Raw genomic sequence first — 59,620 nt, 5'->3', positions numbered from 1 at the left:
CATGTATCTCTATACAAAAGTTTTATCTGATATACCTTCTTTTTTTTTTTTTTACAATTGCAACATGTAGCTATATCCATTGCGAATAAACTGGTTTTTTTTTTTTGGTTAGGTAAGCTAAAGAATTATGGGGAGATATAAAATTTATTTATTTATCCATGCAGGCCCTATTTATTTGTCTATTTAAATCAAAGTACTCAGAAGTACAGAGAGCCGGGCTCATTTACAGTAGAATGGATTTCTTACATGAATCACGTTTATATTCTGATGAAAAAATTATTTTAAAACTATCAATATAAACGGTAAGACACTGACAGTGAGTTTTTCAATCCTAATACCACGTACGGTCCGATTTTGTCAGAATCAAAATTAATCTGGTACCGCAGCTGAATGTAAACAAACAGGCCAGTCTGGTTCCCTCTCCTGCTTTACTTCGTATGTGTAGAGAACTACGGTGACACTGATTATCAAAAATCTTTACGCTAATGAACTATGTTCTTTGACTTATGAAGTTTTCAAAGTCATTACTACTAATGTTTATTTTATATAGACAAAACTTCGTTTTATTTTTGTTGCTTTATTTAGCGTTTGTATTATCTCAAAAGCGGTTGAGAGTAAGAACTATATTTTTGCACGTAACTTTAAAATGGCGACTATGGGGTCAACATCCTGCCTTGAACAGGATCACATAAGCCCGCAATTGCTCTTTGAGCAATAAGCCCGGCTAAAAATGAATCGATATATATTTGTTTCATGATGGATTAATTTTGAATTCGTAAAGAATTTCACTCTATATCAGATATTGAATGTTATTTAATTATCTAAATACCGCGTTGTGTAAATCACTTTATAAAAGAACATATAAATTTATTACCTGTAGTTAAATGGGGCGAAACCACTTGGCGCGAACACGTAATTGGGGAGAACCCACCCGTCACAAAGAGAGACAACTAAACACTACATGGAAACCATCCTAGATCTAAAATCACTAAATTCTTCCACAGATAACTTTAGAGGAAAATGTTTAATTTTAAGGAGTATTCTTCCTCAAAATTCTGCAGTAAGTGTAATACACCTTTTTAAAAAAATTAATGTTGTATTTATTTAATGAAAAAAGGTGAAGATATTGGACAGTGTTCAATCTCATAAAACCTACAAACAACTCGAATCTGTGAACAAAACATTACTGCATGTCAATTAAAAGATCGACATCATGGCTGTGTGAGGGGAACAGCAATCAACAACGATTTTAATACCACTAGCATCTGTATTGAAGTGTATTCACAGTATGAATTTAATATTTTGATAATAAATGTCTAAATTCCCATACAACATTTTTGACGACATCGATAACTCCATGTTTTATGACATCTGCATATTTTAACAACACATTAATGAGTGTTTTCTAGCATCTTCGCTAGCCAAGGGTTTCCTGATCGATACCTACTCTACAACCCTACAACAAGGGTTGTAGAGTAGGTATTGGATCGGAAACCCTTGGCTAGCGAAGATGATTTTCTAGAGTAGTTTCAACTATTCGATGTACGTATGTACAGCTGATGCAGTGGTCAACAGCAGTGAAAACAGGTGCTTTGCTGTGATTCATGATACTTTAAAAGTGATAACACAAAAGATATCTGAGTACTGTACGTTTTTTTATTTGTTAATTGGAAAAGCACTTCTCTGCAGGCAGGTACCTGTTATCAGTTTACTTGCCCACCAACCAAAAATGGTTGTCCCGTGTGTCAGGCAATGCTATTTATCCAGCCCTGTACAATCTTATGCCAATATTCATAAATATAAGTTCAATAACCCTAGTGTATTTTATTTTATATATCAAATAAACATTCCCTTGTTTATCTAGAAACATGAGCAGCTCGGAGGAGGTGTCCTGGATTTCCTGGTTCTGTGGACTCAGAGGAAATGAATTCTTTTGTGAGGTAATACAATCAAACACCACAATCATCATCTTCAATATAAATATTACTGCTCTATTACACGAAAGAAGTATTTTCTGAAAGTTTATTTTTTCCCCAAAAATTTTCAGTGTAACTTTATTTTCCATATGATAGTTCAAGGCTACTTGATCAGGCATTTGTTTGACATTGTCATTTTATCCTGTTAAACAGGACCATTTGTAATTTTGTGGTAGGTTGATGAAGACTACATTTGTAATTTTGTGGTAGGTAATGAAGACTACATTTGTAATTTTGTGGTAGGTTGATGAAGACTACATCCAGGACAAGTTTAACCTGACAGGACTCAATGAACAGGTTCCTCACTACAGACAGGCTTTAGACATGATTCTGGACCTAGAACCGGGTGAGTGCTCACCAGGGATGATGTTTTACGAAGAGTTCAACACAAAACATGGGGAAGCACTACAGAATGACCATCATATAAATTAACAGATGTCACAAATTACCTTGTTATCTAAATACCGCAGCATTATCATAACAAAATCCAAAGAATATTGGGATCCATTACAATATGTTTGTTCGTTTTTACAAAACTCCCCATGATATCCAGTAACAAAACAAGAAGGACCCTGTATAACCAGAGAGAAGACCAGATTTTTGAAACTTGAATGGATTTTGTTTTTTTTTTTAAACAGATGATGAGCTGGAGGATAATCCTAATCAAAGTGATCTGATTGAACAAGCCGCTGAGATGTTGTACGGTTTAATCCATGCCAGGTACATTATGACAAATCGAGGAATAGCTCAGATGGTGAGTCCCAAACAGTACCAAACAGGGAAGTCTTAAAGACATGATTCACACAATGCATGAAACACAACTTAATTGGCATTAAATAATGACAATTATAAAACAAAAATACTGGCAAAGGAACTAGTTGTATACTTTGTCTTTTTACAGATAGAGAAATGGCAGCAGGGAGATTTCGGTACCTGTCCTCGTGTGTACTGTGAGAACCAGTGTATGCTTCCAATAGGTAAATAGAGTTAGGTGTTTGGTTTAAGCCGTCGTTTGAGATTGTTTGGATACATGTCATTCAGAGTATTGCTTTACTTTGCTGACAGGCTTTAAGCCATCGTTTGAGAATATTTGGATACATGTCATTAAGAGTACTGCTTTACTTTGACAGGCTTGTCGGACGTTCCTGGAGAGGCCATGGTGAAGTTGTACTGCCCTAAATGTCAGGACGTGTACACCCCCAAATCCTCCCGGCACCACCACACTGACGGCGCTTATTTCGGGACGGGCTTCCCCCACATGTTGTTTATGGTTCACCCAGAGTACAGACCCAAACGTCCCCCCAATCAGTTTGTACCAAGGTAAGGCTTAGTTGTGTTTACTGATACGCAACAATGGATTTTTTAAGAAATAAGGGAGATAATATTCAGTGGATATAAATATTCAGGCTTCTGCCAGTCTGTCATCAATAATGGACAAAATATTAATAAATAAGTCATTATTTCTTTATAAAATAATATTTTTTAAAATTTTGAAGTGAAAAGTTCACCATATTATTATTTATATATCAGAAATAAGATCTATATATTTATTAATTGAACAGATGAGGAAGTACATGGGTTTAATAATGTTTTATTTGTGGTTTTTAAGTGAAAAATAGTACATTTTAAAAGGAACATTTTTGTCCAAATTATGATGGAAAACAAACTGTTTTTCTCTTGCAGGTTATACGGTTTCAAGATCCACCCTCTAGCTTACAACTTACAGTATCAAGCAGCTTCAAATTTTAAAATGCCAATGAGAATGTCCCATAGCAGTGGAAAACGATGAATGCTAACAGTTAGGACAAATTAACACTCACTCAGTCAGAACAAAACAACAATGTAACATTAACACAGTCATCAGAGAAGATCACCGTCTAGTTTTCCTGTAACCCAGCCATTTAATTGTTAAATTACTAATTTTTTAATTTAGCTAATTTAGGATTAAGTTGTACAATTTTAATAAAAGTAGTAGTAAATGAATAGATACCGGTACTATTTTTTTTCTTTAAGCTGGGCCCAAATTTAAGCTACCCTGTACATGAGGTAGTGTATTGTTTTTGCATGGAATTCGGTACAGAGTAAAAATGGAAGTATTAATGAAATTTTTTCAATGTGTTTTATATTACATGCATTAATAAGTGCTGTTTTTTAAATTTTGATTTCAAAATACATCTTTCTTGATGGCACAAAATAAAAAGTAAATGTATGTTAATTAGGGCCCGGCAAGAATTTGCGGGTGCCCTATAGTAATCACTCTGTCCGTCCGTCTGTCCGTCTGTCTGTCTGTCTGTCTGTCACTCTTCCGTCCACAAATTTTCTGTTTTTTTCTAATAACTTTTTTTATGGTTGCCCAATCAAGTTCAAATTTGGTATGGTAGTTCAGTAGGCAGAAATACATATTTTGATGCTAAGTTTGGTTTTCTGTGTCTTCTGGTTTGGAGCTGGGGTGGTGGGGTAGATTCCTTAACTATGCATAAGAATGAATGGGCAACTTTTTATATGGTTGCCCAATCAAGTACAAATTTGGTATGGTAGTTCAGTAGGCAGAAATACAAATTTTGATGCTAAGTTTGGTTCTCTATGCCCCCTTGTTTGGAGCTAGGGTGGTGGGGTAGATTCCTTAACTTTATATACGAAAGCATTGGCAAAGAGAGATAACTGCTGAAGATGTTCCCATTGTAAACTGAATGCTGCTATGAGTCCCTTGGGATTAATTAGCTTTCCTCCTGAAGAAAATCCAGAGCATTATCTTTATCTGTCAAATTGAGATGAATTACCACCTCTGTCTGCAAATGAAGTTTGAACACTCTGAAATGTGGATTTAAATATAAATTTTTATAATTTATTTTTGTTAAATAGTTATAATTTCATTGAATTCTAATAACAAGAAATAGATTAAAGAAGATTTTTTGATTTACTTTTTTCACTTTATGTTAATTCAAGAATATTATTAATTTTTAGGATAGTTGTATAAAAACCCCATTCTATCATTAATACTGAAAAAGTTCTTATTGTAACTTTAGAAGAAAATGATGAGAGAGGTACAATTAATCCCTTGGGATTAATTATCTAGCCTGCTGCAGAAAATTTAGTAGGCTTTTCTTTATCTGTCACTTTAAGATTAATGTAAACCTTTGTCGGCAACTGCTGTTTGTTTGAAGTTAAGGTCAAGCCTTCATGATATTTGCATTCATTGAAGGCTGGCATTTTATATAACATAAGCTTCATAATTGTTTAAATATACATTCAATGTTCATAAAGTTGTTCTTTACTGCCTAATGTAAATACAAGGATATTATTTTCAGGTTTTTGAATATTCAGGAATTATCTTGAAATTTTAAGAATACAGTTGCTGTTGCTTATTCTTCGTACATTTTTTAATCATTCCGTAAGCTGCACCCAGTCCCTATTAATTCTACCCCATGGCGGGGCCCATACTGACTGGTCAGTTTTCTAGTTCATACTGGAGACATTCATATTGCCGGACTTTGTTTTTTGGTTTTCTCTCGTTATTAGTACTCGCATTAGCATACTATATGTATCATTATGTTTGAATAAAAGTGCTGTGAATATCTTGTATATTTTTTGTCATTATTTATGTAGTAAACTTTTAAAAAAAAATGCTTTTTAGTTCACGAGAGCTTCATTGGAGCTCTTCTGATTAAAATTAGTCTATTTTCTGCCATTCTTCTTGTCACCCTCGTTGTTGTCATTGTCTTTTAACACATAAATCTTCTCCTGAAATATTTGGCAGATTTCTATATCAGATGAAGGGCCACATTACCTTCCAAGGGGAGATAAATTATTTTTAAAAAAAAGTAAAGATTGTATGGGACTTTCAAGAATCTTATCAAGAAACCCTTGGGCTTGAAAAGATGAAACTTCATGTGGATTTCTTAACCTAGAGTTTTTATAGTTTTATATTTCTATGGGTAGGACCAATCTGAACGATCAAAGTTTTGTACAAGTATAGGAACATTTTTTTTCCTTAAGAACAGCAAAACAATGATCCATCAAATTATATGAAAGCATCCTCACGTAGTGAAGATACAGAATATCAACTGTACAATATTTGCTTTTGACTTGAATTTCATCAGAAATTGTCAATTCCTTTGATATTTGGGGGAGGATATAAGTAATCAATTGCAACACTTAAAGTGTTTATTACAGAAAAAAAGGCTTCTAGATCTGACTTTTCTCCCGATAAAATTAGAAGACAAAGGGATGCATATTGTCCAACATAAAATCTCAGCCATATTAGAGGACATTAAATATTGGATCAGTAAGTGGATCACTTTTGAATAGAAAGTAAAATTAAAATGAAGAACTTTTTTTTGATGCCCCGCCATGAATATGGCCGGGGCATATAGTGTTTGTCATGTCCGTCCTTCTGTCCTTCCATCATACTTTGTGTTTAGCTCTGTTCAAAGCTAAGTTTCAAAGAAACTATCCAAGATATTTTCATCAAACTTCATATGCTGATAGATATTGATGAGAGCTATGCAACTGCATCAACATTTTTTGACCTTACCTTTCCTTTGACCTTGACCTCACTTTTCTTAAATTAGTGTTTAGCTCAATTTTAAACATATACCATTGGTGTTGTACACTTACCAGATGGTGTTATCAAACATCACATGTTGATACAAACTTGCACGGATGATGCATCTAGGGATGAACACTACCAGACTTGCTTCAGATGCTGGATCTGACCTACATTTTCCAGATGAGTGACCATGTTAAAGTTTTTGGAGCAGGTCCATTCCTAAGGAACTATAAGCCCTACTTGGACCAAACTTGCATGGATGATGCATCTAAGGATGGACACTACCAGACTTGCTTCGGATGCTGGATCTGACCTACATATTTATAGCCTTAGTAACTATAAGCCCTGCCTGAACCAAACTTGCATGGATGATGCATCTAGGGATGAAAACTACCAGACTTGCTTAGGATGCTGGATCTGACCTACATTTTCATTCCCAAGTAACTATAAGCCCTGCCTTAACCAAACTTGCATGGATGATGCATCTAGGGATGGAAACTACCAGATAGTGTTGTTATGATAGTCGCCGACTATCAAAAAATCGTCGTTTAAAGGCCCAGATCGGCGACAATCGATTGTAAATATTATCATCGATAGATCGCTATATTTTTGAAGCCGTATTTTTCAAGCCGAGCAGGTTTAACTTTTATATTCACCAAAGGGACCTCACTCTTATCGGCGGTAAACAAAATGGTGAACGTGCATGGTGAAGAGGTTGACACCGAATACGCCAGTTTCGAGATTGTAACTCTCCTACGATAGAGGCGCAAAAAGTACCCATTTCAGCATGAAGGTGGGACAGGTTGTCTCTGTATACAAACGTGCATAAATAAAAGAACGATATTTATGGTTCTTAAAATTTACTTAATGTTATAGAAAGATAATAATGTTCAGCAGTGATGCATTTGATGATTTATCAAGCTCAACTATTCATATTTACAAATCTACTATTAATTTTCGGGTACTTGAAACGAAAGAAACGTCGTAGTTTTTATAAAAAGTAACCAAATTTCTTGATTGTACGAACATTTTCTAAAAAGTTAGTGTTTTTTAAGTCATAATAAGGAAAAGAATCTATATGTCATTAAGATTCCCGACGTAATCAGATGCATGTGCACCGTATTTATCAGAGGTCCATATCTCTTCCCTCGTCCGAAAAGTCTCACATCCACTGATATTTTCTTTTTTGTTTCGATTTTTTGCTTTAAAAAATGATGCCTTTAACTTTGATTGGGTTATGCTCAAGTTGTAGAGTGCATCCTGACAATCGTGTAGTAATGATAAACCGGTATATCGATGATGCAATGTATCCAACATACACAGTATCAAATATCAGACTGTCCCACCTTTTTGTTTACGTGGCAACGAAACTCCCCTCCTCAACGAAAGAGCGCACCAAGGGAGATAATCTCGAAACTTGCGTATTATGTCCATATCCTGGTGCATTGTCTATTTAAAATACTTCTCAGAATGAATAAATTTAACCTTTTTTAATAGTCCAAATTATCGATTATATAATCGATTGTTTTCTTCCGATTCAATTTGATAATCGATAGTAAAATTTGTCCGATTTTACAACACTACTACCAGACTTGCTTAGGATGCTGGATCTGACCTACATTTTCATTCCCTAGTAACTATAAGCCCTGCCTGAACCAAACTTGCATGGATGATGCATCTAGAGATGGACACTACCAGACTTGCTTCGGATGCTGGATCTGACCTACATTTTCATTCCCAAGTAACTATAAGCCCTACCTGAAGCAAACTTGCATGGATGATGCATCTAGGGATGGAAACTACCAGACTTGCTTCAGATGCTGGATCTGACCTATATTTTCAGTCCCAAGTAACTATATTGTATAAGCCCTGCCTGAACCAAACTTGCATTGATGATGCATCTAGGGATGGAAGCTACCAGACTTGCTTCGGATGCTGGATCTGACCTACATTTTCATTCCCAAGTAACTATAAGCCCTACCTGAACCAAACTGATCAAATTTTATACACATACAAATTTTCATGTTGCTTTATACTTATACCAGGTATATCCTTGGCGGGGCATTCATGTCCTATGGACATATTTCTAGTTTAGATAAATATTTCCAATTGTTTAATGCACTGAATGTTTTAAGGTCATTCGGTATTACAAAAACTTCAGTTTTGTTTTGTCTGGTTCATCAATAATTGTGATTCAAAGCGTAAACTTGTACAATACATCCGTCCTCAATCATTATCAGCTGTCAATAGATGTTTGTTAAATTTGCATATATATTTCCAAGCTTCTTATTTAACTTTATGAAGTAAAAGCTAGGCACTGGTAAATATATATATATATCAAAAAAACATTTTTTAGGCAATTAGTGCGCTCCATATTGTCATTGTGCGGTTTGAGGTTTTTAGTGCGACCGGTGTATGTTTTCCTGTGCAAGGTGTAACAGTAAGTAGTCGATGTAAGTTTTTAAACTTGTTTTTATTGTATCAACGCACTGACTTATGCACACACACACACAGATATATCAGAGGTAAATCAGATTGGAATGCTCGGACTTGTAATGGTGAACTGACACCCTGGAATTTTTTTTTGTATGAATTTTTTCCATTGTTGATTGAGGACAGATTGTTTGGCGCCAAATTAAAGGATGTTTAAGTGAATACTGAATAGTTAAAAAATATAAAATTTTAGGTACATTTATGTTTATCATTAACAAAATAAAGTTAGTTTGCGTCGTAAAGTTCTTTCACAAACTTGCAAAAAGTTCATGTGAAGTCAATCGTCAGTCTGCATATGGTGCGTCTAATTACCCGTAAGGATCCCCCAAAACTGAAAATGATGAAGGAAGGGGGGGTGTGGCTTTTTAAAATAAAAATTTAAACAAAAGTAACTCCCCCCCCCCGGACCCCATAATGTATGCCTTCAGCAGGACATAAGTCCATTACCAAGTATTATTTTGAATAGATTATGCATCACTGTTGAGAATTGTATGTAATCACCTTAAGCGAAGGTCTATGATGTAATTTAATACTGGAATATTTATAAAGGTTGAAACTTTGAATTCTGGAAATTAGCTGTATTCGAGATTATTTTTCATACTGTTTTATTTTCATCCAATCACACTTTATGTGGATAATGCTGTGGACTTTCAATTACATTCAATAAACATGAATAATCTTTAAATTAAAATTCTTTTTTTAATTTTACTGTTTAATAGATCTCTGAACTCCCATAGTAAAAGGCGACTATGTGGTCATTTGGCAGCCCACCTGAAAAAAAAAAACGGCAAGTTACAGTTATCAGTAATTATAACTTTGAGATATTTTTTTTTTAAATCTTTACTTCAGTTATGAGTTTTTCGCTTCTAGGTTGATCCCTTCATAATAATTATTCACTAGATTATTTAAAATTTAAGTAAAATATGATAGCAAATTGCCAAAATATATATTTATGAACAGTAACAATAGGATTGAATGAAGGAGTACTGTATTTGAATTTAATATTAAATATCATATGACAATTTATCAGCATTGAGGAACTTTTAATTTTTATTCTTGTCATCATATTATAAGCTTTAGTGGCGATATTGACTTACCTTTATAAGCTTTAGTGGCGATATTGACTTACCTTTATAAGCTTTAGTGGCGATATTGACTTACCTGAGATTATGTTTGGTTTCCAGAAAACTGCGGCTCGGTGAAGAGTACTGGATTCCCAAATTCTGTAAACAAAAAGGAAATGAGTTCTTTTGTGAGGTAATAAATAAAACAGTGTATTATTTAAAATTGGAATTATTCTGATCATTGGAATTTGGGGTTTTCAAGAAAAAATCCCTTAGTTAGACTAACTTAGACAACTAACAAGAATTTCCATTGCATTTTGTGTTAGTATTTGACTAACTTAGTTAACTAACAAGAATTTCTATTGCAAATTCTGTTATATTTGACTAACTTAGTTAACTAACATGAATATTTCTTATAAAATTTGGCTTAGTTTTAGAATTTAAGTTTTTTATTCTATTTATTTTATAATTATTTTGTGTTAATTTAATTTATTTTATTTGTTTCTGGAATGTTGTTTGTGCTGGTGTTCTTTTTTTTTTTCTTTGCATGCATTTTATTTTTTGGACTTAACCTAAAGTCAAGGCTTAGTCAGATTTTTGTCAGTATCAGCAGGGTTAGTTAGCGCACGCGTAAAATGGGGTTAGTCATGCCAGGCACAACTAACCCCCTACTGCGCCTGCGCCGCTACTTTCTAATCGTAGATTATGATAAAAAATGTTCAAATTAACATCCCATCGTGAATAATGTTCAGTAAATACTCTCAAAAGATTCCAGAATCCTCACCAGCTTGCGTAAATTTCGTAACTCGCAATGTATTTCACACTCAAACGCCGAGGAAGGTCGGGTCAATTCGTTGCCTCCAATTTTTCACTAACCTTGCAGTTTCATTCGAAAAATCCCATCCTTCGCGTCAACATTGCCAAGAAAATGCTGTAGTAAATAAAAATATGTTAACAATAGGAAAACACGGAGAAACACGAAGATATGTAGCCTCCTTCGATCTAAACACAGCCAGTGCAGACACAGCTCGGCGTCACTTCCGCTGTGACGTCAGATTCATTCGTATTCAATCGTAGCTACTCGGCTATTTCCGAAATCCTCTTCGGGTCTTGTTCTCCTATACGGAAAAGGACGAGTTTGATCCGACCGCCCCTCCATTATGTAAAAGGAATATTGGGGTTTCAATCATTCGTAATATTCTTTGGACAGTGTTATCCAATATTTTAGAAAATGTTAATTAATAAATATACATAAAGTCTTGTGACGAGATTACTTCGAAACACGTATATATTAGATTTAATCCACAATATTAACGTACATTTCTTTTGCAGCTTAACGTTACATCACAGGTATATAACTCTTTCTCTCTAATTGTTCACAAAACTGTTTGTTCGTTTTAATGTTGAATTTAGTTTTTTTAGCTCTACTGGTCAGAGACCAGAAGAGCTTATGCGATAGTAATGCGTCCGTCATCCGTCCGTCTGTCTGTCTGTCCGTCTGTCTGTCTGTCTGTCTGTCTGTCTGTCTGTCTGTAAACAATTTTTCAAAATGCTACTCCTCCTACAGTTTTGGTCCGATTTCAATATAACTTGGCACACAAGTAGACTACACTAAGATACATAAAATAGTGCATCAGTTTTTGATTTCGATGAACGGTGTTGCCGTGGTTACTAAAAATAGAAATTTCTGTGAAATTCTTTCAAAATGCTACTCCTCCTACAGTTTTGGTCTGATTTCAATATAACTTGGCACACAAGTAGACTACACTAAGATACATAATTCTGTGCATCGGTTTTTGATTTCGATGAACGGTGTTGCCGTGGTTACTAAAAATAGAAATTTCTTTGAAATTCTTTCAAAATGCTACTCCTCCTACAGTTTTGGTCCAATTTCAATATTACTTGGCACACAAGTAGACTACACTAAAATACATAATTCTGTGCATCGGTTTTTGATTTCGATGAATGGTGTTGCCATGGTTACTAAAAATAGAAATTTCTTTGAAATTCTTTCTAAATGCTACTCCTCCTACAGATTTGGTCCGATTTCAGTATAACTTGGCACACAAGTAGACTACACTAAGATACATAATTCTGTGCATTGGTTTTTGATTTCGATGAACGGTGTTGCCTTGGTTACTAAAAAATAGAAATTTCTTTGAAATTCTTTCAAAATGCTACTCCTCCTACAGATTTGGTCCGATTTCAGTATAACTTGGCACACAAGCAGACTACACTAAGATACATAATTCTGTGCATCGGTTTTTAATTTTGATAAACGGTGTTGCCGTGGTTACTAAAAATAGAAATTTCTGTGAAATTCTTTCAAAATGCTACTCCTCCTGCAGTTTTGGTCTGATTTCAGTATAACTTGGCACACAAGTAGACTATACTAAGATACATAATTCTGTGCATTGGTTTTTATTTTGATGAGTGGCAAGGATCATTTTTCTATTTATTGCTGATTTAAAGTCTCAAGTCCCAACTGCTACTTTCCTCTTCCTTTGTTTTAAGTATAAACCAGTAGAGCTACAGTCTCGACAGAGACTTCTGGTTTTCTCTGGTGAAGGTAGTTTATGTTCAGATGTAATAATTATTCTAAAAAACATATTTTGATATAGGAATAAAAATCTAGTAGTGTAGGGAGACACCCCTTTATGATGGTGGACACATATAACAGAATGGTTACGATACTACAATGTTTCAGTGCTTAAATCAAACGAAAAAGATTGAAGATCTAAGGTCCGCTTATATCATTTCACTGTCAGTTAAGAGACGCATTTTAGGGTGCAAATCTTGAGTTTTGGGAGAAAAAATGACGTATTATTGCATTGTTACGTCATAGAACATGTAGAGCTCTACAAAAGGTAAAGGCGTGAGCATGTATAATACGTGCTGACCTGTTACATATGCATGCAAAACAACAGGATAATATTAACCGCCACTTGAAATGTGGAAGGGCATATAGTAATTGGGGTGTCTGTCTATTACGCTTTAGGGTACCCTTATCTTATCCTTTACTCCTCCTTTACCGAATTAAATAGGTGACCCCCCCCGTCCCTGCATTGTGTAAAATGTTGAGGTTTCATTTGTATACATGTATTACTTTGCGTTATCCAATTTTATGAAATGTTAATTAATAGATATATACATAGACTTATGATGAGATTACCTCCAATCACGTACATATTAATTTTTATGCACAATTAAATAACGTACCTTTCTTTTACAGCTTACATCACAGGTATTTCTGTCGATCTAAGTGTTCACCATGTTCACTCCCAATCGTTTGTTTATTAGGCATTTCGTTTTTTTTTTTACGTTTAGTTTTAGTTTGTTCCGGGTGATGGTTGTTTTCAATTAGATGAAACACACTAATTTAACAGTTCTGTCTTTAAAAAGCGCTAAAAATCGTAACATTTAAAAAATAATGATCCATTTTCACCTTCTTTTTATTTATATGAGGCTAGCTGCAGAACTGTAGCTCTCTATTTTATCTCTGCGAATTTTCTCAAGCAGAGAGCTACAGTTCTGCAGCTAATTTGGGAAACAATTAATTTATAGTCAATATCTTGAATTTAGGGGGGAAAGGTTGATGTATAATTTAACAAAATTGTTACACATCGAACTATGCTTCTTTCAACGGTGATGTTCTATAAAAAAATATTTGGGGAGAGACTAAAAAGGATTTATTCTAAATGGTATACATGTACTTTTAAACTCCGTACCTCTGCATTGTTATCGTCATTTAAATTATGTATAGGTCTTATACTTTTTTTTAATACAGCGTTTATTGCATTCTTTTTATTATTTTAATTCTCTCTTTAAAAAATGCCCATGTTTTTATTTTAATTTGACAGTGGAGAAAGTGAATCTCAGGTGATTGCCTAAATATGAATAATCAACATGCATGGGGAGGATCCAGCAATTTTTGAAAGGGGTTTAGGTCGGTGCCCCCAGCACTCATGCATAGAATCACATCACGGCCAATTCAAGTCCGTACAAAAAAAAAACAACCAAAAAACTATGCAGGACACTTTTAAATCCCTTTGGCAGGGTGTGGGGGTGGGTGGGTAGATGGGGCTTTCTGTAATTTTTCTGTTCGCGGTACATTACTTGCAAATGTTCGAATCTGCGTATTTTCCGGCAACAAAAAACGTGAAGGGAACTTCCAAATCATATATTGATCAAAACCACAGCAAGAGATTATTCTCAAATAAAGGGAGCCCCCTCCATCTGCATAGTACGGGAACATAATAAACTGATTAAAAAATATTTTATGCATACTTCTAAAAGTAAGTTACTTCTAAAAATGGTCCAAAAATGGTATATATATTCTGGAATCTTCCCTGCATGTTACTTGTGGATGTTCGGAGCCCTTAGCCGGGGTTGTGAATGTACACGACGGAATTTAAAGCAAATACGCGAAAATCTACAGACCTAGCGAGCAGAAAGGACAGAGATTTTTCATATTTTCAAATTATTAGACGTATTTATGTAAATATCCATTTTATAGAAAAAATATATATCTCTCTGTATCTCTCTCTCTCTCTTTCTATGTGTGTTTACAAAAATAAAGGGGGTCCAACCCCCGGACCCCCCCTCCCTTTCTGCATCCGTCAATGATCAATACCTTCTTGTATACATGACGCGATTTTTTCCAACATACATGTATTCTCATTAAATTTTTTTGAAATGACCTACCCATATTGATATTTTCTAATTTTAAATATACGAGCAAAGCAGATAGGGAATAGTCGTTGACTTAAAGGCTTCTTGGGTCAGATAGGGTATAGTCGTTGACTTCTTGGGTCATGAACCCCCAGGAATTTGCAGAGTTTTAAAATGAATACATGTATACTAAACCAAGTATTGTTGACTTCCAGAGCTTCATATAGCTATAAAATATAAATCTTTATTCCAACTTAACACAAATCGATGTTTTCTATAAATAAAAAAGGGGGGTGGGGTTCACTTTTACTTGATTTAGTCTATACATTCAATAACTTCAAATTCAAGGAGTGGTTTCACTAAACCTGGACAAAGTATTTACCCGTTCCACGGTTGCCGTGCGCAGAACAAGGTATTTTCCCCATGTGGAAGGGGGTATCCAAAACTGTCCAACCTATTATAAAATAAAATACAATAGACCTTATAATATTGGGGGGGGGATAAAAGGGGCTAACGTATTAATCTGACTATTTGCCTTAATTTCATATATCTCTTCATAAATATCTTGCAAAGCTTCAAAATTATCTGACATTACAATCTATAGGGGTTGAGATTCCCGAGATGACGAGAAGGGGATTCGCCTAGAATATTTTTTTTTCACACTGTAAAATAAATAATCCTCAAAATTAACAGAGAAGGGGGCGGAACCATGCACTCCACTAGATCTATATCCGCGTATATGGGTACATTTCTTCTTTACGAGAATAAGTGAATAATCTTGTTTATAAATACCAAACACTTGCAAATTGTACCTGTACTAAATCTTTCTATATAAATTATTATTACGACACCAAATTAATCATACTTAAAAATTCTAAAGAACTTTTGGACAATTTGAAATCACAAGACTTTACAAAAATCAACAGCATAAAAACTTACGACTTTTCAACTTTATACACAACAATTCCGCACGACAAATTAAAATCCAGGCTTTTTGATATCATTGACAGCTGCTTCTTCAACAAAAATGGAACTCGTAAGTTTACTTACCTGGTTATTGGTCATTTGAAAAATTATTTTGTTAAAACAGATTCTGATTGTACACATAAGTACTCTGAAGTTGACATCAAGAAGATGCTTGAGTTTCTGATTGACAATATCTATGTGGTTTTTGGAGACCAGGTATTCCAACAATCTATTGGAATTCCCATGGGTACAAATTGCGCTCCGTTATTAGCAGACTTATTTTTATATTCATATGAAGCAGAATTTATGCAAAATCTTTTGCGTGAAAAGAAAAAAACACTTGCTGTGGCCTTCAACTCGACATTTAGATATATCGACGACGTATTGTCAATTAATAATGATAATTTCCATTCCTACGTCGACACGATATATCCTGGTGAGCTTGAGATAAAAGATACCACAGAGTCCAACAGATCTGCTTCATACTTGGATATTTTACTTGAAAAAGACACAAATGGTAATCTAACAACCAAGTTATATGATAAACGTGATGACTTTAACTTTTCTATCGTCAACTTCCCTTACTTATGCAGCAATATACCTTCATCACCTGCATACGGAGTATTTATATCTCAGTTGATTCGATACGCAAGAGCATGCTCTACGTATGAACAATTTCTTAAACGAGGTAAATTATTGACAAGCAAGTTGATGAAACAAGAATATCAACAGTCTCGTTTAAAGTCATCATTTCGTAAATTCTATGGTCGATACAATGACCTTGTCAGCAAATACAATTTATCATTGAATGAAATGCTGACTGACGTTTTTCATACCAATTGTTAGTCCATTATTTATACACTGAATTGACTACGGATTTTTTCCGTTATTTCCTGATTATGACAATGAGCACACGGCGGGTGTGACCGGTCAGCAGGGGATGCTCACTCCTCCATGGCACCTGATCCCACCTCTGATGTTTCGGAGGTCCGTGTTTGCTCTGCTCTTGTTTTGTATATTTGTTTAATGGACGTTGAGATTGAATACTGTTCGTTATTTCCATATCCTTATGTATAGTACCATTCTTCAGTATCCAGAGATTTGTTCAAGCTAAGCCACTATAACACCTGACGTTACTTATTTTTCTTATAAAAAAAAACCCCATACCTAATATACATTATTAGGTATGGGGTTTATTATTAATAAAGGAAAAATAAGGACTGTGTATTAGGTATGGATTTTTAAATATATTTTTATATAAGGAAAATAAGTAACGTTAGGTGTATGTGAGGTAAGCCTCGACTTGTAGCTATTCTTCAGAAAGCAGCAGTAGTATAGTGTACATCTACAATTGGTCCTGAATGGTATACTAGAAGAAGAAAAAATCCCCACACAGACTTTAAGGAGATTTTTTAGAAGAAGATGCATATCGAGGAAGAAAAGATTATTTTATCAATTAAGTTTACTACGTCTACAGGGGTGTTGAGGAATCCACAAATATCTGAAACGGGGATTTAATGAATATCATATATGTGCAAAACAGAACAAACTGATTGTAAAGTATAAAGTGAAATTAGTGGGAAAATCCCATATTTTCAAGAAAATTCAGATTGTGGATTTTATTCGCTCAGTGGCTCATACCGCTCCTGGATCAGAAACCCTTGACTTGGGAAAATGTGGCTCATATTAAAGATATCGAATACTAGACGTTCATAATGTTTCCAATCATCCATATTTTACCACCACATGTACGGCATCGGATATTTCCGGTTCCGTTTTCCGTACCCAATTCTTGACCCTGAAAATGGTCTTGATCATGACTAAATAAACTCAGACTTAATAATCACCAATAAATACATAAATATGAAAAATTAATGTATTCTGTTTCTAGTTTAAAATTTATATTTTAAGTGATTTAACATGGAAGTATTGTTTCCGTTTATTTTGAATTTTCCGAGTGGAAGTAAATAAAAAATATACTATATGACACCATTGTTAAACTCATTTGCTCCAAAATATATAAATGACCCCCCCCCCCCCCCTCCCCATCAAAGATCCTTCAACTAGTAGTAAACGAGTTCGTATATGCACGCATCTTAACAATTATTTCGTCTGTCTGTCCGTCCGTCAACCTGTCCGATTTTTAGACATAATTATACCCCCCGCAAACGAAGTTTGGGGGGGTATATAGGAATCACCTTGTCCGTCTGTCTGTCTGTCCGTCCGTCTGTCCGTCTGTCTGTGCATTCGTGTCCGGTCCATATCTTTCTTACAGAGGGACATTAGAATCTACTACTCCACAATAAGATTGCTCATGACCTAAGGGTGTGTCATGACCTTGATCCAAGGTCATTCGGGAAAGTTCAAGGTCACTGGAAGAAAAATTTCATAATTCGTGTCCGGTCCATATCTTTCATATGGATAAACTTGGTTGGTTCTCATTTCACACAAAGATTGCCCATGACCCAAGGGTGTGTCATGACCTTGAACCAAGGTCATTTGGGAAAGTTCAAGGTCACTGGAAGAAAATTTTCATAAATCATGTTTGATACGTATCTTTTATAGATAAACTTGGTAGGTTCTCATTTCACACAAAGATTGCCTATGACCCAAGGGTGTGTCATGACCTTCACCCAAGGTCATTTGGGAATGTTCAAGGTCACTGGAAGAAAATTTTTTATATTCCCTGTCCGGTCCATATTTTTTTCATGGATAAACTTGGTAGGTTCTCATTTCACACAAAGATTGCCCATGACCCAAGGGTGTGTCATGACCTTGACCCAAGGTCATTCGGGGAAGTTCAAGGTCACTGGTAGAAAAATTTCATAATTTGTGTTCAGTCCATATCTTTCTTATGCATAAACTTGGTAGGTTCTCATTTCACACAAAGATTGCCCATGACCCAAGGGTGTGTCATGACCTTGACCAAAGGTCATTCGGGGAAGTTCAAGGTCACTGGTAGAAAAATTTCATAATTCATGTCCGGTCCATATCTTTCTTATGCATAAACTTGGTAGGTTCTCATTTCAAACAAAGATTGCCCATGACCCAAGGGTGTGTCATGACCTTGACCCAAGGTCATTTGGGGAAGTTCAAGGTCACTGGAAGAAAAATTTCATAATTTGTGTCCAGTCCATATCTTTCTTATGGATAAACTTGGTAGGTTCTCATTTCACTGAAAGATTGCCCATGACCCAAGGGTGTGTCATGACCTTTACCCAAGGTTATTTGGGGAAGTTCAAGGTCACTGGAATAAAAATTTCATAATTTGTTTTTGATACATATCTTTATTATTGAAAAACTTACTTCTGAAAAACCCAGCGGGGGGTATTTTGTCCCGTTTGGACAGTTCTAGTTATTACTAGTATGGTGGTTTGTATATACGCTTTACAGAAAATCCATTTTGTGTTGATCAGTTCATTATAGAGGCTTCTGTTTAGAGAATATTTAATCGTCCATCGAAGCTTTTTGAAGTCAATTACACAGGTGAAGATCGACTACTGCTCATGAACATGTTGAAGTCGCCTGGCTGATCCTTTGGCTTCCATGTTTTAAAATATTTGACGCCTCTGATTTCTTTGCTGCATCTCCATTCGTAAAACTGTGACTGCCCAGGAGTACCAGCACTCTACTAACCAATCTCTCACCAGAGGGCGTTTTACGCTCCGTTCCAACACACGTGTAAGCGGAGCGCGCCTTCTGGTGAGAGATTGTCTACTATAACTAGTGATTCCTTAAATAGAACGTGTTATCGACTTAAACATATTTTATTTCTCCATTGATCACAAATATAAATTAATTGGACAATCTTAGCATTTTTTCTATAGTTTAGCAATCAGTACCAATATCTATCCATCAATATTTTGTGGTTTTTGACTAGTTTGGAGGAAGAATATGGAGGGATAAGTACGATGATCAGAATGATAACTCAGTATTTACACCTTTTGATAGTCCGAAAAATCTTAGGTTTTCCTGGCTTTTTACGATTTTGCTATTTTACATGCCAGGAAATCGTCAGAACTGGCGCCATTACGAAAACTGGGAAATCGCCGCCTCCAAGTGGAGGCGGCATTCTCGAGTTGATTTTAGATATTTGCGAACCGAATTAAATTTCGAAGTCACAAGCTAATAATAGTACAATACATAAAGTACTCACCAATATAGTTTTTATTGTTCATTTATAAAACATACAATCCGTTGAAAAGATTTTATCACACTGTCGAGATTTGTCATCATTTCGTGTATTTTAATATCTTGCAAGTCCTTTGACGAAATCTATAGAGATATTTTCTTTACATCGATATTAGTGAGTACTCAAGGCAATGTTTTTTACATAAATTCTGATTTCGGCATTTAGTTCGGTTTGCAAGTATCAAAAAATGAACTGCGGTTGGAGACGACTAAATTTCCAGTTATCGTAATGGTGCCGATTCTGACGTTATCCTGGCACGTAAGATATCAAAATCGTCAAAAAGCCTGTAAAACGTCAGGTATTTCGGACTAACCTTTTGACTACAATTTTGTTTAAATGTTCAAAGGCAATTCTATTTTCATACATGTATAGAGAAGAATCCTCAAGAATTGTGTGTAAGAGAGAGGGTTGAACTACGCCCAAATGTTCAATGCATAATAATATCTATCTTTGCAGAAAAGGGGGTGGGGGTGGGTGAGGGAGGCTAAGCCAACCCACCTTAAAAAGAAATGGAAAGGGGGGGGGGGTATTCATACACTGACATACACTAACAGCAATAGTATAAGTCGTGGTACACTTTACTTTTGGCAGCACTCGAACAATTGTTTTATAAAATACAAGGAAGGACGGCTCGTTCTTGTTTTTGGGGGCAACGATCAACATTGTGACTAAAAATGAAGGTGCCACAGTCAATATAATCATACAATCGGACAGAAGTTTTACATGACTTTAAAGCTCAAGAGATGCTGGGATAGAGGGGGATGGTGTCAGGCAGGGGTCATTCAACTGACCCACAAAGGAATTCATTTTTATATGTTTTCAGAACTTGAAATTCTTCGGCCCAATTACAAATGACCTTGATTGTATTGAAGGACTACTCATAGAAAATATGCTTCGTCTTATTTCAAGTCTTATTTTGAATTCATAAACTTGCCTGACTTGGTCAAAGATTTTAAGCTGTGTGAACACATCCATGTAGAACTATACTGAAACGCAACAAGCTGTAATCTACAAATGTTTGAATTTCTTATCTAATGATTTTCAAGAATGAATACAGTAAGGCAAAACTCACTTTTCAAAGCATCAGATATTTGATAAAAATGTTAAAATATTTTTTTTTTACTTTAGAAAGAAACATTTGATTGTTAAAAGACCTCTCCCAGCCATTCAATCTAAACGCGCAAAACTGCCCTACACAACAATTGCAGATTAATTTCTACGTTCATCAATATTGAGATCTGAGCGAAAAAATTATACTTTGTCACTTTTAGATGCCTGTTTTGGAGTTTTTCATGTTTGGGTCGAATTTTCTCTAACCTAGCGCAATGGAGAGTGTAACCATTGGACTTTCGGTCCAAGGACTGTAATTTAATGCATAGGATACTTAAAAGTCTGCCTGACAATTTGGTTCGAGGGTCGACAAAACCCATTTTGCCGTCAAACGCGGTCAATAAATGTTTTGTTATACTTTTCATTGAATGTTTTGTTTTTGTTTTTGTTTTTGTTTTTTTTTTTTTTGGACATACATGCATTTTGTACTGACTTCCGTGCATGTGTTGTAACTGTTGAACATCAACGAAAAATGAGATTAGACACCGCCCATTCTGTGACATAAGTGGTCTTACATCTCATCGAACGGTCCAACATCTTACTCGGCGGTCCAACATCAATTTTTTTATGCCTGCTCAGCAAAACATTAGAAATGTTAGAGTTTTTTTTTTTTCGAATAGATTTTGTAGGAAAAAATTTCTAAAGGTATAACAATAGAAGTTAATGTTGATTATGCTATAGTCGTTATTGACTAATTGACAAAAGAATTTTCTAACTAAATATGAGGGATTGGTGTTTACTGGGAATTGGGGAGGGGGATGTAGAAGGTATTACATGCATATTTTATTACCGAACACTGAATTTGAAACATTTTTCTTCATTTAAAAACAAGACACTGACATAATGTATCATGGCTGCGGTGTTTTACATTTGAAGTAATTTTTAAAAAAAGACGCTGACATTATGTGTCATGGCTGCGGTGTTTGACATTTGAAGTAAAGTGTACAATAACTGGATATACAAACCGATGGGCGGAGCCAGGAAAACATGTGCCGTGTAAGTAGATTATTGAACACCAAGGCAATTTCATCATTTTAAATTACATGTATTTTGAATCTGAATTACAGAATGAAATGGGCTTTGTTATGTACAAAGGCAAAATTTCTGCAAGTGAAATATAAGTCTTTAACATAAATTACAGTGCGTATTTCAAACTACGAAATGCTTTTACGGAACCCTGCAAATATTCGACCAATCGCAACGAGAAAAAATCAAGTTTTTGACATGAATTCCACGCAGAAATATATTAAAATATCACACCTATTGTAATATAGCATTTTAGCAGAATAATCCATCTTTGCTGTGTTCTTTGCTCAACTAGAATAAAGTGCAGCTGTACTTCATCCAAAGGTTTACAGTAGAGTTATTGACCCTGATACAGATTTGTCGTGAATGTCACAGCTCTCGAATATGTGAAATGATCAACGGGTATCTTTTTTCTTGATTTTCGAACAACACCTGAATTTTCCTTCTACAATTTCGAATTTTTCCTCTGTAATATTCGCAGGTTTTTTTGTGAATTTCTTTACAATCCGTGTTTATATTAAGCTGGACTTCTGAAATCCGACGTCCTTTCTTATGAACAAACATACGTAAAATGTGTATATTTAAAATACTGTAAGGAAGGAGATATTGTCCATGCGGTCACTTGAATGACAAATACTATGTGACATGAGGTTTTAATGGACATGATACAAGAAAGCTATTGAATTTTTTATTTGAATGTTTATTATGGATTGAGTTGAAGTATCCTGATTTATATGGACGAATGGCATAGACTCGTGTTTCGCACTCGTCACATAAAGGGGTGTCTCCATACACTGCCAGATTTTTATTCCTATATCAAAATATTTTTTTAAAATAATTATTACATCTGAACATAAACTACCTTCACCAAGAAAAAACTAAATTCAACATTAAAACGAACAAACAGTTTTGTGAACAATTAGAGAGACAGAGTTATATACCTGTGATGTAACGTTAAGCTGCAAAAGAAAGGTAGGTTAATATTGTGGATTAAATCTAATAAATACGTGTTTCGAAGTAATCTCGTCACAAGACTTTATGTATATTTATTAATTAACATTTTCTAAAATATTGTGTCATGTTGTAAATTTTGAATTTACCGGGTGGCAGTAAATACAAAATTTACTACTGCCACCCGGTAAATTCAAAATTTACAACATGACAATTGGATAACACTGTCTAAAGAATATTACGAATGAAACCCTAATATTCCTTTAACATAATGGAGGGGCGGTCGGATCAAACTCGTCCTTTTCCGTATAGCAGAACAAGACCCGAAGAGGATTTCGGAAATAGCCGAGTAGCTACGATTGAATACGAATGAATCTGACGTCACAGCGGAAGTGACGCCGAGCTGTGTCTGCACTGGCTGTGTTTAGGCATTCATCATTTTAAATTACATGTATATTAAATCTGAATTACAGAATGAAATGGGCTTTGTTATGTACAAAGACAAAATTTCTGCAAGTGAAATATAAGTCTTTAACAAATTACAGTGCGTATTACAAACTACGAAATGCTTTTACGGAACCCTTCAAATATTCGACCAATCGCAACGAGAAATCAAGTTTTTGACATGAATTACACACAGAAATATATCAAAATATCACACCTATTGTAATATAGCATTTTAGCAGAATAATCCATCTCTGCTGTGTTCTTTGCTCAACTAGAATAAAGTGCAGCTGTACTTCATCCACTGGTTTAGAGTTATTGACCCTGATACAGATTTGTCGTGAATGTCACAGCTCTCGAATATGTGAAATGATCAACGGGTATCTTTTTTCTTGATTTTCGAACAACACCTGAATTTCGAATTTTTCTTCTGTAATATTCACAGGTTTTCTGTGAATTTCTTTACAATCCGTGTTTATATTAAGCTGGACTTCTGAAATCCTACGTCCTTTCTCATTTAAAATGTGTATATTTAAAATACTGTAAGGAAGGAGATATTATCCATGCAGTCACTTGAATGGCAAAGACTATGTGACATGAGGTTTTATTGAACATGATACAAGAAAGTTATTGAATTTTTTATTTGAATGTTTATTATGGATTGGGTTGAAGTATCCTGATTTATATGGACGAATGGCATAGACTCGTGTTTCGCACTCGTCATCACATGTGCCTGGTGACGTGACCCCCCCCCCCCTTTTCCGTGTTCCGTACTCCAAGGGTTCTTTGACTGTTCTGATTAACACATTCTTCTGTGACATATTACAAAGCTTTACTATTAAAAAATCCAAAACAAAACCTTTATAAAAAATCCGTACCCTCTTATTCTAAAATAGAAAGGCTAGTTTTAGCTTAAATTTTGGAATTTTATTGTAGTATCGTAAACATTCTGTTATATGTGTCCACTATCATAAAGGGGTGTCTTCCCACATTACAAGATTTTTATTCCTATATCAAAATATGTTTTTTAGAATTATTATTACATCTGTACATAAATTACCTTCACCAAGAAAAAACTAAATTCAACATTAAAACGAACAAATAGTTTTGTGAACAATTAGAGAGACAGGGTTATATACCTGTCAGCCTACCTGTGATGTAACGTTAAGCTGCAAAAGAAAGGTACGTTAATATTGTGGATTAAATCTAATATATACGTGTTTCGAAGTAATCTCGTCACAAAACTTTATGTATATTTATTGATTAACATTTTCTAAAATATTGAATAACACTGTCCAAAGAATAATACAAATGAAACCCCAATATTCCTTTTACACAGTGGAGGGGCGGTCGGATTAAACTCGTCCTTTTCCGTATAGGAGAACAAGACCCGAAGAGGATTTCGGAAATAGCCGAGTAGCTACGATTGAATACGAATGAATCTGACGTCACAGCGGAAGTGACGCCGAGCTGTGTCTGCACTGGCTGTGTTTAGATCGAAGGAGGCTACATATCTTCGTGTTTCTCCACAGGCACCTGAAGCATGGATAATACCCCCCCCCCCTTTTTTTATGAAAAAAAATGTAAGAGTGTATAATATCTCAAAAATATAAAATTTCCCCGTCAAACACATCTATATGTCGTTATATGCAAGCAGATTGTACTTTTTCTCACGTTTAAAGAATGGCCTTATTCGGTATAATAAAAATACACAAGGTAAGAAACAAAAGTTGTAAACAAAAGGGGAACCCCTACTTCGAGACAGATTACCAAGGTAATAATTAATGTTACCTATCATAATTTTGCAATCACTCTGTCTGGGAGATGTTCTTTGATTAGTCTCTTTAACCTAAACCCCGCTATTAGCGTTTGATATGCCGTAATCAGACGATTTATTAATCGGATACATAAAATTTTCTCCATTGGCAGCGTTGAAGGAGGTTTTGGAGCTGCTTTTCTGTTTCGCCTTATCTGATTGGCTAATTATAATACAGTTTAAATATCTAACCAATCAGATAAGGCGAAACAGAAAAACAGCTCCAAAACCTCCTTCAACGTTGCCAATGGAGAAAATTTTATGTATCCGATTAATAAATCGTCTGATTACGGCATATCAAACGCTAATAGCGGGGTTTAGGTTAAAGAGACTAATCAAAGAACATCTCCCAGACAGAGTGATTGCAAAATTATGATAGGTAACATTAATTATTACCTTGGTAATCTGTCTCGAAGTAGGGGTTCCCCTTTTGTTTACAACTTTTGTTTCTTACCTTGTGTATTTTTATTATACCGAATAAGGCCATTCTTTAAACGTGAGAAAAAGTACAATCTGCTTGCATATAACGACATATAGATGTGTTTGACGGGGAAATTTTATATTTTTGAGATATTATACACTCTTACATTTTTTTTCATAAAAAAAGGGGGGGGGGGTATTATCCATACTTCAGGTGCCTGTGGTTTCTCCGCGTTTCAAAGCATGTTTTCCTATTGTTAACATATTTTTATTTACTACAGCATTTTCTTGGCAATGTTGACGCGAAGGATGGGATTTTTCGAATGAAACTGCAAGGTTAGTGAAAAATTGGAGGCAACGAATTGACCCGACCTTCCTCGGCGTTTGAGTGTGAAATACATTGAAATTTACGCAAGCTGGTGAGGATTCTGGAATCTTTTGAGAGTATTTACTGAACATTATTCACGATGGGATGTTAATTTGAACGTTTTTTATCATAATCTACGATTAGAAAGTAGCGGCGCAGGCGCAGTAGGGGGTTAGTTGTGCCTGGCATGACTAACCCCATTTTACGCGTGCGCTAACTAACCCTGCTGATACTGACAAAAATCTGACTAAGCCTTGACTTTAGGTTAAGTCCAAAAAATAAAATGCATGCAAAGAAAAAAAAAAAAGAACACCAGCACAAACAACATTCCAGAAACAAATAAAATAAATTAAATTAACACAAAATAATTATAAAATAAATAGAATAAAAAACTTACATTCTAAAACTAAGCCAAATTTTATAAGAAATATTCATGTTAGTTAACTAAGTTAGTCAAATATAACAGAATTTGCAATAGAAATTCTTGTTAGTTAACTAAGTTAGTCAAATACTAACACAAAATGCAATGGAAATTCTTGTTAGTTGTCTAAGTTAGTCTAACTAAGGGATTTTTTCTTGAAAACCCCAAATTCCAATGATCAGAATAATTCCAATTTTAAATAATACACTGTTATAATGAGATTAAACATGCCTATATCAGTTTATCAAAGTAAAAGTGCTCGGTTAGCATGGTTAAAGAATATTTTGTGGAACTTATAATAATCTAATTTTTGAGGCACAGTTAATTAACACTTTCAATGCAATTCTTGCACCTCGATCAATCTTCGACATAATACTGCACATCAGAAACAGTTGAACTTTGGTATCTCTAACTAAGATATTTCGAATACCACAGATATGTCGAGGTGATGTGGAAGTACAAACCACATATTCTTTAAGTATTTTGTCCTTGAATCCTCAGATATCTGAGTTTTTTCTCAGCACCATCAATTTCAAGATGTATTTTAAAAACGTTATTAGCATCAGGTGTTTCTTGTTACAGGTTGATGAGGACTTCATTAACGATGAATTTAATCTACATGGACTAAGACAACGAGTTTGGCACTTCCAATGTGCTCTAGACATCATTTTGGACTTGGATTGTAGTAAGTGCTAAACATGATAAAGTTTGTAAAAAAAAAAAATCAAGTTTCTGAGTCAGCTCAGTCTTGGAGTATTTTGTGAAAACATCCCTTATTGATCATCATCTGCAGGTCATTGCCAGGTTTCACATTTTTAGCTCACCTCGACAAAGTCGAGATGAGCTTATGCTATACCCCCGGCATTGGCGTCGGCGTCCCAGTTAAAGTTTTGGGAGCAGGTCCATTCCCATGTAACTATAAGCCCTACCTGGACCAAACTTGCAAGGATGATGCATCTAGGGATGGACACTGCCACACTTGCTTTGGATGCTGGAGCTGACGTACATTTTCCTAATGAGTGGCCAGATTAAAGTTTTTTGAGCAGGTTAAAGTTTTTGGAGCAGGTCCATTCCCTAGGAACTATAAGCCCTACATGGACCAAACTTGCATGGATGATGCATCCTTGATGGACACTGCCACACTTGCTTCAGATGCTGGATCTGAGGTACATTTTCTAGATGAGTGACCAGGTTAAAGTTTTTGGAGCAAGTCAATTCCACAGGAACTATAAGCCCTATTGGGACCAAACTTGCATGGATGATGCATCTAAGGATAGACACTACCAGACTTGCTTCGGATGCTGGATCTGACCTACATTTTCATTCCCAAGTAACTATAACCCCTAGCTAAACCAAACGTGCATTGATGATGTATCTAGGGATGGACACTACCAGACTTGCTTCGGATGCTGGATCTGACCTATATTTTCATTCCCAAGTAAGTATAAGCCCTACCTTAACCAAACTTGCATGGAAAATGCATCTAGGGATGGACACTATTAGACTTGCTTCAGATGCTGGATGTGACCTATATTTTCAATACAAGAGACCTGGTTAAAGTTTTGGGAACAGATCAATCCCAGTGAACTTGAAGTCTTTGATATCTGCAGTATTAACAAAGTAATATGAATATTTGTTTACACTCTACATGTTTTTCATGCTACACATGTAGAAATGTGTATGTGCCATGTAAGGGGTTAAACACAACTTGCAAGAATATTGTTGTTGGGATAAATACTAAATATTAAGAAAATATGATGTGAGATTTGCATTATTAAACTGATAACATTCGTCGAGGTGAGCTTCGTAATCTTTGATTACCTATGTTTATCATTAGCTGAATCGTCAGCTGGCATCATGACAAACTCCAAGGAGTTTAAGGATACTTGTTGTAGATATTACTAAGGGTGAAATTTACTGAATTTTGTAAACATTGAAACGAACAGCAGTAAATGAAATGGTACCATCTAAACGAGAGAATTTTATGTGTTGAATTTTTATGGCTACTTACTCATGAAACACTAATTTAATAAACCATTCTTTCACTATAATGTAAGTATGAGTTATCGTTACTGTTTATATGTTGGTTTTTATGACGAAAGAGTACGAAGTGTCAAAAACTGAAACAAGACAGTAATATAAAAATATAATACGATAGCTCATTGAGGGTTCCGGTTTACGTTCAATATTTCAAAGCTCTATGTTCAACATTATACTGTTATAAGCATGATACTTTATATTTTCTAATCTATAAAAAGCAACAACAGGGGTTATTTATTATAGAACATATACTTGGAAAAATAAAATGATACGTAGCTAGTTTTCACTACTTGGAAATTGGAATTAAATATGTTAGACCATATTGGTTTCTAGATAGTTTTGTTTAATATTGCGTTTCCGGTATCAGCTATAACAAAAAAATGTTTGTAACAGACACAGAGTGTGTTTTCTTTGGTAAAAATGAAATAAAACAACTTGTTTGGATGAGAGGTTTTTTTCTGATAGACATTGATATTAACCTTCATGTAATGTTTACTCAATTTGTAAACGTTTAGAGCATTTAATCAAAACGTCGCCGTTTACACGTGTAATCGTTTCGCCCTTAGATATTACCTGTGATGGAACTAAACTGTTTTCTTGCCTTCAATGTATAAGATTTTTCCATAGGTGTTTGACGTTTTTTAACCTTTCTTTTCATAAATAAAATTTTCCCCATACTTTACTATTTCTTTTCATAGATAAATTAAAATTTTCCCATGGTGAAGTATGGGGAACTTTTTATTTATGAAAAGAAAAGTTAAACATGTAAAGCACCTGTGGATATTTGCTCTTTAGCTCCAATGTTAAAAAAGACCAAGAAGCATATTACAGGGGGGAGACGTCTGTCTGTCTGTCTTTTCCTCCTCAAACAATTTTCAAATTGTTAATCTTTCTATAGTTGATTGAATTCCAGTAAAACTTTGTTTAAAGATTGATTACATAACGGTACAGAATGCTTCTTTGTTTTGAAAATTGCTAATCACTGTGGCCATGGTCACTACAAATAGAAATTTCTGTACATTACTTCCAAAACACTGCTACTAAAGTTTTAGTCCAAATTGAATGACTTTTTATACTAGTAGACTTCATAAAGTTACTTGAGTCAAAGGCTTAAGTGGCCTTATCTGATTGAACCTTGAATACAAAATGTACCTTAAAAAATTGAGGTTTTAGAAGAATGCAATAATCATATAAATATTAACAAGGATACATTTAATGCAATTCATTTTTTCTTTAAAGTCCATTTATTATATATATAAAAAATGAAGAGCAACATTCTTCTGGAGACCTCTTGTTTTAAAATACTCTTTATATAATTGCAAACCAGAAGAGCTACAGTGTCCTTGAGACTAGTATAATAACAAACTGAAGAGCTAAGGCCTCCTGCAGTAATATAAGTACAAACTGAAGAGCTACAGTCTCCTGCAGACTAGTATAATTACAAACTGAAGAGCTACTGTCTCCTGAGAGTATTCTTGTTTTACTCTATTCAGTACGCGATTCAATGATGGATGATTCAGACCTCTCAAACGATTCTGAAGCAGAGAATGTTGTGGAAGAAGCAGCGGAGTTGTTGTATGGCTTAATACATGCCAGGTACATTCTGACTGACAGAGGAATCAGGAAAATGGTGAGTATTAAACAATTCAATCTTTAACTGAAATAAATTCAAATGGCATTGAATGAAAATAATTGTTCTTAAAAATAAGTGGACTTTGTGACATTTGCTGACCATTGCATGTTTGTTTGAATCTGACTTTTTAGATAGACAAATGGCAGGATGGCGTGTTTGGCACCTGTCCACTTGTGAGCTGTGAGAGACAATTTGTGCTTCCAATAGGTAAATTCAGAAAATGTATTCAGGGCATCAATATTTTTTGTCCTTTCTGGTTTCCCATGTAAATTAACATTGTGAAAAATTGTAACAATTCCGTGCAAACACAAACACATTTTAGCAATCAACTCGATCACATTGTATGCTGGTCATGAAGTGTCCCGGTCTGATTAAAATCAAACTTTCACTAGCTCCTTTTTAAATTTCATTGTCACATTTTTACCCTAAATTTTTACTTTGTAGCTTGTGTACTAAATGTGCTAAATTTCTAATTCAATAAAAAATATTGACTGTCCCTCGTATAGTTGTCTGTTTAAACTTTCTGCATGAGTCTTTGATGGTGAAGTACTGACATTGTTTAACTTTTGTTATTGACAGGAATTTCTGAGCACATTGAAAAAGAAACTGTAAAAGTGTACTGTCCAAAATGTGAAGATGTGTATCATATACGATCCCGACGCCATCGCTTCACAGATGGTGCTTTTTTTGAACCAAACTTCCCTCAAATGTTGTTTATGGCTTACCCAGAATACAGACCTGAACGTCCATCCAATCAATTGATCCCAAGGTAAAATGATTTTGTTTAATGTTGAGTCAGCAATATTTCAGCCATATTTTGCTGATGAAAAGACATGTACAGGGTTGAAAGAGTTTTTTGAGTTTTTCTGGTAGACCCTGTTCTTTTTTGAAAACCAGAAAAAGATCTTTTACGTGCCAAGGGGGTTGTTATCCTTGAAACAGGGCACATTAGACCATTAGACAAACTTACCAAGGTAAGAATCGGTTTTAAGGTATTATAACTTATTACATCCAGCTAATCAAAATTTTACAAAGGTAATGTCACTCAAAGCAATCAACTAATCAGTTTCGTTAACAAAGCGGTACAATATATGTATCAATTCATGGATGAACAAGAGGCCCACGGGCCTTATAGGTCACCTGAGCATCATGCAACAACTTTCAAATGATTGAATTTGGTTTATGTTTTAAGCTAGATGCTATGGCATTCACAATTTTGAAAGAGGCACCATTGCTAATCATAACTTTACACTTAGCAATTGTTTAGTTTGATTACTTAATACCCATAAGCAGGGTAGGGGAACAAAAATGTATGTCAACTAATCAATTCAGCGATAATCAGGAGTGCTCCTACCACACATGAACTCCTGACCCTAAGTCTACACATTGCACAATTTTTGAAAAGGCACACTTGCTTATCAAAATTACTTGATTAATACCAAGGAGTAGATTTCAAACAATTCATTTTCAGTATATAAGTAGAGCCCCCCCCCCCCCCCCCCATTTTGGTATCCCTGACCCAGGGGCCTTGAAATTCGCAATTCTGGAAGAGGAACCCATCATAACTAAATAAATAGTTCATCTGCTTATTACCCAGAATTAGAGAAAAAGATTTTCATAGATGTAATAGATGTAATGTATTTTCACTATATAATCATTATAGAGCCCCGCCCTAACACCATAACCCCTGACCCTGGGGCCATAAAATTCACAATTTTGGTAGAGGCACTCTTGCTCATCATAACTATGAACTTAATAAGTTTATTTAATACCTAGGAGCAGAGAAGAAGATTTTCAAAGATTTAATGTATTTTCACTATATAATCAATAGAGTCACGCCCTAACACCAGAACCCCTGACCCTGGGGCAATAAAATTCACAATTTTGGTAGAGGCACTCTTGCTCATCATAACTATGAACTTAATAAGTTTATTTAATACCTAGGAGCAGAGAAGAAGATTTTCAAAGATTTAATGTATTTTCACTATATAATCAACAGAGTCACGCCCTAACACCAGAACCCCTGACCCTGGGGCCATAAAATCCATAATTTTGGTAGAGGCACTCTTGCTCATAATAACTATGTACTTAGTTAGTTTATTTAATACCTAGGAGCAGAGAAGAAGATTTTCAAAGATTTAATGCATTTTCACTATATTATCAATAGAGCCACGCCCTAACACTAGAACCCCTGACCCTGGGGCCATGAATTTCACAATTTTGGTAGAGACACTCTTGCTCATCATAACTATGTACTTAGTTAGTTTATTTAATACCCAGGAGCAGAGAAGAAGATTTTCAAAGATTTAATGCATTTTACTGTATAATCAATAGAGCCCCGCCCTAACACCAGAACCCCTGACCCTGGGGCCATGAATTTCACAATTTATGTAGAGTCACTCTTGCTCATCATAACTATGTACTTAGTTAGTTTATTTAATACTCAGGAACAGAGAAGAAGATTTTCAAAGATTTAATGCATTTTCACTATATAATCAATAGAGCCCCGCCCTAACACCATAGCCCCTGACCCTGGGCCATAAAATTCACAATTCTGGTAGAGGCACTCTTGCTCATCATAACTATGAACTTAACAAGTTTATTTAATACCCAGGAGCAGAGAAGAAGATTTTCAAAGATTTAATGCATTTTCACTATATAATCAATAGAGCCCCGCCCTAACACCAGAACCCCTGACCCTGGGGCCATGAATTTCACAATTTTGGTAGAGGACTTAATGCTGATTACAATCATACCAACAGTTTGACTGTTTGATGTCCAGGAGTAAAGAAGAAGATTTTTAAAGATTGCACTAATTTTAGTGGTTTTTGCCCCACCCCCAGGCCCCAGGGGGGCAGGGACCACGAAATTCACAATTTTTGTTCCCCTTCACGCATAGATGCTATATGCCAAAATTGGTTGAAATTGGTTCAGCGGTTTCAGAGAAGAAACTGAAAATGTTTAAATGTTAACGCACGAAGCACGACGGACGACAGACGACGGACGACGACGGACAAAAACAGATAGCAATAGGTCACCTGAGTTTACTCAGGTGACCTAAAAATTGAAACATGCAAATAATATAACAATCTGTCAAAGTGTTGGACTTTTAATAGAAGCTTCAAAGGATCCATCCAAGAAAATGAACTGTAGTCTCCAGTAAAACCATCAATTAAAATTTTATGTTTTATTTAACTAGATTATCGACATAATTATCAATAGATGAATAACAAAGGGAAATAACTTCTCACAAAGTAAAGGACAACGTTGCTTTACAGGTAAGTGGAGCCCTCCTAACACCCAATCAAAATCCTGAAACGGATGTCAGGAGTAAGTGAGCTAATATCAGCCTTTCAATCCCGAAACCATAATTTAATAGGGATGTCTTAAAGATCTATGAAATAAAATGTTGTTGTAGCATTCCTCCTTAATATCCAAAGACACAAAAGATTTTCATAAATATGATTCTATCATATGCTTATTTCTACAAGGTAGTACTAATCATGTGTTAAAATTAGAGCAAGAATTTTGCCAAACAATCCAATAGTAACGCTAACTGTTTCTGTATTCTGAGGTGGTCAATAAAAATATCAAGATGTCCGATTCTCCAGAGGCTGTGTATGTACATTGCTGGCAGTGTAGGCATTACTTAATATAAATGGAAGAGTTCCTCTATTGTAGATTTTTCACATAAAACAAAAAACCCACCTAGCACCCTTTAATATTTTGACTTGTGAACATGATTTTGATCTTGTCATTTCAAGAAAATGATGATCTTCTCAAATTATGATTGATTAATTATTTTTGCCCCCCTTTTCAGGTTTATTACTCTTCATGGTAAAAGTATGAAGTAGCTGCAGATATTGAAATGAAAAAACAGAAATAGCCGTCTTAATAAGGAAATCCCGAAGAGGAAATTCTGTAGGAATGGGCAGCAAAACACAGGAAAGATTTAAGATCAAAAGAAAAGAAGTTCTTAAGAGGTGGAGAATGGAAAGGGCAAAAGAGGAAGCTTCATAGAAGTGGAAAACTGAGAACATTGATCAGTGGCTCTAAGATGGAGCAAAGATGCATCTCACATTCACCATATAGAATTATCAAGTCAGAATTTAGTTTTCAACTCATCTGAGCTGAAAGTTAAACTGAGATTTTTTGATTACCCCTTGTCTGGGGTTGGGATAGGGTCATTCGTGTTTCACAAACATGTAGTTTTAGCTCTACTGGTCAGAGACCAGAAGTGTTTATGTGATAGTAAGGTGTCTTTCTTCCGTCAGTCCAGCTGTCTGTCTGTCTGTGAACAATTTTTCAAAATGCTATTACATGTACTCCCAGTTTTGGTTTGATTTCAATATAACCTGGCATAGAAGTAGACTGTACTGTCAAAGGTTCATTATTTAGTGCATTGCTTTTTTTTGTTTTTGATGAACAATGTTGCCATAGTTACTAAAAATAGTAATTTCTGTAAAATTTCAATAAAATGCTACTCCTACAGTTTGGGTCTTATTTCAATATAATTTTACATGCAAGTAGATTACTCTAAGATATATAATTTAATGAATTGGTTTTTTTTATATCGATGAAAGAGTGGTGTTGCCATGGCTACTAAAAATAAAAGTTTCTGTGAAATACTTTTAAAATGCTTCTCCTCCTACAGTTTTGATCTGATTTCAATAAAACTTGGCATACAAGTAGACAACACTAAGGTACATAATTTAATGCATCAGTTTTTGATTTGTTTTAACCTTATTGCCATGATAACTAAGAATAGAAATTTCTCTTGAAATCTTTTGAAACGCTACTCCACCCACAATTATTTTCCGATTTCACTGTAACTTAATGGCATACAAGTCGACTTTATGAAGGTTCATTATTTAGTGCATTGGTTTTTTTGTTTTCAGTAAATGGTGTTACCATGGTTACTAAAAATAGGAATTTCTTAGAAATACTTTCAAAACACTCCTCCTCCTACAGTTTTGGTTTGACATCAATATAAATTGGCATATGAGTAGACTACATTAAGGTGCATAATTCTATTTAATGCTGCCTTTTCTTTTGTAGACCAGTAAAGCTACAGACTCATCAGAGATTTCATGTTTATGTTCACTGTTCTATCTTTTATTTGAACAGAATATAGTAATACTGTGAATCACTCTTTATTCTCGAGAACTTTATTTTCGAGTAATTACGCGACACAGTGTGCTCGCGAAAATTTAATTCTGGCGTATAATAGCATTTCTTAAGATTATATAGAGCAATAACAACAATTCGTGAAAAATTTTTCTCGCTAATCAAGAGTCAATGACTATCTCGTGAAAATAAGGTGTTGCGAAAATTGAGTGATCTACAGTATGAAAAAAATATTATAGTCTTCAGTCTTTTTTCGTGTAGTACAGTTTAGCGGGTTATTTTAGTGGGGTGCTAATTATAGCGTCTTGATGGTAGCCAGCTAAAATTGTAATTGCTAAAATAGTCAGTACTCTTCTTAGTGTTCATCTGCAAACAGCTGAAACTCTGTGTCCATTAAAATAAATTATGCCAAAATTAATGGCTTATCTTTGAGCAGGCAAACGCCAAATTTTTAACCCACCAAGAAAACCCGCTATACGGTATATAGTGTATGTATTTCATATTTAGCAATAATTAAATGCATAGAATGAAATAATTAATAGACCAAATATTCATTTAAACTATGTTGTATACTTTCTGCTATTGAGCTAATCTGTTAAAAAGTTGGGAGGTCAAATTAATGCTAATTTGTGAAAAAATACAATTCATTATCGCTACATTTCTTCAAAATGGGCATTTATTTGAGGCTATATCTAAAAGAATCATACAACTTTGTCAGTTGATGGATCTTGGAGAATATTAATTTAAAAAAACCCTCGTAAGGGGAATTATCAAGAAAAGAAAAAAAATAGAATGGAAGAATGGGATAAAAATTTTCCTCTTGAGAAACACTGGGCCAGAAAAGCCCATATTTCAAAAATTCGTTTGGTGACTGCAAAAATGGGAAAAGGAGTTCTGCAAATCATGTGTTTTGCTAATGATTAGGGATCAAAATACGGTTTTTTTTTCTACAAACACCTGTTATGATGGACATATTTTCCCATATTTTACATTCTCAACTCATTATTAAACTATGAAAGAGCTGCTCAAGAAAAAAAAATCCAAAGACACATTCTTACTAGGGTTTTGAATCCAAGGGTATTCACTATCCAAAAGAAATAACCCCAATAGGACCCCACCAATCAACATCCAAAAGAAATAACCCCAATAGGACACAACCAATTACCATCCAAAAGAAATGACCCCAATAGGACAACACCAATCGCCATTCAAAAGAAAGACCCCCAACACCGCCAATCACCATCCAAAATAAAGGCCCCCAATAGGACACAACCAATCACCATCCAAAAGAAATAATCCCAATAGGACACAATCAATCACCATCCAAAAGAAATAACCCCAATAGGACACAACCAATCACCATCCAAAAGAAATAACCCCAATAGGACACAACCAATCACCATCCAAAAAATAACCCCAATAGGACACAACCAATCACCATCCAAAAGAAATAATCACAATAGGACACAACCAATCACCATCCAAAAGAAATAACCCCAATAGGACACAACCAATCACCATCCAAAAGAAATAATCCCAACAGGACACAACCAGTCACCATCCAAAAGAAATAACCCCAATAGGACACAACCAATCACCATCCAAAAGAAATAATCCCAATACTACACAACCAATCACCATCCAAAAGAAATAACTCCAATAGGACACAACCAATTACCATCGAAAAAAACCCAATAGGACACAACCAATTGCCATCCAAAAAAAAAACCCAATAGGACACAACCAATCACCATCCAAAAGAAAGACCCCAAATAGGACACAACCAATGACCATCCAAAGGAAATAACCCCAATAGGACCCCGTCAATCAACATCCAAAAGAAAGGACCCCCAATAGGACACAACCAATGACCATCCAAAGGAAATAACCCCAATAGGACCCCACCAATCAACATCCAAAAGAAATAACCCCAATAGGACACAACCAATGACCATCCAAAAGAAATAACCCCAATAGAACACAACCAATTACCATCCAAAAGAAATAACCCCAATAGGACACAACCAATTACCATCCAAAGAAAGACCCCCAATAGGACACAACCAATCAACATCCAAAAGAAATAACCCCAATAGGACACAACCAATGACGGTCCGAAAGAAAGACAGTAGAACACACCTAAATCACCATCCAAGATACTGTAAAAGTATTACATTAATATTGGCTGTGTATTCTTTTTAGTGCCTTTCGCGGAAAGCAGCCTCCACTAAATCAAGTACATTGCTAAATGCTTTGTGTATAAAGGTTCATTTAATGCACATTCAAAAAGAACTAACTCAAATCTATGCGAACTTGTTGAAAATTCCATTTCTGCCAAATATCGTACATGCCAAATACAATACATTTACAGTATAGACTCCCAGTAAAACACGTACAATCACCATCCAAAATAGGACAACACCAATCAACACCCAAAAGAGAGACCCCCCAGTAGGACACAACCAATTTTTACCACTCAAAATAGGCCCCAAATATGACAACACAAATCTACATCCAAAAGAAATGACTTGAAAAAGATGTTTATGGTAATCTAACAACCAAGCTGTATGATAAACGTGATGACTTTAACTTTTGTATTGTCAACTTCACCTACTTATGCAGCAATATACCTTCATCACCTTCATACTGAGTTTATATATCTCAGTTGATTCGGTATGCAAGAACAATTCCCAAAAAGAGGTAAATTATTGACAAACAGTTAAGTTGATGAAACAAGAATATAAGCAGTCTCATTTAAAGTCATAATTTCGTAAGTTTTATGGTCGATACAATGACATGCTGACCGACATTTTTCATACTAATTAGTACTCCATTATTTATACACTGAATTGACGACGGATTTTTCCATTATTTCCCGATCATGATAATGAGCACACGGTGGGTGTGACCGGTCCGCAGGGGATGCTCACTCCTCCATGGCATCCGATCTAATGTTTTCAGAGGTCAGTGTTTGTTCAGCTCCTATTTTGTATTGTTTTATGAACTTTGTATTGAATACTGTTCGTTATCTCCATATCCTTCATAACCTCAACAGGACACTACCAATCACCATACAAAAAATTGAATAGACCCCCCCCCCAATTGTATGGAAGCGTATGAGTGCCATGCAATATTTTTTTAAAGTTGGAAATTCAAACTTTATTTTGGTAATTCCAACTTTAATCTTGGTAATTCCAACATTTATATTGGTAATTCCAACTTTAATCTTGGTAATTCCAACTTCCTGAAACAGAGGTCAGGACTAAGTGAGCTAATATCGGCCTTTCAATGCCGAAACCATAATTTAATAGGGATGTCTTAAAGATCTATAATATAAAATGTTGGTGTGCATTCAGACTCTCCAGAGGCTGTGTATGTACATTGCAGGCAGTTCCTCTAATGTAGATTTTTCACATAAAACAAAAAACCCACGTAGCACCCTTTAATATTTTGACTTGTGAACATGATTTTGATCTTGTCATTTCAAGAAAATGATGATCTTCTCAAATTATGATTGATTACTTATTCCCCCCCCCCCTTTTCAGGTTTATTACCCTTCATGGTAAAAGTATGAAGTAGCTGCAGATATTGAAATGAAAAAACAGAAATGGCCGTCTTAGTAGGAAATCCCGAAGAGGAAATTCTGTAGGAATGGGCAGCAAAACGCAGGAAAGATTTAAGATCAAAAGAAAAGGAAGTTCTTAAGAGGTGGAGAATAGAAAGGGCTAAAGAGGAAGCTTCATAGAAGTGGAAAACTGAGAACATTGATCAGTGGCTCTAAGATGGAGCAAGGATGCATCTCGCATTCACCATTTAGAATTATCAAGTCAGAATTTAGTTTTCAACTCATCTGAACTGAAAGTTAAAATGAGATTTTTTGATTACCCCTTGTCTGGGGTTGGGATAGGGTCATTCGTGTTTCACAAACATGTAGTTTTAGCTCTACTGGTCAGAGACCAGAAGTGTACGTTTATGTGATAGTAAGGTGACTGTCTTCCGTCCATCTGTCTAGCTGTCTGAAACAATTTTAAAAATGCTACTACGTGTACTCCCAGTTTTGGTTTGATTTCAATATATATAACTTGGCATAGAAGTGGACTGTACAAAGGTACGTAATTTAGTGCTTTTTTTTTTTGATGAACGATGTTGCCATAGTTACTAAAAATAGAAATTTCTGTAAAATTCCATTAAAACGCTACTCCCAACAATTTGGGTCTTATTTTAAAATAACTTTACATGCAAGTAGATTACTCTAAGATATATAATTTAATACATTGGGTTTTTTTATATCAATGAATGGTGTTGCCATAGCTACTAAAAATAGAAGTTTCTGCGAAATTCCTTTAAATGCTACTCCTTCTATAGATTTGGTCTGATTTCAATAAAATTTGGCATACAAGTAGTTATTATTGTCTAATTTCACTATAACTTGAATGGCACACAAGAACTGAAGACTTGATATAAGGTACACTATTTAGTGCATTGGTTTTTGTTTTCAATGAATGGTGTTACCATGGTTGCTAAAAATAGAAATTTCTTAGAAATACTTTCAAAACACTACTCCTCCTACAGTTAAGTTTGACATCAATATAATGTAGCATAAGTGGACTACACTAAGGTGCATCTGTTTATTGCTGCCTTTTCTTTTTTAATATGTAGACAGTAGAGCTACAGACCCATCAGCCATTTCTGGTTTATGTTAACTGTTTTAGTAATATTAAAAAAATATAGTCTTCATTCTTTTTTCATGCAGTACCCTATAGCTGGTTATTTTATCAGGGTGCTAATTTTAGCGTCTTGATGGTAGCCCGCTAAAATTCTAATACAAAAATGGCCAGTACTCCTCTTAATTAGTGTTCATTTGCAAAGAGCTGAAATCTTGTTTCTGCCAAAATTATTGACATACCTTTGAGCAGGCAAAACGCCAAATTTTAAACCTGCCAAGAAAACCCGCTATACTATATATACATGTACATGTAATGTACGAGGGTCATTCAAAAAATACGTAGGCAATGCTTCTCATCGTCATATGATTATTACAAGATTATAGATCAACACATTTTCGTTAACATAAACATTTATTTTGTTGAAGTGTGAAGTTTCATTCCATTTGATTAAACAGAACTCACGTTAGCCAAAATTAAAAGCAACATGTTTTGTTACCACGGAGCACGGTTAACCAATATTGTAACGTCAAAAACAACGCTGAGAAAGTTTGTCAAAAGTATACACATTTTTGTTATTTCAAACACGGTTTGTTGCGTCTTCTCCATTCAAAACACATATCCACAATACTTAACACCTGGTTTGCTAACAATTGTACAAATATAGCTTGAATTAGAATGTTATTGTTTTCAAATTCTTTGATTTACCATGCAACTTTATTATTTCTGCAACATCGAAACACACATCACGTTCAATGACGTTCCTAACTCTTTTGACAATATTTTTAACTTTAACCTGTTTCTTTGCAGACAATCCATCGTCCGATTCAAACTCGCTACCACTCAAAAATTGTATTTTCAACTTAATACAAACACACAGATTTTTTTCATACAGATCCTGATTTATAAGGATTTTTTAAGCTTGTAGAAAAAGTTTCCCGAATGTAAAGACTAATTTTATTGCTATTTGCTGCTCCGTGACGTCCTCCAACGTCATGGTTTTTTGCCTTTTTTAATCAAGTCCATATGTATTTAGAAGCTAATATCTTTTAAATGGAACGAGATATTACATAACCTGATTTCATTTTTATTAATACAGCAATACTTTATTTAAACATGTAAATTTTATTTCGTTTCAGCTCCATTTATTAGAGGTATACTGTAAATACTATAAAGTGAAAATTAGAAAATTACTCAATTTTGACGGTGCTCCGTGACCCCATTTTTGCTGTTCTAAATCCTTGGTAATTTTAATAAATATGAGGATACATTCCAATTTTTTACTCAAATTATTTGAATCTGTTGTTAAAATATTTGTACCAAATTTGGATATAATATGACGTTAAATAAAAAAGTTAGGACAAAAGTCTACGAACTTTTTGAATGACCCTCGTATGTATATTTCTTTGAAAGAAACTTTATTCACAATAATTATTATATGCATAGAATGAAAACATAATTTTAATAAACCAAAAATTCCAATTAAACTATGTTGTATACTTTCTGCTATTTAGCTAATCTGTTAAAAAGTTTAGAGGTCAACATAACAGCTTCTTTGCGAAAAAATACAATTCATTATCGCTACATTTCTTCAAAAGTTTGTGTGATCATTACCACTACACGTTATCAATAAGAATATTGCCAATAACTAGTCATTACTGCAACATAGCAATGCTACTGAAAGAAGTTCAATTCATTATGATTCATATTTAAGAGGTTTCGAGACAGCAGTTCGTCAAGCAAATTAATGGCATTCAAAGATCTACTAATTTTGTAAAGACTTTGAATAAAACAGATTTAAGGGGGCCAACTGTGGTTTCCTTGTGCAATATTTTGCGCATCATAGTAAAATGAAGCGTATTAAATGTTTTAAAGCAACTTTTTTCGCTTACTTATGAAAATTAAACAAAATAAAGAAATTATAGGTATAAAAATTTAATTACAATTTTATATAACTGATTTTTTAACCGATTTGCAATTGATAAGTAGGTTGACATCGTTACAGTTTACTGTTTTTGACGTTGTTATAAACTGAAGCTCCTAAAGAAAGGAGTGATAAAATTGTTATTAAAGAAAAAGTAATAATCATACGCTCTTGAAATTTAAAACATAGAAATTTGAGAATATATCCATTATTTTTAATATGTTTTCTTATGAATCCTTTGTGCCCGACATATTTTTTTGTAGTACTCTATAAAATCAGGAAAATTCGTTAATTTTTGGCATTTTGAGATTCCCCCTCTGGTAACAAGACATTAGAATTTGGTGTTTCTTACATATATTGTATAATATAGTATTACCCATCAAATATTATAGTTTGAACAAAAAGTCTTTTGTAGTATTTGTATAATTTGCTTAATAAAGTGAAGCGCTAAAAATTGGCATTTTCCTATATAATCCTCTAGTAAATGTACATGTATTTTGAGACGGTCCCTTAAAAATACCTGGATGTAGATTTTCTCCAAACGTTGCATGTACACTGAAGTTAATGTAAGTTATATATGGAATAAAAATGAAGAGTTTCACTATTGTAGTAATGTTTACTAGCTTTTAAATGTAGCAGTAATGAGTCTGGTTGTGTTCTACCGAGGCCCTTCCTTTTGGATGGCGATTGGTGGTGTCCTATTTGGGGGTCTTTTTTTGGATGGTGATTGGTTGTGTCCTTTTGGGGGGTCTTTATTTTGGATGTTGATTGGTGCATGTCCTACTTGGGTTATTTCTTTTAGTGATTGATGGTGTCCTATTTGGGGTCTTTGAATGTTGATTGGTGTTGTCTTATTAGGGGTCTATATTTTAGATGGTGATTGGTCGTGTCCTACTTGGTGTCTTTCTTTAGGACAGTGAATGCCATTGGATTTAAACTCCTAGTAAAAATGTGTTTTGGATTTTTTTCTTGCAGCAGCTCATTCATAATTTAGAAAAAGTTGAAAATGCAAAATATATGGGAAAATAAGTTCATCAAAACAGGTGTTTGTAGAATTTTTAAGAAATTGTATTTTGATCCCAAACACCTGAATTGCTGAACTCCTTTTTCCATTTTTTGCAGTCACTAAATTAATTTTTAGGGATACAGGCTTTTCTGGCCCAGTGGTTCTTCAGAGGAAAATTTTTTAATGACCCTATTCTAATTTTTCTTTTCTTGATTATACTCCCCTTACGAGGGATTTTTGTGTAACATTCTCCAAGATCCAGCTACTGACAAAGTTGTACGTTTAGATATAGCCTCAAATAAAGCCCATGTGAGCTTTCTGGATGTGTATCGTTACTGCTACATACCAATTACCATCCAAATGAAAGCTCTCCAAATAGGGCCCCACCAATCACCGTCCATAAGAAAGGCCCACGATGGGACACAATCAATCACTGTCCATGAGAAATGCCCTCAATAGGGCCCCACCAATCACCGTCCATAAGAAGGGCCCCCAATAGGACCCCACCAATCACCGTCAATAGGAAAGGCCCTCAATAGGGCCCCACCAATCACCGTCCATAAGAAAGGCCCACGATGGGACACAATCAATCACTGTCCATGAGAAATGCCCTCAATAGGGCCCCACCAATCACTGTCCATAAGAAAGGCCCTCAATAGGACCCCACCAATCACTGTCCATAAGAAAGGCCCTCGATAGGACACAACAAATCACTGTCCATAAGAAAGGCCATCGATGGGACACAATCAATCACTGTCCATAAGAAATGCCCTCAATAGGGCCCCACCAATCACTGTCCATAAGAAATGCCCTCAATAGGGCCCCACCAATCACTGTCCATAAGAAAGGCCCTCGATAGCACACTATCAATCACCGTCCATAAGTTAGGCCCTCGATAGGACACAACCAATCACCATCCAAAAGAAAGCTCCCTAATAGGACCCAACCAATAACCGTCCATAAGAAAGGTCTTCAATAGGACACCAACAATCACTGTCCATAAGAAAGCTCCCTAATAGGACCCCACCAATCACCGTCCATAAGAAAGGCCCTCAATAGGACACTACCAATCACCATCCATAAGAAAGGCCCTCAATGGGACCCCACAAATCACCGTCCATAAGAAAGGCCCTAAATTGAAAGGACACAACCAATCACCGTCCATAGGAAAGATCACCAGAAGAACACATCTTATCACCATCCCAGGTAAGTACAGACTCCCAATTTCAATCACCATCCAAAATTGGACAACACCAATCAACATCCAAAAGAGAAACTCCCAATAGGACACAACCAATTACCACTCAAAAAAGCCCTAAATATATAGGACAACACCAATCAACATCCAAAAGAGAAACCCCCAATAGGACACGACCAATTACCACTCAAAAAAGCCCTAAATATATAGGACAACACCAATCAACATCCAAAAGAAATGACTTGAAAAAGATGTTTATGGTAATCTTACAACCAAGCTCTATGATAAACGTGATGGCTTTAACTTTTGTATCATCAACTTCCCTTATACTTATGCAGCAATATACCTTCATCACCTTCATACTGAGTTTATATATCTCAGTTGATTCGGTACGCAAGAGCATGCTCTGCGTATGTACAATTCCCAAAGTGAGGTAAATTATTGATAAACAATTAAGTTAATGAAACAAGAATATAAGCAGTCTCGTTTAAAGTCATCATTTCGTAAGTTTTATGGTAGATACAATGACATTGTCAGCAAATACAATTTATCATTAAGTCTAACGCTGACTGACATTTTTCATACTAATTTTTCCGTTTTCCCGATCATGATAATGAGCACACAGCGGGTGTGACAGGTCGGCAGGGGATGCTTACTCCTCCATTGCACCTGATCACACCTCTAATGTTTTCGAAGGTCCGTGTTTGCTCAGCTCCTATTTTTTATATGGACTTTGGTATTGAGTACTGTTCGTTATCTACATATCCTTCATATAACCCCAATAGCTAGGACACTACCAATCACCATACAAAAAATATGATAGACCCCCCCCCCTCAATTGGGCACCACCAATCACCATCTAAAAGGGAAAAAACAATACATGTAACAATGATATAACAATATAATAAATATGAATTAGCAACTGCATTGTACTATGAAAAATGTAGATTTGAAGGAACTATGGGATTTTGCTCCCCTCACCCCCCCCCCCCCCCCAAAAAAATAAAATAACCCAACAACAACTACTACATTTTTTATCCCGAACTATGTCGGGTCATTGAGCATTAAAGCATAGACCTAAATCAGCTATCGTGCAAAGTCATAAACCTATTATTGCCTGACGTCACGGCGTCAGGCAGTATAAGGATTGATATTTCCAAGATCCGAAAATGTGCGACCATATCTAAAGAGCTAGATTTTGTGCAAGCTGATTTACATTGGAATTCTTTACCTGCATTTTAAAAGAAACAGTTTTCAGAAAAAAGAAAGATATTACTGATGCGAAATACTTCAGTGTTTACTTCCTTTAATCTTTTTGCATGGAACAGATTATTCCATATGATTTGTCGTTTCAACATGTCCGTGTATCCTTTTTTCTGCTTTTCTATACTACTAGATCAGTCCATTTGTATTCTACGAAAGGGGTGAATCGCTCTTTTCGCGCCAAATGTCACTAATAAGCTATCTTCGCGCCTTTTCCTTGGATTGTTCTATTGTATGAATGGGTGTGATAACTTCCATGGAATTAAATAAAGTTTGTCCTTTTGAACTTCCTTCTAATGCTTCAGAAATTCTATCTACAAGTTTTATACCATTCTTTAAAGCAACATATCGTATACATCAGTATACATGGTATATGGACATGTAACACTAAAGAAATGATGTTTCTAATTTGTTTACCGATCCCGCGGTTGGTTTATTCCATAAATGGACGAGTCCAATAATAATAAACAACGCAGTTCAAGCCATCGTCTCCAGATGCATGATCTATCATATGTCTTTGTTCAGATGCACACGATAAATATGAAAGTAGTGAATAATCTTGGATATTTCTTTCTACAAAGCCTAACTATTTAATTTACTTATTTCATTCTCAATATATCATGTATTATATGATAGTGTTATCCCCCTCCCCTTTTAAGAAAAAAAAATAATGAACATACGTACATTACTACTGTTTACTTCAGAGTAGAAAATACACTCCAACAAAATGTGTTTTTAATTATATCCATCTTTTAAAATGTTCACAATGCGTGATTTGATAACAGATTTTATAATAGGTGTTACAATGCAGCTTGAAATCAAATTAGATCCAAGGGCAGATCACTCCACTTGCAGACCCCCCCCCCCCTTCAACTACAAGTTCTTTAGTACATGTATATATGCAGTGTAGAGATGATTCTTCTACAAGTTCAGTAAAATCAAGATTTCAATTACATAAGGTTCTCAAAATATCAAGTTAGGATATTCTTTAAACCCACAAAGTATTGCTCAAAAGGGTCATCACTCTTCATGCAGATAAATTGATTTCGTCAGGCAAGCTTTTTAAAAAGCTATTACTTGTACGCAACGAGCAAAGCGGTGTCCGCCATATTTTTCTACTCGGCGATAGTTACAATTCCAAATATATGTGATCAACAAGTAGAGCTTTTTTAAAAAGCTTCCCGTCTTTAGCAACAGTCTTAAACTGTAAACTGATCTACACCTATCAGGCCGTATAATTCTTTTGAATTTCTTGATTTTGTATTTCTACATTAGCTTTTTACTGGCATGAGCCCTACCACGGTTGTCGCTCGGTCATCTCCGTAAACTTTGACTCGCCGAGAGCTTTCGGCAAACCTTGGCTGATTCCATTTCCTTCTTCAAACAAGAAAGGGGAAAAGAACAATAACAAATTGTAAAGCCTGCAAGCAATAAAAATCAAATTTTATTTATAATGAAGTTAAAGAGATCTTTTAATTTTTTGCTATACAAAAAATCATGTTATTAGGAATTAATTACTGCTGATTTTGTTGTTCGTTTTGTCATTTTTTTTTAAGATTGAAAATCTTGCAAAATTGTTAAGTCGTACGAAAATTAGATCATCAGAAAGTTGAACAGCATTTCAACCAATGAAATAATTGAAAATTTTCTCATCATGCATTTTCTACCAATCACAAAAGAGAGGAAGTGCATAGTCCGAAGACTGTAAAAAACTTCAACTATACAATACCGTCTTCCAAGGAAGACGGTAATCACGGTCACGGGCTATTGCACACGCTTCCAGAAGGCCTAGTGTGTACACTAAACCCCCCAAAATATAAGTCAAACTTGTACTGTCTTCCGCTAAGTTTCAGAAACTAATACAATACAATTTTTTTGAATGCTTTAAAAATAATTGTAAAAAAATTTAATAAATTCATAAAAAAAATAAATGTTACGATTTTACAAGCACATGAATTTTAGCTTATGAAAAATGCTTTTATAAAACACCGTATTACAATGCTTACCAGACGCCAGACAGTAAAAGCTTGATCATGGATCATACGATAAGTAAAAACAAGAGTTATAAAAAGTAGAAGTATTGGAATTCTTTCCCAATTTTTGTCCCCCGCTTGAAAAGTGGGGGATATTAATTTGGGTTTGTCCGTCCGTCCGTCTTTCTGTCTGTCTGTAACGCTTTCGTTTCCACACGATATCTCGAGAACCCTCTGAGCTTTTGCAATGAAATTTAGCATAGCAACTCCCTATGGACTAAAGAAGACCCCTATCGATTTTGAGGTCAAAAGGTCAAAGGTCAAGGTCATAAATAAGCAAATTCTGTCTGTTAAAACACTTTCGTTTCCACACGATATCTCTAGAACCATTTGAGCTATTGCAATGAAATTTTACATAACAACTCCCTGTGGCCTAAAGAAGACCCCTATTGATTTTGAGGTCAAAGTTCAAGGTCGTAAATTTATACATTCTGTCTGTGTGTAACACTTTCATTTCCGGAAGATTTCAAGAAGATTTTGAGCTTATGCAATGTAATTTTATACCAAAACTCCCTAGGACGTCTCTCGCCCCTCTCAAAGTGCCCCGCCCGTTTGTTTTATTAGTATTTATAGTATTACATGTCGCTATTTTTAGCGCAGGGGCATGAGGAGAGTTATTGCGTATAAAACAGGTTCTCGGCGGACTTTTTGTTCTTATTACATCTATTAGAACTGTTTAATAAAGGCTAAATAAATCAAACACCATGGATTGTGTAAAATTTTGAGAATACCGAACATGAAAACATGAATATATACATGTATGTGACTTCAGTTCTGCATATACTTCATTGCGTGTAAAGCGGCTCCGTGGTCTGGTGGTTATGTCTATCGCTTCCAAGTTGAGAGGTCCCGGGATCGAATATCGGTCGTACCGTTCTTTTCTTCTTTTTTTTTTTTTAAATACCTTTTTTTTTACTAAATGATAGTATTCAGTATGTGAAATGAAAAATTTATGAGGTTATAAAATCATCATTACAGTGTGATGAATATTCCATATGAAAAAATCTTCTATACACATAATAAAGAATAAGCAATCAAATCTTTATATGCATATTGACATACATGTATTTTATTTCCTTCAGTATACATTTAATAATTCTACAAATTCAGTCAGGGGGAGCCGACTTTTTCCCTAAGCGGGGGACACGAATTCTCTGAATTAGCTTGTTCTTTCAGCGCCTACATCAACACATCCCATATATGTCCTGCGACATGAAAAACTGGTCTGTCCAGTTTTCTAAAAATAGTAACGATCATTTCATGACCGTTCGGGGATCAGTTATTATCTGGGAAAATACATTGTATTACCCACAAGAAAATATTTATCAGCAGAAACTCCGAATATATTGAATGTAACATTTAGAATTCTATATTCTTTAGAAATGTTCATATATTTTGTGAATATATTAAATGCAGCATTTAGAATTATATATCATTTAAAAATGTTAATATATTTTGTAACCAAATCTTTTCTTCTCTCTCTCTCTCTCTCTCTCTCTCTCTCTCTCTCAAACGTATATACGCAATGTTCATGCATGAATACAGGGCACAAGCGTCGGAAGCAAATTGAAATGGGGGGGGGGGGGACTAAACAAACAGAAAAAAAGTAAACCCAATTTTCAATGCCTATATTATGTCTGTCTTTGCAAAAATGGGGTGGGGGGCTAAACCCCCGAGTCCCCCCCCCCCCCTCCATCCCAAGGCTTATGCAGGAATGGATTAAACTTTTCCTTGAAAGAAAAGGGAATACAATAATAAAACATCGGATATGGAAATCAGAACTATAAACGAAGTTTTAACTTTGGGCAATGATGCAGAATTACATTTTTTTTTTTGGATAACGTAGAATTCAAGTTTAGTATTGCCCAAGTTATCTGCAGTTGTAGTATTTGTTTGCAATAAATTCCTCGCCAACAATATTTTCCTGAAAAAGGGGGACTTTTTTTTAAATGCTATAGTATAAAGAACAATGCAGTTTGTATAGACAATCATTTTCCGTAAAAGTTTGAACCTTGGTTGAGTCTACATATGTCATCTTCGCTAGCCAAGGGTTTCCGATTCGAAAGCTACTCTACTTGTAGAGAAGATTTCGGATCGGAAACCGTTGGTTTGCGAAGATGACCTGTGTATATAATAAATATGATTTTAAAATGTGCATGTTCTTGTTTTTTCATATAAAATAAGATTTTTTTTTTTCTAATCTTAAATGAGATAGGTTTTTCTGCCCGCAGCAACTCGGACTAATTTGTTACATGGTAAAAAAAAGTACTAGTAAACGATTTTAATTGTCCATGGACATTTCTAATGCATAAACTGCATCAAAATCCAAAGCAGTTGATAGATGGTGTATCAAATATATAATAAGTCATCAGTTTTAAAAACAGTTGTAGCGTAAACTAAAATACAATGTAATTCTGAACCCAGGAAAATGAAATTATAATATTAATAGAAATGAAAAGTACTTATATACAATATGTACAAATGAAATGATCAACATTGAATTAACTTGCCGGTCAGAAGTATTCAGATTTTCTAAAGTTTATTTTAAAAAAAATAGATGTAGAATTTAGAATTATTTAAAATGTTCACAATGACAAATATATATTTAATATATATTTGTCATTGTGAACATTTTCACAGAAACTTTTCAATTCACTGTTTGTCACACACCCCATCCCCATACATAAAAAAACGTTTAATTTCCTTGCGATGATTATGCATGTATTTAGAACTGATCTTTGCTTTTTACTGCAAATGTAAATTATGCTACAACCTAAAAAATTTACTAACCATGTACTCCTAGCACATTCACAACTCCCACAACAAGAAATTCCCCAAACTGTTGTTTATAGCCCTTCTGGGCCTGATACATTGAGTCCATCGTATATATAAAAAATGGTGCCTGCTTTGGAGGGTAACAGTTGAAATTGACACCCCAAGGAAAACCATTGTCAACCGACGCGTCAGCGGAGGTTGACAATGGTTTTCCGAAGGGTGTCAATTTCAACTGTTATACCCTCCAAAACAGGCACCATTTATTTTATTATACTGAATGTCTTCTTGATTTACTATGTCAGCAATACAAATCGTCGATCGCCTTTTCGTTCACGTTTAGAAAACTTTCAAACTCCCCGCTTCTTCGAAAAAGATTTACTGACCTCTTTATTGTTTATTTGATACTCTACGAGTCCTTTATCATCTAAAGTGTCGTTATTTCTGCCCTCGCAAGCATGTTTCGTCTGTCGTTTGTTGTTTTCTAGTAATCTACATCGGACGCAAGCTTTTATTGACGTCAAGTTTATTCCGGTTCTTTCAAACGCGCAACTGACGTTTTGAGAATTCTGCGGTGAACCGTTCGCGCATAATTTCCACGCATGTGTCATTACCGTTGTGTTACCCCGTTGTCACGTGTGTTGCTAAGGCTGAGGGTAATAGAACAGATTGTTAACTGCGTCTAAACTAGTTAGAATAATCTAACTGTGTCTCGGTACAAGCCCTCACCACAGTTAGAATACGTCCCATATACTTGCAATGTAGCAAATCGGAGCGGATCCGCTCCGAAACGATTTTGAAGAATTTGAAATGATTTGCACAGGGAATAACTACCAAAATAATCAAAACAAACCTTCTTGAGATTGCTTATGCCTTTTATCCCCAAAAATAATCCATATAAATACGAAAATCCAATTAATTTTCTCAACGGTTTTCTCTCGATTCAAATTACCTTCCATGTTTACATTCGGAACTCTCTAGATTGTTCCTAGTAAATGCACTATGCGAGTTATCGCCCGTGTTTCTTTTTGCTACATTACGAATACCACTCTCTACCATCGGCTCATACATTCACCTCTGTCGTTGGCTCGCGTATATCACAGTGATAAACACGAGAAATAGTGCGTTTGTTTTAATTCATTATATTTCAATTTCTATGCTTATGTCTGAGTTTCGAGATAGATATTTACTAAATAAATCCAGAACTATTAATTTAATTTGAAATAATCCTGCAAATATCACGTTTTATATGTTATGTCAAAAATCTTGACGTGAGCCCATTGCATAGGTGTCTGAGAGAGGAACGAACGACAACTCTGCATGGGAGATTGTACGAATACACGGAACGAATTCTATCGCAATCGCATCATCTCGGGTCTTTCCGTCAGAGGTCGGAAAAACAACCTCGAATGTATTAACATCACTGGATGTTAAAAATTTATACATTTCCTGTTTATTCAAATATAGGATAGACTGAGTTAGAAGTCCCTTCTATAGTATGTTTTAGGTAATATCATTACATTGAATAAAGTTAAACTCCATATTCCACAGATAAAACGTCTCCATGCATTTATTTCAAAGATCGTGAAAAGGGAGGGTTGTAATGGCGTCTACCGTATACATTCGAGGTCGTTTTTCCGCTAGTCGGAAAGGCCCGAGAAGTTGCGATTGAATTCTATCGTTAAACCGGGTCCGTAGGACAATATCATTTTAACGATAGAACATTCTATCTACGTCTAAACCAATCAGATTTTAGTAATTTACATGAAAGTATAATAATATACTGTCAAATTAGGTTCATCCATGACTTGCACATGCAGTTCTATTGTGAATGAAGTAAAATTTAGAATATGTAAGGACTCATGGTTAGTAATATTTTGAAATATATGGTAAAAAAAAAAAAAAAAAGCAAACCACTTTTTTGTGCGCAGTGAATAATTACAAAAAAACGTAAAAACTATCTTCCGTACTGATGTAGAATGGAATGTATTCGCAGGAAAAAAAATAATTACAAAAAAATCACTGATAGTATCTATCCAAATATTTATTTGTATACATGTATTTGTGTTTCTTCAGTAAATTCCCTCCTCCTCTTCCTGATAAAGAATTTCTTTTACTTTATAACCAGGTCAGGCAAATAATTGATTTGCTGTTCTAAATTATAGAATAAACAGAAAATTTCATAAGCAGATTTCTCTTTTCCCCGAGCATTTGGTGTGTGTTTTTTTTTCTACTTATAGTTTATTAGTTAAAAAAAAAAAACATTTTTGTTACCCTAACGTGCATTTGCGTCTAAAGTGTATACAATTATTTGGATTGTGTCGAAAACGACCACCAGTTTACAGTGGATTTTTGTAGATTGTATAACACTCAGATACTTAGGATAAAATAGTAACAGGTCCCTAGAAAACCCCGAAGTGTGAGTAGATCCTATTTATAGAAAACTGGACGGTCCGGTTTGACAGATCTGTCAGTTTTGTTTACCGGGACGAGGTGTGTGCACTAATGGAGTATGCGAAAGCTAGGCAAATCTTTGGATAAATATTGCTAAACTTTCATGAATTTTGTTTTACTTATCGTTTGTTCCATTCACCTGATCAAGCTTGTACTGTCGGCATCTGGTAAGCAATGTAAAAAGCTTTTGCATAGGTTTTAGCGCAAGTCTTTTACTTTCATATAATTTGAGAAATATTTTACTTTTTTCTAATTTATTTACGTACTTATTTTGTGAAAAATATTTTTTTTTTCAATTATTTTTTCCCATCATATAGTATTTATTTTCTAAAATTTAGCGGAAGACAGTACAAGTTTGACTTATATTTTCGGGGGTTTAGTGTACACACTAGGCCTTCTGGAAGCGTGTGCAATAGTCCGTGGCCGCAATTCATCACATATACATGTATTTGGAATTGAAACTATCGCAGAGTATAGAGAAATATGGCGGACACCGCTTTGCTCGTTGCGTATAATAGATTTATGACTTTGCACGATAGTTTAAGGGATCTTTTTCGTGCACCTACTGCGACACGGGACCTCGGTTTATATGGTTTGATCCGAAGGACTGGTCACCACATCCCACAGTGGGATTTAAACCGGCGACATAAGGATTAACTCCTTATGGCACCGTGTAATTCATGGACTGGAGTCATGGAGTGGAGTTATGGAGTGGAGTTTGGAGTCAATTTTTGCAGTGAAGCAAAATTGTGTTTGTTAGTAGAAGAAACTAGTTTTTTCACCTAAAGCATAAACATTAATGGAACACACATCCGTTTTCTGTTTGTCCATAGATAACACCTTATCCTGAACTGTGGGATGAATAGACATATTAATAAGTAGTCAAGACAATCAAAAACACACAGATTACCTCATGACATATCCTTTGATAGAATTTTTAATAATATTTCTTACTTTCATATATGGTGATAATTGAACCATGAGGAATAAGTTTTTGATTTTTAGCATATTCATATTTTGTTAAAATAATTTTTTCACGTATTTCTTATCATTTAATTTTTCCTTCGGCTTTAGATATAATATGAATAAATGAAATAATAATTATTACATTTTTTAATTTATCGTCTTATTATAACTGTGCCTTTTCTTTTCATGCCCTCGTAATAGAGGATTTGAAGAGGGTATTTAGTTTTTGCTTTGTCTGTATATCTGTCTGTTAGTCTCTTTATCAGCACAAAATTTAATCCTATCCAAAGCTTTTGAGTGGGTAGGGCTATGGCTTTCATATTTCATATGTGTATTTCTTGTGACAAAACTTCTCTTTTGGGATCACCAAATTTGACCTCTTGACCTTGAATTTGGGTTTGTCCCACTTTTACCGATAATTTCTGATCTTTAACCATAGCCAGTATTTTTTTTTATTAGTTGATGCTAGGGCTTTCATACTTGACATGTGCATCCACTGTAACAAGACCTTTCATTAGGTATAAAATATTTGTACGTTTGACCTTAGAACTTGACCAGCTTTTTAAAATATCTTGACCATAACGTCTGAACTGTTAGTACTAATGCTTTAATGCTTTTCAGGTATATTCCTTATGACAAGATTTTTATTGGGTATGACAATATTTGACCTTTTGACATTGACCTTAACATTTGACCCACTTAAAAATACATTGACCTAGGCAATTTTAGCATTTAAGCGGAACACACTGCACCCTCTTTTCATTGTTTTTGTTTATTTGACATAAATGATACCCCTGCCTCACATATGAATATAATGGCAGTGTCCATGTTTTGCTATGGAAAACCCAAAATATGTGCCGGATCAAAAAGTAAAATAGGAAGTGCACATTGGCATTATATAATAAAGATTCCCTGAGGGCACAACAAAGCGTAACAGACGGACTGAGGTACAGACAGATGGACAGACAGACATCCCATTTACTATATACCCTCCTGGTTTTTAAGAGGGGTATAATAAACTGAAAAAATTACCTTGCTTTAATAGACTTATTTTTTACATGTAGTGACATGACCCTTAGCTGACTTTGTTGTTCTCAGATATTTTAAATTACATCTGTTTGTTACAATTATTAGGTCTTTGACCACATTATCAATCAGTTTTATTTAGGATAGTGGTTGTAGGAAGTTATCGATTAATTTTGATTTAGGTGGTTATTAATTCAGTAATAATGTTCAACATACTTACAATGTATATACAAATGTACCAAATTTTTATTAAATTATAAAGTTTATCTTGCCAATAAATTATTTTAGAATATTGAAGACAATCATACAAATGCCATTTCTGAAAAAAAAATTCTGCATAATTATATTTAAAGAAAATCTCAGACTCCAAAAATTGACTCCAAACTCCACTCCATAACTCCACTCCAAGACTCCAGTCCATGAATTACACGGTGCCACTCCTTATAGGGGGTTCAGGTGTACATTTTTGATGAGATATATTCAAATAAATATATTCTAGCACAAACATGGACACATTCAGAAATATAAAAAACTTTACTTGGTGAAAAAATTCCAAGTAGTACAGAAGGTATGAAATTATCAATGTTTTGAATACTGCTATTTTATGTAAGGAAAAACTATTAAGGAGTACCTATTGATGGCACATATTGATGATTAATGGAATCCGTTAAATCTAGGTAGTTTTTTAAGTAACGAGTCTGATTTTAATTGGAAGTATGGCAAACTATATATTTTTGGAAAGGTCTATGCAAGCCCTAATTCTCTGTTTCCATGCCAGCTAAAAAATATCCAAGATGGCAGCAAAATATCCAATATGGCCGCCAATAGTGAAGCATTCTTATTTGATAACATCTTCAAAATGCTATCATGATTAAAAAATATCGGACCATTCATTTATTTAGGTAAAAAATATGGTCTTTATACATTGAATAGTTTACTTTTTACATCTGATATTTCCGAGGAGAAAAAAAAACAAGAGAGCTACGTTATTGCATTGAAGTTAAATCAACACGTTTGATCAAAGAATTCACATGAAATATGCATCGCTCATGAAATACAATCGGGATCGTGGTGCCAAAAATAGCTACGTTTTAAAAGGCGGTACAGTAAGTTTTGGTGAAAATAACAGTGTAAGTGTTAATTAATTAATAGATATTATCATATTGACACGTATAATGAATGTCATATTATTTTAAACTTAATATTTAACCGAGTTCATTTCAAACATTTTGAGTTTTCATAAATTTTCTTATGTTCTGCAGGGTTCTTTTGCGTCTATTTGACCTGGAGCACTAAGGAGCGGGTCATGGGGAAAATCTGGATGTAAGTTAGTTTACCTGTCTTACTGTTTTGTTTTGTATTAAGGAAAAAAATTACGCATGGGGGCACGGTTCTTTGTTTGTATTTTAAACTTCAAACTCTTCAAAGCTAAATATAAATCGTCAGTCTGTATGAAATAAATCGTCAGTCTCCATATTGGTCGATCGTAAGTCTTGTATTAAACTCCCACGCCCTCCCTCTCTCAGAGTTTCCGAAAACCAAATATTTCTTCTTCTTCTGCTGTAAGTGCATTCCTCGATATTCGAGTATACTCCCACTATGAGTCTATCAGTCATTCGGACTGATGACTTAATGCGTTCTACCAGTCCGAAGCGTATTCTATCGGTCCAAATAAATTTTAGAATATACAGTGTGTACTTCATATCAGATTTAATTCAAAACAAAATGGCAATGAAAATGTAAAAAATTTCATGGCTCACCAACACTGATTATGATACCAATGTTATGCAACTAGAAATAATTTAATTCAAGCATGGCACCAGCCCACATAGGCTATATAAACTCACTAGCCCCAATTAAATATTGGGAGAAAGAAAAACTTATTATGAAAAAAAGTTAATTCTTGAAAAAGAAAATTTCTTAAGGTTACTAGGCCTAGAATTCTTTTTAAAATTAAAAGTTTAATTCTCACTTGTAAAATTGAATCATATATAAATAACAGTTATGATAGAAATTCACAAAAAAAAATTAAATTATCTTTACGTTTTCTCAGTGGGCATTGCAATTCATGACCATCACCTATATAATGCATGTGTTTACCACTAACAGGTTAGTGGAGGAAATTCAGCAGTGATTTTTCTACAAATTTTAAAAGGGGCCTGGGCCTTTTCAATTGGGAAAAATTGTCGACATTTGTGTCAAATTGGGAAAAACAATAAGATAGTAATTAACCTTCATATTGAAAAGTAAAATTAAATATATTAAGTAAATGTAACATCATTTATTAAATTTATTTGCTACAAAATTTTTCAACAAAATGGACACAGTTCTACATTTTTCATTTTCTTTCATTTTTGTTCTTTGATTGTCCTATATTCCATTTTTTTGCCCTAATGGTAGACATAATTGAGAAAAAATCATTCCCGATTTCTCAGTATTGCTCGCATTGGAGATGGAATAATCTTGATACCATTTACAAGCATATATTGCTATATTTCTCTGCAATGCTAGTATCTACAGGATGAAGAAACAGTTTAATTTTCGTGAAATCAAGGAAGCTTGTTGTAGAACTATTAGTCCTTGCAATTTACAAATAAAGCTATATTTAACCGATTCACATGCATATTAAATTTCTTACGATGTATTGACACACAGAGTTTGACATCCACATGATCGATGTGTTTAAATCCAAGTCTTGTAAACACACAAATAAACTGTTGTTTTTCGCCATTATTTTAAGCATCCGAATGACCAAAAACAATAGCGTTCCATTTTAGATAAGTCGTACATAAAAAATTCAATATAATCAAAACAATACGTTTTGATTTTGGGAAAAAAGCAGTTCAAAATTGGGAAAAAATCGGTAATTTTTGAGAGGGGAAAGGGCCGATATTTGGACCTAAATTGAGTGTAGAAAAATCACTGTTCGGAATGGGAAAAAACGATCGTTTCTGGAAGTAAATAAGTCAAGTAGAATTGCAAAATAGATAAGATTATGGATATTTACGAAGAATAGGAGCATGCTGCATTGAAATTTTTCATTTATGAAGACATTGCAATAGATCAGAGTACAATAAATTAATCAGGACAAGCCCTCACCACAATCGGTCACACGGACCGGTACTTTGGCGAATTTCATTGGACATTTCGTTTTTCTATCGGTTTTGCCGGTAGGATCAATAGTTTTCAGAAACTCTACTCTCTCTCTCTATCTCTCTCTCTTCCACTGAAAGTAAAACAAAAAAGGCATACACATATATTTTCAATCTAATAATTGCATGATACGACACATTGTTGCCACAAAAATGGTTGATTTATTGTGTCAATTTTTTCTTCAGTTCAATACAACTATGGCACAATCCCTTCCCAATCACTGCATTTTATAAAAAAAAATTAAACATTTTGAACTTCACTGTTTCAGCAAGACTATCAATCTTTTTCTATATAGAGAAGTGGACAGGTGTTTATACCCACTTCCATATGTTTATTCACCAATCAAGGGTCCTTCGGGGGGCATGAACAAATTATTACAATATAATTATACACTGATTACAATTGCATATTATAGATGTATTTAAGGAATCGATCACTGTCTAGTTAGTATAATATGCCAGGGCATCAACAATAGTGGGAAACATGGGATAATTTGTATAACGGGCAAAGCCCGTTATGAAGAAATTATCCCATGTTTTTCACTATTGTTGATGTCCCTGGCATACTATACTAACTAGACAGTGATTCCTTATATTTCCATTTCATTGTGAAATAAAATTGTAGATTTAGACTTTAAAAATGCAGACATAGATTTAAATTACATGAGGATTCCCGTCCCAATTTCAATAGTCCTCGCCCACTGACGTCAAACAACAGCAGCCGCACAAGATTTTCATGCATATTTGACCTCCTTAGCGTCAGACTCATAGACAGATGTGCACGAGATTTGCATGCATATTAGGCTTTTTAGCTCGATCCTGACCTATTGACCTGCCTAATTTACATTCTGGTAGAATTATCAAGAAATTTAACTCCACTAACTTTCAAAGAGTTATCACAGAGAGAAAAATTAGAAATGGAAATATAATGTAGTATGACAAGTAATTAAGTTTGACATGGAGAAGTGCAATACCACAAGTTGTAAACAAATGGTAAATGAAAGCCAAAGTTCTGATTCTGATTCTGGAAAATGTTATTTTTCTGACACCCATGATGACCTAATTAAAGTACAACTGTTTAACTGATATTTTGTATAAAATATGTGGTAATGTACATGACAAAAGAAATGTTATTTAAACAATTTTGAAATTTAACTAAAGACAACCTTCACACAAGAACTTTATAAACCACAATGAGTTAATCCTTTTTCACAAGTTCTCTTCAAATCACATTTTTGGGTCTGACAAGTTAACTCACAAATTAATTGCATAGTTTTTGATTGACAAGGGTTACCACTTTTAAAACTTTGAATGAATTTCATGGCACCTGGGACTGGGTCAGAGCTTCTAATGAATGGCTCTATTGATCTAAGGGTTTTCCCCAATCGGCAATCCTTGGTTGACTCCGCTGTAGAGCTGGGCAAATATATCGATATTTCGGTATATTGCAATACAATGACAAAAAATATCGTATTGCAATACGTTTTTGTAATATCGGTATATTGGCAAAATGCTTAGACTAAGGAATTTCATCATTAAATATAAAAGTTAATATAAGAAGAGTTGTTAAAAAGCCAAACAGTAAGAAAGATGCTATTTTTGGGTGTATTCTTAGGCCTTTCAACTAATTTTTCAAGTTGCACATATGGTAAAAACATTGCATAGATAGATTTATAGGTACATGAAATTATCAAAAAAGATAATAACTTATGCATACATTTAATTACATCATAAAAAAGTTTAACTATTTATAATTGACTTTTCCGATGTTGTGTTTTAAGGATAGGTAACTCAGGTGTGAAAAATGACCAACTTAGTGCCCATTTATGAGTTATCGTTTATAGGAATGACATATAGGCTGCTTCAGCATTGGTATTGTTATGTACACAAAAGGGT

General features: G+C 34.6%; 2 protein-coding genes across 2 annotated transcripts; both read left to right on the top strand.

Annotated features, from left to right (window-relative positions):
- The first annotated feature begins 1,838 nt into the window (after positions 1–1,838).
- Positions 1,839–4,030, top strand: LOC134241119 (casein kinase II subunit beta). The gene is made up of 6 exons (XM_062723206.1): positions 1,839–1,940; positions 2,220–2,322; positions 2,615–2,730; positions 2,878–2,953; positions 3,107–3,296; positions 3,660–4,030. The coding sequence occupies exons 1-6, from the start codon at positions 1,869–1,871 to the stop codon at positions 3,763–3,765; spliced, it is 663 nt and encodes a 220-aa protein (XP_062579190.1). The 5' UTR covers positions 1,839–1,868; the 3' UTR covers positions 3,766–4,030.
- Positions 4,031–10,182: 6,152 nt separating this feature from the next.
- Positions 10,183–35,791, top strand: LOC134241117 (casein kinase II subunit beta-like). Its single transcript, XM_062723205.1, has 6 exons — positions 10,183–10,275; positions 27,049–27,151; positions 30,000–30,136; positions 30,271–30,346; positions 30,719–30,908; positions 33,960–35,791. Exons 3-6 carry the CDS (start codon positions 30,011–30,013, stop codon positions 33,991–33,993), a joined length of 426 nt encoding a protein of 141 aa, XP_062579189.1. The 5' UTR covers positions 10,183–10,275; positions 27,049–27,151; positions 30,000–30,010; the 3' UTR covers positions 33,994–35,791.
- The last annotated feature ends 23,829 nt before the right edge of the window (positions 35,792–59,620 follow it).

Source organism: Saccostrea cucullata, unplaced genomic scaffold (genome assembly GCF_032062105.1).
Source record: "Saccostrea cucullata isolate Sc308-1 unplaced genomic scaffold, CSIRO_AGI_Scuc_v1 ctg3054, whole genome shotgun sequence".
Classification (NCBI taxonomy): domain Eukaryota; kingdom Metazoa; phylum Mollusca; class Bivalvia; order Ostreida; family Ostreidae; genus Saccostrea; species Saccostrea cuccullata.
This window is presented reverse-complemented; position numbering and strand designations above follow the sequence as displayed.

Coding starts and splice junctions, on each gene's coding strand:
- LOC134241117 (XM_062723205.1), top strand. CDS start 30,011: ATGATGGATGATTCAGACCTCTCAAACGATTCTGAAGCAGAGAATGTT. Junction 30,347..30,718: donor ACAATTTGTGCTTCCAATAG/GTAAATTCAGAA, acceptor TGTTATTGACAG/GAATTTCTGAGCACATTGAA. Junction 30,909..33,959: donor TCCAATCAATTGATCCCAAG/GTAAAATGATTT, acceptor CCCCCTTTTCAG/GTTTATTACTCTTCATGGTA.
- LOC134241119 (XM_062723206.1), top strand. CDS start 1,869: ATGAGCAGCTCGGAGGAGGTGTCCTGGATTTCCTGGTTCTGTGGACTC. Junction 2,731..2,877: donor ATCGAGGAATAGCTCAGATG/GTGAGTCCCAAA, acceptor GTCTTTTTACAG/ATAGAGAAATGGCAGCAGGG. Junction 2,954..3,106: donor CCAGTGTATGCTTCCAATAG/GTAAATAGAGTT, acceptor TTACTTTGACAG/GCTTGTCGGACGTTCCTGGA.